Genomic DNA, 71,231 nt, shown 5'->3' on the forward strand with positions numbered 1-71,231 from the left:
GTGAAAAATACAGATTTACCGGCAGTAAAATGAAAACAACCGTTCTGCATGTTACATCTCTCAGGCATAATGCTGCTCATATTTTGATTATGTAGTCAGCCGTGAGCTTGAATTTCAATGTAGTCACGGTCAATCAAGAGTAGAGAGGCTGAGAGAAGATCCCTGGACGCAGAAAGTGGTGGACTCGGGAGACGTCTATTGATTGTCGCCCACAAATGCAGCTTGAGAACCCTTTGTGAATCTTGAATCGACGGCAGTCCTTGTGTGTAAAGTGGCCTCATCCTCCTCATCATTTGAAGGTCTTTAGATTATCAGTTTACGGCTACAGGCTCAAATGGACCCTTGAGGCGAGGTCTACTAAAGTAAAACTTGTAGATATTGGGCCTCATGTGAGAACATTTGTATGTTCTAATCCTGAGAAATAGTATACCAAGTCAGAATCAGAAACATCCAAACTGCACAAACTTGTTCACTCTTTTCAGCCTTATGAATGCCACTTGTTCACGAGGAGGAGCGGACTCCAGATTTTATCTTTAGCATAATTGACGCCTCTTAAATTGCCTGTTCAGCAGATAAAAAGATAACAAATTTAGCAGTGCCAGCAGCGGTATTATAGGGGGACATACAACAATAAAAAATATAAATAGCACAGCTGCCAGTGAAGTGTCATCAGGGCAGCGCTGTAATGTGATAGTTGGATATGAAGAGAGAATAACTTGACTTCAAGTTAAATGCTTAGTAACATCTTTCTAAAGCGAAGTGGTCCATGAGTGCAGCTGTAAAAATTTTGCATTATGTCTGTTTTAATTATGTTATTTTGGTTATTTTCTGTATATTTAAGACCCAAAAGTATTCAGATAAAGACATTATGACTCTTACATGCAATTTGAAAGAGGATATGACCTAACAGCATCACAATTATAATAATTAAATTATAAAGTTTATAATTTAAAGTTATAAACAATGTTGTATATTACTGAGGTGATGTTGAAGGTGAGAACAGCCTTAATAATAGTTACAGTGTAGTTAGTTAGAGGTTACAGAGACAAAGCTCCCAGTGTTGATATCGGGCAGAAGTGAACCCCATAAACCCAGCGGACCTGAAAAGGGTCAGTGTCTTAGGTCAATGGGAAATATTATCTACACCCAAAGGGGCATCAGACCTTCAATCTAATATAGGTTAAAGGTTTCTGTGTGTGTAAAAATTATCACAAGAGTGAAAAAATGAATTTCCCCAATTGGACAGTAAAGTAAAAATATATTGTTTGACAGAACCTTCTAAAATGACTTACAGAAGATTCCTGATCTGTAACCTCTGTGGTTAAAGTCTGATTAAGTTTAGTCAACTAACAGCACTTGGTTAGGATTCAGGAAATGTTGCCCTCATGGTTAAAAGAAACCAGTGTTGTGTTTCAACTTTGCCTTGTTCCAACTGCAAGTGCAAAGTTTGGCCTCTTGGCTCCAGCTCCGTGTTATGGAACATTGAGAAAATCATTAAAATGACACTTCTGGAACCAGTGCAGTTTTCTATCTCACTATTTTGTTCTTTGAGGTCACATGTCAAAAATAACAACAACAAAAAATTTATTTGACTCTAAATGAAACAGGGAATGGAAGATTTTAGGTACCAGGTAATGTATCATTACATTTTGTATTAATAATTGGTTTTCCTATTGAGTTTAAACTGGAAGAGGAAACATAGGCAACTGGTCTGAAAACAAACTGGTGGCAATAAATCAACAAAACCTTTCTGGAGTCCATTTGGTCTTGGGTCCAGCTGCTAATGATTGTGTTCTGGTCCATCAAAAGGTCCTTTTCAGGGTTAATACAAATAGAGCGAAACATATCTGGTTGTTACTCACTAGAGAGAAGACTGTTTCCAGTGTCCGGTATAAATATATGGATTTTTAATCTGGTATTTCTATATTATAGTACTAACTCAAGGATATAAGTAATCATTTTAAAGCCTGGAAGCTGCAGATATTCATTATTGTATAAAATATTCAAGTCACAAACACCATTAATATATTAGAAATGTATTTTTCATATTAATCATCTTGCAACACCCCTGAAATCATCTGTGTGTCCGCTACTTTTCAATTAGTAAGCGATTGGCTGTGGTGCTTAAGGCAAGCCACACACCCCTTTTTAAAAGAGACGATCATCCTCCTAAACAGAAAATACACATTACTCTTCACTCAGCTCGGCTCTCTCAGAGTTTTGAAATGGAAAACGTCTTTCCAAAGATGAGAAGCGGAGAATCCTTTAAGCTGGGTGTCCACGGGGATGCTTTGCTTATCTCCCTGTTCTCAGTGAAAGGCGGTGCAGCTGCCTGCTCTCCAGACAACACTCTTAACAGGTTTTCAACTGTCTCAAGGTAACAGCAGGAGCTACACTGAGCCCTTCACACACGCATCTGATCAGTTAACTAAAAACTTGAGGTGAGGTGCCTCAGGTGAAAAAACATGATTTTGTTTGGACAGGTCAAGGCTGAGGTATGATAGTTCACAGTTATGTTTTATAATTTCTGTGATTTGATAAAAAAAAAAAAAAAAACAGGCCTCAACATATATTTCTATAAACAAATACATTTATTGTGAAATTGTTCTTTGTTTTGACAATATTTGAACATAAATATGGTCAATTATATGTAACCCTATATGTCAGAATAAAAAAAGAAAAAACTAAAGAGGCAACTCAAAATGCGTTTGCACAAGTTCCGTGTCGCTGGAAAAGAACAATATGAACCAAGCAACAAGAAATCAGCGGGAAACTTGCAGCAATAAAAACAGTCTGTATTTATTCCTAACGCAATATAAGACATTTTCATCAATGTAAAGCTAAATGCATGCACACAGTCTTTAATGACCAGCTCATCTACAATGCATCAGTCTTAGAGACTCCCCTGCTCCCACACTGGTAAGCGTAATTACATCTCTGGTTGACCATAAGGGGGGGGGACCTTTCACAGAGGAAAAGTAACCACAACTGACTTTTTTTTCTCTGTTTCACAATCCAATCACCCTCCCTCTCATTGGTATCAATTAGGCAGCAAACAGGATTAGTCCGACTGCTTGTGCGGTGGATGTTGAAATGCGTTTGCACTTCAGGGACACGGAATAGAAGAATATGTACCAAGCGGAGGTGGCCACAAAAGCAGCTCGAATCAGAGCTCCAAGGTCCAATTTGTCTTGAATTTACATTCTGCAGAGTGCTGACAGACTCAAAGGCTCAAAAAGTGACAGCAAGTGTTGATAATAGTTTGCCCTTTCATGGTTAGCTACTATTATTATATTCACTGCTTCCGTTGCCTGCTCGCCCGACTACAGTTGTGGTGCCCATTTCATATTCAGTGAGCTAATACAACTGCTAAGTCAGCGACACAACTAACTAAACTAACAGCAGTTAGCAGCAGAATGACCTGATATGTGATATGCTGCCCCCTATTTGTTTTTTAGAGTTGTCTCAATTCCTATTATATTGTACCTTTAAACGTACATATACATTTCTGATATTTACACAAATAATGGGAAATTAAAAAGTCCATCAATCCAGGCATGGATGGCCTGTTTTACGGCTAACAACCTTCTACTACTTAAGCTGCCACTGCCAGCTCTAATATTCTATTGTACCTCTACAACAATTCCTAATTTTAATACTATTACAGACAACACTGTATCCAAGCTTTGTTGCTGGATAAATGATGATACAATGAGACTGAGTTGTCATGAATAAATCATTTTGGTTCCGCGCAGGAACACAATTACATAAAGAGACGACCCGAGTTTTTAATGTCACGGATCATCTCTGTGTTTGTAGCTGCCTCAGACAAAGACAGTACATTGTGAGAGTGAATGGGGCTTTGTTTACAACAAATTAGGAAGTGCTGAATAGGTGTCATCAAGTGTTTTTCGGCCTTTTAGGGCCGACAGTAATAAGCGAAAAAGAGAAGCCATTTCAGTGGGAAATGAGGTGAGCTGCAAAAGATTTGTCCTTAAAAAAGAGGGCAACAGAGGACCTATGTGATCATGACAGTATAATAAACTACCAACCCCCTGCAGCAAGAAATGCTTCAGTGGGAAACTTGCACCAATAAAAATATGCTAAACCATATTCATTCCCAACACACTATAAGACATTTTTACCAATGTAAAGCTAAATGCATGCACACAGTCTTTAATGACCAGCTCATCTACAACACATGGTGCTGTTGTCAGAATACATCAATCAGTCTTAGAGACTCCCCTGCTCCCACTCCGGTTAATGAAATTCCATCTCTGGCTGACCATTAGGAAAGTGTGGATCTTTACGGGGGAAAATAAACCCCTACGGACCTTTTTCTTTGCCTCCCAATCTAATAGGCCTCCCTCTCTCATTGGTATCAATTAGGCCACAAACAGGATTACTTGGACTAGTTGGCTGGCAAATGTTGAAATGCGTTTGCGCAGGTTTCGTGTCCCTGGAAAAGAACAATATGAACCAAGCAACAAGAAATCAGCGGGAAACTTGCAGCAATAAAAACAGTCTGTATTTATTCCTAACGCAACATTTTCATCAATGTAAAGCTAAATGCATGCACACAGTCTTTAATGACCAGCTCATCTACAATGCATCAGTCTTAGAGACTCCCCTGCTCCCACACTGGTAAGCGTAATTACATCTCTGGTTGACCATAAGGGGGGGGGGGACCTTTCACAGAGGAAAAGTAACCACAACTGACTTTTTTTTCTCTGTTTCACAATCCAATCACCCTCCCTCTCATTGGTATCAATTAGGCAGCAAACAGGATTAGTCCGACTGCTTGTGCGGCGGATGTTGAAATGCGTTTGCACTTCAGGGACACGGAATAGAAGAATATGTACCAAGCAGAGGTGGCCACAAAAGCAGCTCGAATCAGAGCTCCAAGGTCCAATTTGTCTTGAATTTACATTCTGCAGAGTGCTGACAGACTCAAAGGCTCAAAAAGTGACAGCAAGTGTTGATAATAGTTTGCCCGTTAATAGTAAGCTATTATGATTGTTGACAGCATTAAAAGTAGTAACCCAATATGGCCAGAATTAAAAAAATTTAACTAACCATATTAACAGTGTGAAGAAGTAACAGTTCTGACTTCAGAGGTGTGTGAGCTGTGGGTTTGCTATGTCAAACAATCTCTCACAGCTTTTTGGGTCTAATAAACAAAGATTTATTCACAAAAAGTCTAACTAAGTTTAACTCACTTCATAAGACACACGCCATTCAAACTGGACAGAAACTAAATAAAACTCCCCAAACCAGTTTCCACTGTTCCAACAATCACCAACTCTGGTTTTGTCTAAATAAACCCTTAATTCAGAGTTAGATGTGGAAGAAGCTGGCCTGCTGAGCTAAGGGCAGTTAGCAGCAGTTACCATCAGATATGTGATATGCCCTTATTCTTTTGGAGTATGAATTTTACAGGTTGAGACTAGTCTCAATTCTTAAACACTGTACCTTTAAATATAAATATTATTTTCTGATATTTATATACACAAATGAAAAAATAAGAGAAGAAAGTTAATACATAGCCGAGTTAGATCCATGTCAAATCAGGACTTTGGACCCCTCAGCAGTGACTTCACAAACAGGATGAATGACCAGCAGCAGGTCGATGCTGCTTTAAATCCATTAATGCTGCTACAACAGAATGCAGGATAACAGTGGGAATAAAAATAAATCCTCACATTTGAAAAAGTGTGGTAGAATTACACTGTAAAATTGCTGAATCATTGTAAAAACAGGGAGGGGCATTGCGACCGAGAGGAGAGTGAGACAGATTAGAAGACACTGGAATGACTCAATTTCTTGAGATGGATAGGAAACTGGATTTTGGAAGACATGATAGCTAAGAAAAGCCAAACGCCCCTCTTTATGACCTTGTTCTCATTGGCGCAGTGTGTATAACTGGGCTAGTGAAAGGAACAAATTGCTATTAAGCAGATCCTATATGCAGTCTCTGATGGGTGGAGTCGGCTTCCTGGTGCCAGTACTGTAAAAGCAATCCCTAAGTGCGACCTTTAAGATTTGAAATCTGCTCATCAGGGCGAGTGCTGAGTGAGAGCCCTTGTCCATTATGAACCAGCTCATGACGATACAGCATGTCGCCCTTACATTATTTAACTGGCGCCGTCAGTTATTTGGCAGTCTTTTCCCTTTTTTTGTTTATATGCTAGTTTATGTTTCAAGGTCACTTTTGCTGTGCTACAGTAGTTAGTTAGGTAAATGAATGAGCCTGAAATATAAATGTAAATCCCTCCACATTTACTTATCTTCCTTATTCAGGGAGAATCTGAAGTGGCAACTGTCTAATTACAGTAAAACAGACCACCGCAGCCGGGCTTCACTTTAAAATCAGTATCCTTGCTGCTGTGACAGCCAAACCACACTGAAGACAGTAATTGGCTGAGGGAGAATTTATGTCAGCAGTTTAGCTGACCTTATGTGCCATCTTCTATTTCTGGATATATTTCTGTTAGTAACAATAAAACCTAGCCATGACCTGACTTAAACTAGTTACTGCTATTGGTCCTTGTTATGCAGAATAAGCTGTAGCACAACCGGATCAGTGGCTGGAGGGGAATTCAGCCAACATCGAAATGAGTGAACGATTCTTGAGTTTCTCTTAAAAAAAGCACAAAGCACATATGAATAATTTAAGTGTTATTTATTCTGAGCAAAGAATAAAGACTGCTAAAATAAAAATGTTTTAATTAATTTATCAAATAAGTCATTCTACACCTTAAAAAAAAAAAAAAAAAGTCCCATATCATCAAAATCTACTTTTTCCATGTCAACCTAAATACGTGTCCCTCGTTTGTCCACAGACCCCCAAACTATGAGAAAAAAAACATCCTCTATTTTTTTCTCCTGCAGTAAATGTGTGCGCAAACATGCTGTTTGAATTTGGCTCCATTCTTCACATCAACGTTGGATCTGTTTAGCATAGGACCTCCCCACACCAAAATCTGTGTGTATGTTGTACTGTAATCAGTGAGCCACACCTATCTCCACATTTGGATTCAGCTTTGTAGCAGCTAGCTGCTGCCCCCCCGGAGGCTTCTGAGAAGTTGGCCAATCAGAAGAAGAGACAGGAGCTAAGACAGAGTGTTCAGACAGAGGGTGAATAGAGATGCTGAAGCAATAGACAGTGAGAAAAATAATGTGTTTTAAACATTAAAGCATGTACACATGTTCTAGTAGACACCCCCAAATAATGAGTATGAACCTGAAAATGAGCATAACATGGGACCTTGAAAGTGCCCAGGGGGACGTTCAGAGAAAATCGCAGATGCAGATAAAGAAAATTGGTGTTTGGTCATTTAAAATAACTTGTGTGTGTGCGCAGATATTTACATGTGCAACAAATGGTTATACAGAAAAACAACTGTGATTCAGACCAGCAGCTGTTACAAGTCATTTACACGAAAGGCTCATAGCTATCGGATTTTACCAATTTCCTCTGATAAATACCTGCATTTCTTTTTAAAGATAAAAACCACAAAATTCCAGGCCCCTTTATACTGCCACAAACACTGAAGACAACAGTAGAGAAGCTTTAGAATGAACTTACAGTACCTGTTGGTATTTGTCAGCTTGTAACTAATTTTATATTACATATTTCATTATATTACATGCAGAGCCTCGCTGTACTTAAACCATAATAACATTTAAGGTTAGCTGTAAGTCTTAAAAATGCATGCTATTCAATAAAAAAAAACTACTTAAAAATACCAAACCATTAATTTAGTAAATACGTTAAAACATTAAAACACATTAAAAAATTAATTTGATCCAAAATAGGTCCTAAAAAACAGAAAATTAAGTTACATTGAAGAGCTCCTACATCATCAAGTACGACAAAGTTTCTAAAGTTTGATGTTTTGTTAAAGGGTTAAGTATCAGTACGACTTATTGAATCAATCTGGGTTCTTATCAAATCCTGGTTTTGTTGTTTTTGGCAAGAATAGCAGCTAAAATATGTAAAGAACACCTTTTCTACCAAACATTAAAATAGAAATTTATTAGAATATATATTCTTCAACCTGTCATGAACAAGTTATACGTCAACCTTTTAAATCTGACTTGAGCCAGATGTTCTGGTATTAGGTGATTCTAGCGCACTGTGACTAGAGACAACAGAAGTCCTGCACTGATACTGCACTAATACTTCCTCCCTTCGTGAAATGGTTTTGTTTAGTTGCACTTTTGTACATAAGTGCACTTCATTAACTAAAGAAACTTCACCCCATTTAGTATCTCATATTTATAAGATCCATAGCTCATGGTGGGTGGGACTCAATACCTCAAAATGATCTTAAATCTTAACATTTTGTGCTGCAGATCTCAAACATCATTGGTGTCAGTATTTAAACAACAAAGTAAAAATTAAATGGCTCATCAGCCTACTCAGGCATCCTAAATTGTTGCTAATATCCAGGCACAAACACATAAATCAGTGTTATGACTAGGTGCTGATGTGAGCTGTAAAATTACACTAAGACAAAGTTCAAGGAAAGATTTAGAGGCAATCCCATTTGCTCAAACAGCGTGCACCTTTTTTAAATAACCTGACTACCACAACCTAAAACATCCATTTCTAGAGCTACAATGATGAGAATAAGATCCGTACATTCATAAATGAGATCTTAATCTCATTATGAGATACTAAGTCATAATGAAACATGGAAGTGATAATCACACAATAAGGACTCAGTTTTTTTTCCTTTAGTGAATGTAATTTACTTCCATACTTTTAAGCATGCCCGCCAGTGATGAACACAGTGTGCACCAGGTCCTAACCTCCTGACAAGATTCAATAAGAGAAATCAAAAAGCACAAATCCCAAAGAATCCATGGTTCCTATTAATTTGAAACAGGCTCCAAATCAGAACCATTGACACCCAAACCCTTTTGTTATAAAATAAAATCTTTTGCAACAGTAATTTTGAAGTTACAGTTACGTGATGTGTTGTCTATGTAGTGAGCCGCTTTCACTGAATAAGGCATAAATCAAAGTGCAACAAAAACTGTAGATTTTTTTTTCCCCCCATCCTTCCCCCCCCCCCCCTCAATGGAGGTGGTGGCTCAAAATATATAAGCTCTATATGAGAAGCTGTTTCAGGGTTACAAGACCCCACAATCTCAGCAACATAGTCTAATCTGGATGTTTCGAAATACCAAATCCTTTGTGAGGTAGTTTGATGTTTTGACTGAAATATTATACATCAATATATTCAGGCTGTCGAAATGATAAATTACCTCTGAACACCTTCAATTCTCTTAAATTCTTTTGAAGGTATTTACAACCTGAAGGAATGATTTTGTTTTTATCATAATTATATTACTATATTGCACTAAATGGCTGGACTTGATGAAGTGTGAGTGAGTAACTGCCACTAGTCGTGTGTGTCAGATACGACAGGACACTGTAGGGGAGTACCACAAGTCCTTACAGCTTCATAATGCTTAAAACATTTGATGAGACTTAAAATGGACACCATATCCAAAAAGGAGCAAATCAACGATCAAAAACATGAAAATGGTTTCTAAATGGCCGTCAGTCAGTTTGCTTCATCACTGGACCATGTAGGAGGTGAATGTCTCTTCATGTTTGAGTCCGTTACGGGCGATGATTTGCTCGATGGCGATGTAGGTTCCTGTGACGAACCCAATCAAACCAACCAGGCTGATGGCGACGTTCTTGATGGTCACCAGGGGCGACAGGCCCTCTGTGTGAAAGGCTAAAATCTGAAGGATGGGAGGAAAGATCAGAGCCAGGAAACTGCTGCTGACCGAGCCGACCAATGAGATGACAAGGTCCAGCTCAGGTATGAGGATGGCGAGGGCACCTGGAGGAGGACAAACGCAGAGACAGGATGAGGGAGAGCTTTGTAACATTTTGGTTAACAGACCTCGTCTTGAGCATTTCTCATAGCAAATATTTTCAAATCCGAATCCTTCTATGTGCTTTTATAGAGAGCCAAATTCCCACCAAGGGACCTTACTTTGGAAAAGATATGTACGGTAGTCATTGGCAAGAGACAGCTAATTACACTTTAGACGGTTGAAGGAGCGGTGTTGTAGCTGGAGCTTGTCTGAATCCCAGTAACACCGGATGCAGCGACGCTTCAACGAATCGCCCCACCCCTAGTGATGTCATGACTTTTTCTCTCAATGACTGAAGCTAAAGTGAAAGAGCTTCCACGTGTAGATGATGTGATAAAAAGGACAGAGTTGTTGGATTAAACAAATCAGGTGAGAAACATTTCTGCGTGGAACATAGCTAAGTTACCTAGCTAGCAGCAACCAAGCAATGAACGTTAGCTTAGCATTACGGCATTAACATGTTGGTGACATTGTGTGAGACCAGAGATGTAGTTCAGTGAATGGTTTTCACACAAAACTAAATTTAACTTTACAGTTTTACGACAAACCGTCAACTTTCTTCTCAGACAAAATTATCTTTTAAGTTGACAAACAGGATCAAAAAATAAGTTGTCTCTCACCGTTGACTACCGTACATATTTTTCCCGAAAAAAGGTCCCATGGGCCGAAAGCAGAAGCGAGAGACTTAGGCTCTCTATAATGTTCATTCCTGGTTCTATTTTCTTAGACCAAGTCAAGTGCAAGACCAGTTCCCCACATTACATGACACAATAAAATGTGTAATGAAATGTGTCAAAAAAAACGAGATCATAGGTTCTTCTCAAACTGATCTGAAAGATCCACATTCCCATTAAAACACTCACATACAAACACTAAGAGCTGAAATCAACGTAAGCATCTTTATTCAACACTCCTTTTCCAAGCTTACCATTGTGGGGAGGGGCGACAGTCGTTAACAGTAACACATATTTATTAAGGGTTATTGGTTGCATTTGAAGCAATACGTTTTACATTTAATCAAAGTTAGGATGTTAACAAATAAAATCAGACAATGCAAAAGCAATTCATTGATATTCCCAAAGTTATGGTCTTGAAATAAGACAGAGACCGAGACAAGACAGAGTACAAATGCGCTGGAGTCTGAGACAAGACTATCAAAAAGTGGTCTTTAGACCAGTCTCAAGACCAAGACCGGCTACCTGGGACCTATAGATTTTTCTCAATTTGGTGATCAAATTGAAAGAAATCCATAGTAAAGATCAATTAATTTTTTTATTTTTTTTAAAATTCTCATCTCTCTGGCAAAGACCATCTTTTCTGATTTTACTTAGCCATACTGTTACACAAAAATGATCATGCGTAATTAGAAGAGCTAGATGAGGAAGTGACTGCCTTGCAGAAGAGAGAAGGGACAGTTTCTTAATTTTCATCTACTCCGCTGCACAGGTCTGGTAGGAAAATCTAATCTACAGTAGATAACAGGTCAGAAAAGGTTTGACACGAAGGAAAAGAGGGATAGATGAGAAATGAGGTGAAGCATGCCAGGGAATAAAGGGAGCGTGAAGGAGGAGGAGAAAAAGAGATGGATGAGGTCAAAAAGATGACATAGTAATGGGAAAGGGGGGGAGAGAAAATTGAGAAGGAGAGGGCAGAGATCCCACTTTGAGAAAATAAACCAGTGATTGTGGAGATTGTTTTTTCACCACGCTGCTATGTTCATCAGGGACCTGAGGCCCCTTCACCAGTTGTCGTGGAGATGGGTACAAACAGCGAGCTGCCGCCGTGCCTTGACAAAGCAAGGGCTCGCTGTGTCGCTGGTTGAATCGTCACAACCAACGTGTGTGTGCGTGTGTTTCCATTCCTGCTGACACACTCCACTGGGAAGCTTTAAATCAAAATGGGCACGATTGTTACACGCATGGACACACCAGGAAAGAGGCTTGCTTGATTTGCTACTCACACACACACACACACACACACACACACACCTCTCTGTCTGTCTGTAAGCATCTTCTCAGGAGTAAGTGGAGACAACAAGTCGGGGGTTCTTGTTCTCTCTGTACGGACGCCCATTACCAGCAGCTGATAAAAAGACTCTTTGAACAATAATCAATTGCTCACAAAGTCTGTCAAATTAACCTATGGGGCAACGGCAAGGTCAAGCTTTCATGTGACAAGTACCGTGAAAGCACCTCGCAGCCACACGCTCGCAGGGAGTAAATCTGTCACTTCTAGGAAAAGACCCTCGCCGTTGAAGGGTGCTCTTCAAACTACATTTGAAGCTTTCTGAGCCGTCAAACAAGGCAGGCGTGACGACGGAGGAGGGTGACGGGGTGGGGGTTGGGGGGGCAGTGCGTATCTAGAATACGCTGAGCCTTCATAGTATATAAACCGCAAAGCTGTAGCTAAAAGTCAGGCTGCTGTCCCCTGAGACAGATGCAGAACGCGGATCATCAGGCAGCTTCAAAGGGCTGAGGAGGGAACGCTCGGAGCACACTAATTTGGCCGTGCAACATCCGATCTTACAGAAACAAAGAAAACGCTCCACTTTCCTCCTGTCAGCCTTCTGGGGCTCTGGTGTGCCGGAGAGCACTCTGAACAGTGCGACACCCCCTCAGAGAATGACGAAGACATTAGAGAAGGAGAAAATGTGTCGATTGTGGCTTTTGATGCTGGGTAAGGTCAGGAGCATTTGACAGTTCCAAGCTGAATAAGGGACATTATCGTTAACAGTAACACATTTTTATTAAGGGTTATTGGTTGCATTTGAAGCAATATGTTTTACATCCAATCAAAGGATTGGCATTAGGCATTAGGATGTTAAATAAATCAGACAATGCAAAAGCAATTTATTGATATTCCCAAAGTTATGGTCTTGACTTTTTGCATTACTCACTGCATTATTTTAAACTGCTCCGCTGTCAGAAAATTGTTGAAAATGACTGTTGTCTTGTTGTTTTTGTTTTGTCTTGTGTGACTTTTGATGAATGAGAGCGGTCAGCGCTAATCTCACAGAGTGCATTTCCTGTGACTACTTTTGCCAGTAAAAAATGCTTTTAATGTGAAGCTGCAGCGGCAGGAATAGAACATTTTTTCACAGCTTACACTGCATCATAAACCACCTCTGCACAAAGCTATAGCCAACAGTAGGGGTTGCTCTGAGGTGTCCTACTGTCTCATTAATTTGCCTCGCCTCCATTGGCTGATCTGCTACTCAGTGGACTGCAGCTCATTTAAGATGGAGGGGGCCCAGGCAACAGCAAGTGAACAGTAAATGTCTGAATATGCTAATGTTAATTAGCTGGGGGGGGGGCTTTGCTGACATTCCAGAGGAAAAAAAAAAAAAAAAAAAAAGCTTTAACTGTGCAAAAAATACAGCCAGTAAAAGAAATAGGTCACATTAATGAGTAAGTAAATGACCATTCCTTAGCTCTGCCTGCTTTCGGTCAAGGGTGAGCAAGAACTTGGACTTTAGTAGATTAAACCTAAATGTTTCTCCAGACCGGCAAAGTTCAAGGTTTTCCTGAGGATATTATCATCTTAGTTAATTACTAATGGCCCTAACAATATTTATTAAATGTATGCCATTTGCTGTGTGAAATACCCCCTCTGCTCTTATTCCCTGTATTTTAAAAAAAAGTACATTTTTAACAATGTCAAGTTGGTATTCATTTCAAGCTAGACAGCCAACCTCTGTTACAAAGCAATGCAGGAAACCCTGAAGATATTGAAGATGCCTCTCACCTACATGTAGTGCCGACCAGTGGTATGTTATGCTTTTGAACTGTGTTTATTTAATTTTAACATAGACAAGAGACTCAGAACACCACCATCACTAAAATTGAAGTGTAAGTTTACCATCTAAACATACATTTCCTGTTGAGTATTGACATGAATGAGTGGTCTGAACACAGCCTAATACTACGACCTTTTGTAGGAAAGATGGACTTCAATATGGCATGAACTGTAGTTGCAAACTTAATGCTACCCAACCCACCCAGCTGAGAAACAATGTTGATCTACATTACCATGCTCTGAAAGTATACAGGGCCTATTTCAGGGGGAAAAAGAGCAGATTGACTTTGCTTTAAGATATTTTAGCAGTTTTGCAGATGTGATTATTCCATCTTGTGTAAATTCTTTAATGGTGTTGCTGCGTGTCTCTTACAAATGATTTAGGCCACTAAACTGCAGAAAGTGCTCGATAGGGAAAACTGGCAACACTCCTTGAACATGCGATGGTTCAGTGTTTTGTTCTGTTGTTGAGACACCATCTTTCCTGATCATAGGAGCCTGCATGTTTCAAACACAGGGCAGTCTGTTGTCAATCCACCTCATCAATGACAAATTTACAAACCATGATGTTGCAAAGAGGAAGACAAAGACATCAGGCTTTTAAATATGTATGACGATTTCTCTCTGACAGTCTCGTCATTTCAACCGCCATGATCTCTCACAATAATTAACTTGACTCTCTTACCTTCCCTCCTCTTCGCGCTCCATTTTTCCACCTCTGGCGTGCCTCCCTCTCTCCCAAAATGTCATCGCTGTGTTAAGTTAGCAATCAGCAGTTTTATGGGAATTTAAAAAAACCTTCTCTAATAATAAGTATGTTTTTTGTACTTTGCTGTTACAGAAGAAAGTGAAGTGTTCTTTGTATATACCTCAAGCCAATATGAGTCATCGTGGCTCCAGCACACAATAATTTTCTGCATTTTCACATGACTAAAAAACATCATAGGTGGGCCTAAGGAGGGGGTACATCTAGGGGAGCTTGTAGAAAAGTACAACCGTTTTCTTGCTCTGCAATTACAAAGGGGGGTGGATGTTCTAACTACCTTCTAGATCCTCAATAAATGGCTAGAATTTCTTAGGAAATTAATTAGATAAATTCATCCCTCGGGATACGTTCAGAGCAGCCAAAGCCTTTGGCCAAGTGGATACAGGATACACTCAAAGTTACCAATTCAATTTGTAGTGGCTCATGGTTGTTTGAAATTACAAAAATACAAGGTAACAGAAGCTGTCATTACAACTGTCATCTGTCATCCCTATGAGCGTTCGTAAGATTTATTTAGTCATGAGGTGACAGTCTGCTGGAATGTAATGATTAATTTATTTAATTTTTAAATAACCTTTATTTACCAGGGAAGCATCAATGACATCAACGATTTATTTTAGTCAGTATAAACGCTCAGGTAAAAAGAAGGGACAGACAGAAAATATATCAAAATGATAAATCAATTTGATATCCATTTGTGTATTTTTTAAAAAGCGGCAAGATCTTCAAGTAGTAGCAGTAAAAGTCATGTCTTTTCCACATGGCTCAACATGTGTAGTTGTGCGGGTGACGAAAGAGAAAGCTCCGTTTTTAAAAGTCTGTCTATGTTCAGCTCTCAGTACTATTGTATTTACTAACTGAATCTCTGTGGTTCACACTTTAGTTTCACTGCTACTTCCACATGTCTTTCCAGTTGCTGTTTACTGATCGCTTTCCAGCCATGTTTGCGCTATATTTCAGCAGTGTTCATTGAGAGGCACAGCCCCTCTCCTTCCGGTGGACCACCATGGGATCTTAGTTCAGAAAAATATGTACAGCAAAAGAACAATAATTGTTTTATATGAACTGTTCCATGTGTTACACATACTATGTGACATAACATATGAAGACAAATTTGCTATGGTGAGCTGTTTGACGAAGAGCTAAAGACTACATGCTCTACAGCTCCAACATATTATCAAGGTAAACAACACCTTTTTCCACGCTGTGCTGTCCTATGGAAAACAATTTGCACCACTGCCAGTATGGGCTGAATGGTGACGATTGCTCACGAGTATCCCTGACATTTTAAAAATGCCATCTTCAGCAGTAGTACCTCTAGCAAGCTGCTCTAGCTCAAGAGTTCAGGCTTTCACCCTATTGCTCAAACACTACATGACTTGCAAAAAGCATCCAGGCGTCTTGTTAATGACTGGCAGTGACATTCCTGAATTATTCTTGAACCTACACCCTATAATTACTATTAAGTACAACAGAGTGAAATGTTTGACTCTGAAGAACCCAGGCGTCCAAAACACACCTCAGTGTTGATCTTAAATCAGAGAGATTTAGCCTTTACAGTATCCTATATGTGAGCAGGGTAATAAGAGCAGTGTACTGTGTTAACATGTATTTCAAAGCAGTCCAATTACAAGTGCTTCAGGGTGGAATTACAAATGATGCAGAGGACTGCAGTGATAAATGAGTAGGTAATTGAGTGAAAAGATAATTAGAGTGAGATTCAACAGAGTGAAGGAAGTGGTCTTAAATCTGGCGCCTGAGTGATTTGCAGGAACCTCTGTCCACCTGTAAACGCGCAGGTGGATCCAGAGTATAACTGGATCAAAGTGGCCTGCGGACAGACATGTCCTGGTTTCTCTGTAGTGTCCGTGGGTTTTTGGAGTTTCAGTGGACCCAAAGATTGCTATGGACCTGAGTACAGACTAGCTACAGAGAGTAGATTAAGTGTACTTCTGTTTATTCTCTTTTCAGAATAATTGTAACTCAATTATTTGCTCAACCCCTCAGCCTGTTTTTATTTTCCATTCAACTCTTTTAACCCTGATTGTACACTGCACTGTAAATTTTATTATTTTTTAATGTGTATTTTTTGTATTTCCTCATGTTGCTTTTAAACTTTTTTATATTTCCCTGTTGCTTTTATGTTTTATGTAAAGCACTTTGAATTACCTTGTTGTTGAAATGCGCTATACAAATAAACTTGCCTTGTTCTGTAGCAAAGACGGCACTTGTTGGAAAATGATTGCTCAAAACTGTATGGCTGTAAGGGACTGTATGATAAAAAAAAGGATATTTGCAGACTGTTTAGAGCATGGTTTCATGAATAAATCCATATCAATCTCTTCTGAAACTATACTTGAAATAATTGACGTGCATTTTAAGGCAAATGTAAAGACATGAAGGCGATTTAAATACCCTCTCACTCCAAAGCAAAAGCTTTTATATTTTCACTCTCCAGACTCTCACACCTAGAGGACTGAATTAAGAATATGAGATCACACATTTTCTCCACAATACAAAAATGTGGGTGTTTAAAGACGTCCACTTATTTATATATATCCACATACAGGTGGTACTGTGCAAAAATGTGGTTTTAGATTATATTTATAAATTAACAAAAAGCCAAGTGAGTGAACCGAAGAAAAATCTAAAAAACATTTGGTGTTCCCACCCTTTGCCTTCAAAACACTATCCGTTCTACTACACTTGCACGTAGTGTCTGAAGGAACTCTGCCAGCAGGTTGGCCAAAACATCTTGGAGTACTACCCAGTTCTTCTGTGGATTTAAGCAGCCTGAGCTGTTTTTCTATCATACACCTGACGATATGCCTGGTCTGGCTTTCATAGAAGTTCTTAGCATATATAAAACCTCTTCAAGCCCACTGGGTCACCTGCTTGAGCTAGTTCTAAGCTTCTTAGATTGTGTATACAAATAAAAACATTTAAACTCGTTTCGTTCATTTTCTTTTTGGTCCAAAAAGAGAAAATACCCAGCGAGCAGCAGCTGTGTGGACGAAAATGCCTTGTTGCCTTGTCGCCTTGTCACAGAAGAATGGGCAGACTGGTTCGAGATGACAGAAAGGCAACAGTAACTCAAACAGCCACTCGTTACAACCAAGGTATGCAGAATGCCATCTCTGAATGCACAACACCTTGAAGAAGATGGGCTACAGCAGCAGAAGACCACACCAGGTGCCACTCCAGACAGCTAAGAACAGGAACTCCATACTACTTAGTTTTCATTTTAAAACAGAGACCTTTTGCTAAGTTTGCACCTCCCGTCCAGACTAAAATGGAAAAAACAAAGACCTAAAACGGAAAGTTTGAAAACGCTGCCGACCCCGTTTTTCGTTTTAAAACTCCGGGTAGCGTTTTAGTGCAGCGGGGCAAAAACAGAGGACTTTAGAAACGATGACGCAGACATTCACGTCTGGCTCTCCGATTGGGTCTCGCAAAGCAGAAACACGATGCTACTGACAGAGTTTTATGTCTTGACTATGCGACGACTTCCAGTTTTCAATGTTTTCTTGCTTGTATTGTTGTCTTTGCACTTGTTAAAGCACTTTGTAACTTGTTTTTGAAAAGTGCTCTACAAATAAAGATTATTATTATTAATCATCATCATCATCATCATCACCCCCCGTATTACATTCAGTAACAGTCCCAGCTCGATATTGGTCTATGCAAAATAAAATCTGGTGCGTTTTTTGGTCTGTTGTACTCGCCAAATCTTCTGTAACTACGGAATAGACCATCTGCTTCATATTTACACAGATACGCCCAGTGTACATGAATGGCCACTAGATATGCGTTTTCAGTGGTTTAAATATAGACGGAGATCAACTCTGATACACAGCTAAAACGCTGGTGTAGACGGATATCGCATTTGTTTTAAATCTGTTTTTAAACAAAAATGGAGTATTGTAGATGGGGCCTGAGGCTACAATTGACACAGGCTCACCAAAATTTGACAATGAAAGATTGGAAAAACGTTGCCTGGTCTGATAAGTCTTCATTTCAGCTGTGACATTCAGATGGTGGGGTCAGAATTTGGCCTTAACAACATGAAAGCATGGATCCATACTGCCTTGTATCAACGGTTCAGTCTATATATTGTTATTTCTATAATGTAAAGTGGTGCTGGAAATGAACATGTCTCATGACAATCCCAAGAGGAATGGATGAAAATAAATAAAATCACACACGTCATAAAACATGTACTTCTGCTGGTTTGGCAGGAAGACACGATAAATAGAAACAGTAAAAAGGGCAGAAATCACATCAGTGATACAACAAAAAGGTTAAAAAAGGCATATTTCGATACAACGTAAAACCACAAAACTATATATTCTGGTACCGCACAATGATGAGCTGTCATTCTTTCTTTGTGGTGCATTGTACAACAGCTAAATGTCACCAAGAGACCTTTCTAGCCTGCCATGTCATTTGTTAGAAATTTAACATTTCATTGTGCGATACCTGCGAGACGCCAAAAAATGAAATAGCCAGACACAAAAGACATACTGGAGTCATTCATTAGACAACACCACTAAAAGTCTAAAGCCCATCTAGTTGTCCCTGGAGGCTGCCACGTTCATGACTGCCTCCCTAAACTTGAAAGTGTTTCACTGAACGAACAAGAGGAAAAAGCAATGGGGACATTAAAATCAGAAGCTTGCTTCACACGACAAACTTCCTTACACATCTTGTGTGCAAAGTCAACTTGATGACCGGTGTGCTAGAGAAAAGGACAGCATACAACGTTATGATTCACTTAAAGGGACCATCAATATCTGCAGTAGATTTTATGCAAATCAGGTAACTTGATGTTGAGATACATTGTCATTTAGTGTTGGTTAAATGGAAATTAGTTGTTAGGCACATGGTCAGGAGGTCACTGAAATCATAAAGAGCCTTCCTCTGGGAACTATATAATGGTTACCCAAGCATGGTACAGATGGACAGACTGACCATCCAGTTATCACCATCCTTAGGCCCCATCTCTGGGCATATTAAACACCAAAATCAGATTTGAATAGTTCAACTACAACAATTAAACTCTTTAATTGGATAATTTCCTTTGTGTGATAAAAGTATAGGTAAACATAAGCAGCAAAGGGAAATTGAGAAAAAAAAAACCATTAAAATATAAATTTTAAAAGGGTGAAATAGAAAATTAAACAGGATAAAATACATTTTAAAGAGCTAAATATGAAATAGAAACACGGTAAAACAGGACAGTAAAAGTCACAGTGCATTGCACGGCATCAATCCACAGCCTTACATTTGATCTAATTAAAGATAGTGGTTAAAAAGTCAAGTATATTGTAATTATAATAGTCAATTATTGTTAAATATAATTATGACCCAAATTTTCAGGTGAACCAAACTCTCAGTGAAATTCCAATATCAAGAACAATACTTTCTATACAAAAAGCATTTTCATGCCTCAAGTGTGTTTAGAAATGTCTAGATGCCTTGCAATCAATATCAACAACTGAAGTTTGTGCCAACAAAGTGGACACATTGTCAAAAGACCTTCAATTTTCTTTCCACTTTAAGAAGTTCAAGAAAAACCTATTCTGAAGCCTCTTTCTCTGAACAACAAACAAATTAAGTTGTAAGCACCTCTGTGAATACTACCGTGAAAATGATGACAAAAGACCCCTGCACTGCGGGCAAAGAAGCTCCCGGTGGACACTTAACTTTATCTCCTCACCAAAGTCTGAGGATAAACAAGCAATAGGATCAGAGAGAGACTGTTGTTCTTTTCCTGGCTTGACATCACACTGACCCGTCTATATTTAAGAGCCCTCAGATGCTACTCCCAGGTTTTGAGGGGGCCTGAAAGCGCAAGGAAGACTTTAACAACGACAGCACTTTTACAGAGTGTCGACTCGTACGTCCTGTTCTGGAACATAACTTTTTGTCCCGTTTTGTGTCGAAAAAGACAATCTGCAGAAAGGAGTTTGACACTGACAAAGTTCTTACAGGTTACTTATACAAGTCCTGGTTGTCATTGCTTAACCAGGATGAAAACCAGATAAGAATCAGTCATCGTCACAGTGGGACAGTCGTCCTGTTTGACATTCTGCGGACTCTCCTGCGAACAGAGCTGCACCGCAGTGTCTAAAAAGTTACATCCTGCTGCAAATGCGCAAACTTGAAAAATCAAAAGTTCTATCATGTCAGGATACTAAGCTACACACAGCATGCTCATATTATCCAACTCAGCTAGTCTGCTGGCTTTATACCAAAGGATAAAAGAGGCAAAGATCAGTGATTTAAGTTTAAGAGTTAAGTTGTTTTTTTTCCCCCCTCTGGACAGAAAACTTACTTTCTGATGTAGGGAAGTTGTTATATTTATTCCTTGTGCTTTAATTTCTTGATTCATGTGTGAATATCCTGTATAAAATCTAAATAAGAGGGTATCATATTTCTCCACAGTGTTAAGCTGTCTGATAAGCCCTCAAACTCCTGGATCTGTTCAGACCATCTGTCTGCATTTCATCCAGGAATGCTGAAGCAACACGACCTCGTCAATGCAGTAATTTGTGTTTTTTCATGCAATGCTTTTTTTCCCTACTTGAAGGCCTAGTTAGGCGTGAACTCTTGGCTTGTGGGTGGCTTAATGCAGAATAGAGATAAACAATAAGAGTATGGACAGAGGAGAACAACAACAGAACAGTCAGTGGATCAGTGGGATGTCCTATCAAAAAGAAAACAACTGAGACTGCCCATGGGGTAGCTTGATATGCAGACTGGATCAAATGTGATTTATAACAGATTTATGCCACTGATGATTATGTTTAATAAAAATTAAAGAACATAAATATGTTTTAAATACATGAGTTGCCTCAATGGGCTGAAATACAGTACAAGAATATGCCATGCTCCAATCTAAGGGTAAACCCTTAAGGACCTTTTAGGATCTAAGAATTAGCACAGGCAAGAATATGTCGAGCAACCCTGCTCTAGACACGGAGAGTGAGAAAACATAATGACAAAAACTATGAGGGAGGGAAGGCTGATGACAGAAAGAAGGCAGAGGAGCAGTGGAAGTGAGGGAAGATTGAGTTGGAGGGCGAGGCTGACCTTCCCCGCTCAGCAGGAGGTCCATGCAAAAGACAGAAATCCTCAGGCTGACCTGTCTGCTCGCAGTCCGGCTACTCTGGCTGTGCTTCTTTTAGCTCGGCTGACAGGACAGAGGTTGTCATTCAAAGATAAGGCTAGTTTAAAAACATGACTTGTACTTTCAGACACATTTGCGTATATTTTATAATATGTGCTGTGACACTGACAAAGGCTGGTGAAGAGATGTGTAGTGTGTCATTGTTTACGCCACACAGGGTACCTTTAGGGGAGTTTGTATACACTTTGTGGCCAAAAGTATGTAGACACCAATGTCCTATTGTTTTTTTTGTTTTGTTTTTTCAGAATTTGGGCGTCAATGTAGGGAAAACTTACTGCTATATGACTCCACTAGTTGCAAATATAAGTTGGACTTGCAAAATAGCCCTACTTCTCACTTCAACAATTACCTAAGTAAACACTTTCCTAGAGGGTTTATGATCGCAATCACTAGTTTCATGTCTTCTTCAATTCGGCATGAGCTTCATTTAGTCTAATTTAAAAGGAAAATGGACAATAAAGCTGGGTCTGCTTTAGGACCATCTTGTGATTGACAAGTCGCTAACATGAACAACCTGTTAATCAGGATAGAGGCAAGTCGCATCCACTGCACTGTGTAAATTTGACCAGCGCTCTTCAAAAAGACTCATTATGAGTCAGCTGTTAATTTTTCCCGGCAAGTATAATTTGTTTTAAGTCTCACAAGCCAAAATTAGAATCCCAGTTTACATCCCAGTTAATGTGAATGACAGATGCACCTTGCTAACCAAGCTAGTTAGCGCCACTTTCTCATCCGAAATTGTCACTTCCGGTCACGTCTGGTTCCGAAAATACAAGATGTCGACGCCAAAGTACCCAGGTTCCAAGATCTGGTAGAAAGCCTACCCAGAATAGTTGAGGGTGTAACATCAGCATGTTTTTTTTGTCCATGGAGTCCACATACTTCTAGCAATGCATTTTAATGTATATTTGATTCTAATTATGTTAATTGAAATCAACAGTGTTTACTTATTATTTAAAAGTAAAAAAATAAAAGCACAGGTTTTTTGTTTTTTATTTTCAGATAAATGTGGAGTGAAACATATCAGTTCAACTGCTTTTCTCTTCATTAATGCTTTTTAGTTTTTACTGTGGTGGCTTTCCAAATGTGCTTTCTAAAATAGACCTTTAGACCTATAGTAGGTTAACCACATCACTCCACATCTGATCTTTGATTCACTGCTTCTAACAGATACAAGGTCATTCAGATGAGCTGAAACAGGCGCATAAAGCAAAGGCCAAACAACAGAGGTGAATTAGCTCCACAAGACAAAAAGGTGAACGTGCACACATCCCGTTTCTGAAAGGGTAAAAATATGACAGCACTACAGTCCAGCAACATGCACCGTGCATTCCCAGCGGCACACCACCTTTGTGCCTCAGTGCTCAAGGATGAAGTACAAAAAAAATAAAAAATACAATAAATAATAAACCCCCAAAAGGAAGAAGAGAAGGCTCACGAGACATCCTCACGTCCTCTCTTGTTCCCGTCAACAGCTTAACAACACACGCTAGCTGCTCAGCTCAAGCCTGTGGCAAAGTGACTCATACTTTCAAAGCAAATATGAAATGACCAGTGCAGCCAATATAGCTGCAGTACAGGCAAGAAATACATTTCTTTGCTTCACGGCTTGCTTCTCTGCATAGGTGACTATGACTTATGTATTTAAAGCGCCATTAAAGAGGGGTGTGATGGCCACAGTCACAGTTCACACTCTCACCTCATTAGTTTGTTTCCTACACAGGTTCATTTCATTTGTAGTCAACCACCCAAACTACTAACATCACACCGTTTACTTGATTTGGAATGTGTTCATTTACCTTTCATTGTTTATATGACTTGCACAGATTTTAACACTGTAGGGTCACACTGGCAATTATCTGTTATATTAATCATTTAGTTTAAGTTTAGTTAAAACCCCCAGTTTTCACCTAAAAACACCTTGTGTCCTCTTTTCCTCACTGCTTGGTCCCAAGTAGGTATTATGAAAAGCAAAAATTGTCCAGACTTGTAATGGATTTACCATTAGTGGTGTTATTATGTAGAGATTTGCAGTGTGATTACAGCATCTTTCAAATTACTCTGACGACAGTTTTTGCAGAAACATTATCTATTGGTGGTGAAAATTGGTGCAGCCTATGTGTTGCTAACAACCAATTCATCTGTGTCCTCAGTTCAGACCCGAGGGGTGGAGGAGTAGGCTGATGGAGGCGGGGTTTGATATGAATTGCTTTCTGCTAGTCTCTTTTGATACCACTGGGAGTTGCAAAGCCAGAAGTTTTCAAAACACATCTGATTAACGCCATATGTGTATGTATAAGTCAAACGACTCTCTGTAATGTGAAAGCGTTGCTAGAATTGGAATCCATCAGAGAATCATTACCTCAGGTATTGCTTTGCTTAGCTGGTTGATCTGGTTAAGTTCTTCCAGCTTTGGGTCAAGGGAGTCAAATATTAACTTTTTATCTCCATTAAAAGGATTTTCAGTTTTTGTGTTTTGAGAATTATCTAACTCAGCATCCTCCCTCATCTCTACAGAGCGTTTTAATGTCTCATTGTTCTGGGTTTATACGGGCAAACTTTTGGTTCTGTCTCAGCATCATTTCCAGTACGCAAGTGTATGCCCTCATGTTATTGATTACAACTTGATAGATTGATATAGCTTAACGAGGCTCATTCTGTGACATTGTTTTACAAATCTACCATCTGCCACTATTGGTCAAGAATCACTTCATGCAGCTTTACCAGAGGGTTCAGCATTAACAATATTTGTGCCCATTTAGAGATTTCTTAACTGATCTGCTTGGCTAAGGCAATAAGCTTCTTCACCCCTCAGCCAATCTCTGGTAAATTAGAATAGAGTCCTCACTTCAAAAGAAATCTTCCTGCATTGAAATGAACTGACCTTTCGAGCTGGGGCACAAGTCAAAGCACAGCTCAGCAGAAAGAGAGAGTGTTTGCTCAGGGCCTTCCTCTCTTTTAACTCTTATCTGATTGAGCTCAAACTGAAACCAATAACGGGGAAAGACGAGGACTTGTTGTAGCACTGTTGTAGGTTTACTAAAAAAAAAGTCTCTGGATATTCATTTGTAGTGTCTATGTGATGCCGTTTCATCTTAATATTTACTTTCTGAAGAGTGATACACCTGCTCTGTGTAAGGCATTTCAATAGTTTATTTCTTTGTACACCTTTAGCCTCTCTTTCGCTGCACTCTCAGATAACCTTGCAAAGCAGACCAAGAGAAGCAAACTCACATCACTAAAAACGCGGCAGCAGTAGTGTAACAAAGACAAGCTTCCCCCTCTGGACAGCCAAAGACCGATATCTGTTCTCGATTCAAAGACTGAGACCCTCAGATGTATCCTCTTTAAGATTTACTCTACACATAGCAGATGGCGCTACAATCTCATCTTGAATTCCGTATCAAAACCAAAAGTAATCTCCTTCTTGCAGATGCACATATAGGAGCAACATGATTCCTCCTTTAGTCCCCTGTCCCTTGCCTCCTTCATTCAAGCAAGCGTCAGTGGGAGCAGGTCTTTTCTTGTTGCTGCACTGTGTCCATTCACAACACACACACCTAACTTGCAAATGACCTGCAGACATGAAGTGGCATATGTATGCATGTCTTCCCTTTATTAGCTTATCAACATGTTGGTGCTGAAACCCAGAGAGCGTGGCAAATGTTCTCTGCATAATATCTCTACAAGCTCCAATCACAGTTAATAAAGGAAATGAAGATCCTGGGGCTCACAAGTGCTCCGGTCCTGTAACTCAATAAGTTTGCTATGATTTGAAGTTTTATTCCACGTGAAATGAAGTGAGGAGGGAATGGCAATGAACTGAGGAGGGACAATTCTTGTTAGGAAAAAATACTTACATATTTTCCCCAATTATAATATTTTCTCTCAAGTATTATTATACTAACTGCAGTCACAAACCTAGTATTGAATAGCATTAGTGATCTCTCTGCTGCACCGATACGCGCTGCTTAAGATGTACATCGGTGCCTCTGCCGTGCATCTTATTCTGTGTTCAATTTCCCTCACGTACTGTATCTTCGCCATAATATAAAAGATCTTAAGCACTGCCTGGTGCTGAGAAACCACAAAGTGTATCAAACTCAAATTGAGATTATTTATGAATATTATGAATGATCTCCCTTTCAGACTGATTTAAATTGGTCTTAACATCCATCATTTCATGGAGGCTTTTATGCAAAGCACTTAATATCACCGCAAGTGCACAGAACACATAACACCCAACACCTACCCATTACATGAAACGTATTAAATGCATGAATAAACATCATTTATTTTACAAAAATGTGCCTGTGAAAGGAGCTAATTCAAGTTTGATAATAACTCTTTACTGGCTGTTTTGTCGTGCTTTGGAGAGGACACTGTACAGACGGCTAATCTAGACCTATTATGCTTTTCCACATTTTATGACTTATCTACAATGTTGGATGTTCATGTTAAACTTGGCCAAAGCTTCAAATAATGAGGTTAAAGTATTTAAAAGAAATCCCTGTGAGCAAAATCCTCAGATTTCCTCCTGTTCTGAACACTGTTTTGAACTGCTTTACCCGTTCTACGACACACTGAGCCGGTATTCCGTATATGGTCATTTGCTCCCACAGCAACGCTCAGCATTTGCTTAGTCTGTCTGTACCCCTCAACGACACCACCACCCTGGTAACATGCTTCAGGTCTTGGCCAATCAGAAGACAGTGGGCTTTGAGGGGGGGGGCCTTAATGGCCTTAAAGGCCTACATGAAGAGACGGTATAAGACAGAATTATTATTTTTTAAACTTTGAATCATGCAAAGCTGCTATGAAAGGAGTCACAGAACTACAATATAGGACTGGAAAAGCAGTATAATAGGTCTCCTTTAACAGAAATGGAAATTGTGGCCTTTGACCCCCTAAAAATACTCATGTCTTATAATTTTACTAGTTAACTAAAAAGTCACCAACTACATCTCAAAAGTGTCGTCATTTTGTCTTATTTTTCGTCAGCTTTATCAGGATATGCCTTGGACTGGATCGGTCATTCCTCAAGACAGTAAGAGTGCAATGAGACCTCTCTATAGCCAGAGGAGTAGGGAAGACGGGCCATAAACCCAAGCATGCCAAGCTTTCTTCAGATCCGTGTACTCTGACAAAGCCAAGATTTGCAGACCCACTCCGGTTCGCCAGGTCAACATAACTTTATTCACTAGGAAATAAAATCATCTTTTTCAAGTTGTTTGACCCGAGTGGAGAGATCATTCAGGTTGTCCTCATTTGCTCCACACACTGTTCCAGTGAAACATGTTCTACCAATGTAGATAAGAAGCCCTCAAGTGCCATCTTCAATTTGAAATACATTTCTGCATGTTTGGTTATTTTTATAAAAAGATGCATCCACTGGTGGGTACTTAAGAGATAAAGAGGAGAAACCGACCGTACACCTTTTCTGTGGTGAAAAAAAACAGATGTTTCCTGGTAATTAAAGACTAACGTGTAGTATAAGAAAATATGTTTCCGTTTCAAAGTATACATAGTTATTCACAGTATAAGCAGTTGCGCAGTTAGTAAAAAAACAAAGACAGAAAAAGAACTGAACAGACCATAACGCACTCTTATTTCAGTGCAGTACTCACTGATTAATAAAGGGTTTGAACATCAGAACCCTGGCAGCATTAATGTAGACACAACACAACAACCTCAATGTGTCTCAGCACTGAGGAAACACGTGACAATAAAAAATTGGAGTTAAAAGGATTGGCAGTCCTGGCTTAACGGGAATCAATAAAAAACTGAAGCACTATTGCTGCTATAAATAGCCAAGCAGAACTATTACAAGGATTTGTTTGCTGCTGCTTGAAACTGGGGGAGGAACGAGAACGGAGGGGAAATGTAAGTGTTTGTTAACAAGACACATGCCTGTTAAGGTACTGGGTTACAATTCCAGTCACGTGTGACTTGCTCTGTCACAAAGGCAGAGTTCATACAGCTTTTTAAGAGTAAAATTCAAGCAGTTTTCAAGCACTTTTAAAAAAGGAACCCACACCCATCACATCTAAATTAATACGATAAATGTGATCGCAAAAAATAAAGTTAACAGAATTAATTTATACCCACAGCTATGAACTGTCACTTCATTTTACCAGCGGTCTATATTAACTTCGACTGTATGTTTTGATAATAATTATTTAATCCTTGCTTAATTTCCAGAGTAACGAATCAACAGGACTTATGTAGAGCATCAACAGGAATGTCATTATATACACACTAAAAATCTTACTTTAAACATATCTAAAATGTCATTAAAATAAATATCTTAATATTCCTGACATCAAAATACTGAGTGAAATTTAGAATGATTGAAGAACACAGACAGTATGACAAAAATATGGTGTTTTTTGAAAATTAAACCATGTAAACCTGTTCTGGTACAACCCCTAAATAAGATTTTGAACCTGAAAATGAGCATAATACCACCTCTTTAATAATATAATGTACACAGAGCAGTGGATACAAGTCGCCTCTATCCTGATTGACACATCGCCATGGTAGCGATATGTCAATCACAAGGTGGTCCCGCCCTAAAGCATGCGCTGCTTTCTGGTCCATTTCCCCCTAAATGGGACCATAACTTACTAAATGTTCATCATGCTGTGTTGAAGAAGATTTCAAACTAGCGACTGAGACCATACGTTCATTATGAAAGTGTTTATTGAGCTCAGTTGAGAAGTAGGATCAATTTGCCATTATTTGTAACGGAACTGGACTTCTTTTTGCAACCAGCGGACTCGCCCCCTGCTGGCCGTTAGAGGGAATGCAGGTTTAAGTTCCGTCTATATGGTTTTGCTTTTTTAGACCCAGAGGTTACCACTTGATTGAGATTAGAGAAACGACATTTGACAACCACTTGTCACGTCACTACAACACAGAATTGGACAACGTTGCGAAGCAACTGCAAGATATTGAGTTTCTAATGCAATTTTTTTTGTTGTCGTTACTTTTTACCGGCCCTGGGCCACCGTTATTGTCGAGCCCTGCACATACACACTCACTTGTTGATATACACGCATGCAAAGACTCAAAACAGCACATACCCAGAAACACATATAGAAGGTGGCCAAAAAAGCAGGAGCATCTTAAAATAAGAACCATGCAGAAAATAACTGAACAGGTTTTTAATGCTGGTACTTTGTTTTTCAGACTCTCACACACAAACAGGAAAGAAATGAGCAGTCCGTGTACCCTCAAAGAATGCACACATGAGCATCCACACTTCATGTAACTGCTGGCTGAATGTTACAGAATGAGGTTGGGGATATCGATCAATCAATCAATCTCAATGAAGAGCAGTGTTTCCTCCCATCCCATTACGGTCTATGTGACAGCAGTAGTCAATTGTGCTGGTCTCACACTGGCTGTTCAGATGTTTATATTTTTAATGATTGACTGTATACATTTAATTTAGATGACAGAAATAACCTTCAGAAGCCCCATTTAACCGCTAATACAATATCTACAATAAATGTAGAGAAATCGAATAATACACACTTGGCTTGCATTTATTGTTACTATTGCTACTCAAGAAAAAAAAATATCAGGGGTCTTATAGAGGTTTCATACAACCAGCTTTAAATACACCAAGGGCATTAATAGAGCGTAAAGACACACAATGGTTCTCAACGAATCTCAGAGGGAAAAAACAGAAAACGGCAGCAATAGAGCAGCTTTTACAAACTGAAAGCAGATAATTAAAAATCACACGCCAGTGATTAATTCCGCTGCGAACCAACTCTGCCGAAGAAATGTATTTCCACCACAGGAACTTTCCTTGGGGACTAAGAACCTTTTGAGGGATTTATCATGCATTTGAACCAGGGACAAATGCATGACAGATCAAAACACAGACAACTTCAAATTGTGTACCGCTTAATCCCAAGTTGAGGAGGGTGCAACTAGTATCGATATTAGAACAATCGATGGACATTTTTTGATGATTATGAATGTTAAAATCAAATTCAAGAAACAGAGAGGCAGAGGCAGTTGAATATGCAAAGTTCGTGAAGTAAAATTAAGTATTTGCTCACTGATAATTTATAAAAAACTACACTGGAATATTAGCCAAGCTGGCTAAACTGGCACATCTACAGACAAGGAAATCAGCTGAAATTACTGTTACTGAGGACAAAGACACGTCTTTCAACAGACTCTTGCTAACTTTCACAGCTAACCAACGATTCAACCTTCTGAGTAGGGCTGAACGATTTTGGAAAATAATCCAATATTGATTTCTTTTTTTTTTTTTTTTCCCCCAATATTGCGATTTAATACCAACACATTATTAGATAGACAGAACATACACTGTTCTTTCTTGTGGGTCAGGCCTGTGTTATCATGAATTAGATAGAAATGCTATTATGAGCAATGGTGGAGGAGATATCAAATTATAAGCGATCAATATAAAACCAACAGTTCGTCCTTATCTATTAATGCGTCCTTATCTCAGTTCAAATCTCCTAGGAGTCCATCTTTCTGTATCCCAGTAAGCAAACAAGAAATACTCAGTTTGAGGTTCAATTCAAAAGTGTCACCTCTCGTGTTTAATAGACAAGCTTAGTAATTCTCCAAAAAAAGAAAAAATGATTGGGTCAGACATTTTTCTACTTTCCTGCTGTGTTAATCGTCTCACTACACCTAAGATTGATCCTGTGACCACTTGTGGGGGGTCCTGACCCCAGGCTGGGAACCACCAGCATTATTGTTGGGACTAGTTTACACTTACATGTGAAGATGACCAAGACGGTGCGGAGCAACAGGTCGACAGCTCTCTCCCACCTCGCTGACACGCGAGCCAATACCGGTGGTATGAGAATCTCTGCTGGAACATAGAACTGCAGGGCGAACGTGATGAAAATACCAAAAGAGTACAGCAGCTTCACAGCCTGGTATGTCCTGGAAACAGTGATTGAGAAGAGGGTAAATTGACAGAGGAAGAAAAAGCGACAGAAATGTGAAAACAAAACCAAATCACCCTAAATTAGGTGTAATAAAGTTACAGCCAATTAACAATCATATTGAAATTCTTTTAGTGCACTGAAATGCAGCTAATCAAAACCTTTCATAAAATACAAACGAGCATCAACCTCAATTTTCAAGATCCATCAATAAACATATTAAAAGATGAAGACGAATCAATTAGCAGTCATTGTAAAACAAACTGCAAACAGTGACTATAACTTCTGCTCCTTTTTTTTTTTTTTTTTTTTTATATAAACGGAGATGCTGGTAATTATAGTCTTTGCGTTTTCAACCTCATTGAACAGCCAATCTTTTCCACTAATTAGCTGCATCAGTTTGAATCACAGGAGGGATTTCAAAAGTCTTCAATTGGATTTGTTTGCTTATTACTTGTTACTATCGTCATTGCAGCAGGAGTATTTGGGTTTTAGTACCTTTTTTAAAACCTAAAAAAGAAAATGCTGCAAGGGAGTTGTCAGTAAATTTAATTTGCTAACCTACATTTTATGCGATGTCTGGAGATTTGTGATTAGCTCACTGTCAGGAAGGACACTAGTAATAATCCGAGATGTTTGAATAGCCTTGTCTCGGTTTATGAAAAGTGTTATATTTATTGTTCTGAACACCTGGGGCAGGGGAGGCCTTTCCTGCCAAAAATTCTCAGGAAGTCAAAGAACTGTTTGCTGAGAATTGGGAGTTTGCATGGGCAGTGACAACCCATCACGGCTGAACAATAAAAGAAAACATCCACCTATACAAATTCACATCCTTTCTGTTAACCTTCTAGAGCACCCAAAGGACAAACCTTATCTGCTGGACCCGTTAATTCCCCCATTCCTCATAGTCTCTATATGCATGTAGTAAAAGATTAATAACTAAAGTGTGCTCTTCAAGACAAAACCTTGAGATTAGGTAATAAAGCAACCCCTGCTCTTTAATATTTTACTTGATTAAATTACCACACACACAAAGTCCGACTTCTCATCATCTGTCGATTTGAGAAAACCACGTTTTACAGGGGTCGTAAATGCAACTGCGGCTGCCAGGTCGCATGTTAGTGACGTTTGCTAGAGCTAAGGAAGCGTCTTGCCGGCCAGTGATCGGAGGTGTCTGGTAGGAAATTGGATTCTCGTGTAATTTTATAATTATTAATAGAGGCGTACAGTCGGGTTGGATTAACGGTAAAGCGTCGGCACAAATTCGCACGTGGACCCGTTTCTTTACTGGAGCTTCCGATGACTGACAGGCAAACTGACTGACTCTTTATTCACATGCGTTTCTCGCACTGCAAGTACCATTTCCTTTAGAGATTTAGAAGTGATTGAGTGCAACGATTTTGGGTTGAACTGAGTTACTTTGATCTGATGATTCTTTGTTGTGAAAAAAGCTGAACTAAACAAAGTATAACTATCCTAAAATGATTTAATGTGTGGGATTTTATTCAGGTTTTCCTAAATCATGTCATATTTTCTCTTGAGGGTGTATATACTGCCTTGTTCATTATTTGTGGGTGGGAATAACTCTGATGACTTGTGAGGTTAACCCTGGCTGGCGCCCAATTAACAATTAAATATCTAAGTTGTTGTAAAACCGCCACATCGTATAAACACGTACATTAGAGTAGTACAGTCACAATGGTTTTACTGGGTTTTGATACTTTACACTCCTTTTCATTTCTGTCAGACAATTGAAAGTGACTGAAGGAAATCTCATTCGTTGATAAAAGTCTGAATTAGATTACGAGAAGGAAACATCATACAAACAGCTTAAAAGTGTTTATTGATGGCAGCTTGAAAATTGCTGGTCCACTTCCCATTTGCTCTTGGTATAATGTAACAAGCATACGTCGCTCTGATGCCACTTCGAGAACACAGGAAAAGTGGGTAGGGGAGTAGCAACTGATTTAAATGAACACACCCGGGGTCTCATTTATAAAACTGCGTAGAAACCTCACTAAAAAAAGTGTACGTGTGCCCAAAAGTCAAAAATGGCGTACGCCAAAAAATATTCAGACTTATAAAACCGTGCATATGCACTAAGCAATGTTCCTTTTATAAATCACAATCAACTTGAAATGTGGCGCATGTGAGGGAGCTCCATGCCCGACCCTTTACACGCCTATAGTTGCCTATAAAAAGGTCAGTGAAACATCCCTCATTAATATTAATACAAAATGAAATTTAACTCAGTGACACTAACGTTCCTTTTGGTGAAACTGAAGTTGTTTGGTGGGTAAAAATAAATAAATAAATAAAAAAGACGCACTTTTGCGCAATGCTTGTGCACCGGAGGAAAGGGGGCACCGGAGCTCCACCCCTTTATAACCGATCTGCAAGGAGGGGCATCCCTCTTGATTAATGACGTCGCTGGCTGGAGGGGGACACACATCCGCAAGACGGGATGACCCAGGTACTAATTTGGATTGACTCGTTTGAAAAGAGAGTAAACCAAATGTGTTCCAGTTGTGTTTCAACATTTGTTTAGGCTACACAAACAGTCCACTCACTTAACGAGGCTGCCGATGAGTTAAAAGAACTATGACTTATTGTAAATTACATAAGCTGAAAGATTTGATTAATAAAATAACGCGTTTTTACAAGCAGCGGATCACATCCACATGCTGACGCGCAGCGTTTGACTCGATAAGGCAACGAACATGTGATAACAATATATGAAAGCTAACGATGATTTTAGTATTCAAAGCTTCTATAGATTATTTCAACGATTCATCAATGTGTCCTTTAAGAAGTACTTTTGCTTGGCGGCAGAGTCACAGGGTTTTGACGTCATTTTTGGGCCTACACGGATGGCCCTCCATGCAGGCTTTAGTTGGCTTCACTGTCCGATCTCTGGCTTACTTCCTTGGTTCACAGGTATCGCTCGACTGACGCACAGAAAACAGCAATTAATTAATTAATTAGATTCCTGATTAAACTGTACAACATATTTGATTCGACTGCAGAAACAGATGTCTCCATTTGTGTTTTTTATCCTAAATCTGGATCTTTTTGTGTGCTGCAAATGATCTTAAATTATGTTTTTTTGCGCACTTCAGGGAAAATCAAACGGGTCTGTAATACTCAGAGGTAATATTTCGATTTAACACAATAGTAGGCCTATTCATCGTTCATTCTTCTGCCATGTGAGTCGCCGTTTCTCATTTCTCCAGTTTATGTACGTCTGCATTGTTCCAGAGTTTGCGTGGAGGACCGCACATTTTCCCCCATCAAGTTTGTTTTTCGTAGATCACAACCTTTGCTTGGATTTTAATCTCACACACGTTTCCAGCCCTGTTTTGTCGTACGCACCGTTGATAAATTTGGGCCATTAGGGCAGAGGCCGTCATTTATAATGGATTGACCTCCAGTTATAGGCTTAGCGCTATAGTGCTTTTTAAAATTAGAAATACCTGCAGATTCATTTCAATGGAGGCAAAGTCGTCTTCTGGGATCTCACAAAGCTCAATTCAGTTCTTCGGACAAATGGAACGACATTTGTCTGAAGGGCAAGGGCTGAGGGGGAGTCACCGAGGGAATATTGACGGACCGATGTCTGTGAAGGTTCTCAGACATCCAGGTCATAGTTCTCCAAGGAAGGTTTAAGTCAAAGGCGACACCACTTGGTTAAATATACTGGAGGACATTTCGTCTCTCCTCCAAGAGACTTCTTCAGTTTTGACGGACTGGTAGGGAAACTCAACCACGGTCTTGTCTGGAGGTAGAGCGGGTTTTCAGTTCTTCTCAAGCTGGCCACTAGATGGCATTACAGGAACATTTTCTGCAACAGCTTTCTCAATTCCATCAAGATTCACCTATAATTCCACTGTGGTTTGGTTGATGTGAAGCTATTATTGGTTGAGCGCTCGCTTGTAGCCATTGCTAAAAACAAATTTAACTCCCCGTTGAGAAGTGCAAGTCTCTTGAATGTTCTCTGCAATCAAATTCTGCTCTCTTCTGGCTACCTGCTACAACACGTGAAGCCTGTTGCAAGAAATCTTGGCGTGTTATTCGATAATAAGTTATGCTTTGAGCATCATGAGCACAAAAAACCCTAAATAGGTTACAGACTGTACAGAACTCAGCTGCTCGACTCCTAACTAGATTGATTTTAAGATTTTACTCATTACTTTTAAGGGTATTCATGACTTGGCTCCTTAATATATTTTAGATATTTTAACTCCTTATGAGCCCTCCCGTGGTCTAAGATCAAGATGGCAAGGGCCTCTTGTCTGTTCCTGGAGCCAGACTAAGAACAAAAGGTGACCTAGCATTTGCTGTCAGGGCCCCGAGGCTCCGGAACGACTTGCCTGAGGAAATTAGGCTGGCAGGGTCGGCTTCTTCTTTCAAATCTCTTTTAAAAACTTACTTTTACCGGAGAGCATATCCAGATTTTATCTGAGCTGCCACTCGTTTTACTATTCCTGCCCTACCGTTCTTATCACTTTGTTTGCTTGTCTTATCTTCCTTACTTCCTACTGAACATATTTGTTATACTTTATTGTGATCCTTGTTCTTATATTCTGTATTTTATCCCACTGTATCTTTTACCCATGTGGTTATTTGTTTTTGTATTTTGTGTGATTTGTTGTGAAGCACTTTGTACTTTGTTTGATAAGTGCTATATAAATAAAGCTTATTATTATTATATTATTGAATGTTCATTCATAATTTCCGTTCATTAAAATTTCTGACAGTACGCAAAGTGTGTATGTGCCAACAAACGTGTGAACATGTCCGTGTATACCGACATCTAACGTAGTGTACAAAGCAGCATTTTTAGACTATATCAGCACCTTCAAAATAAAGATCGGGGTGGCTGAAGAAATCTAAAGCCTTTTGTTCTGCATGTTGAAAAAATAAAAAATAAAAGCATAAATAAATCCAGAATAGAGTCCCTGAATACAGTCCGCATGCTGTCCAACATTAAACCCTGCTGTTTAGGGTTTACGAACATCCATTTCCAGGGAATGTGTAGGTTTTCTTACCAGCAGTTTGGCAGGTTGAGAGTGATGCTCCCTCCTATGTGCTCTCCAAAGCACATATATCCTATGGTGCCGAGGCTGATATAGAGAAAGGTGACGATGCCCATCCCCAAATAAAGAACTGGGATGAAACTCTGTGGCTTCTGCATCTTGTTCTCCAGGGGAAGAACCTGCCAATCCAGAAAGACAAAGACACAGACAGACTGTTGATAGGACAATAGAACAAGATCAATGTATGATTTTTTTTTTTTTTTCCCCTCTCCTTACACATTTGAACAACTTTAGAGTCAATAATTACTTGAGGTTTTCAATTTTAAAATGTCACTTCTTCTGAGGCTGTGATGTCTTACTATGGATGTTATAATGATGGTAAATTTGAGATGACATTTCAGAAAAAGACACAGGCTCTTTTAAACTGCACTCAACATACTGAAAAAGTGTAATGTTCTCCCAGCACTCTGCATATGTTAACTGAAAACCAGTGAAAAATGCTTTTCTGATCAGAGCATTTCAAAGCACTGAAAAACAGCAAGAATTTTATATATATAAAAAATTCTTGCTGTTTTTCAGTATATATATATATATATATATATATATATATATATATATCACACATTTCTTCTTCTTGTTGACAGTGTCCCTGCCAACTGTCCTGTGTTGTTTAACACTATGTGGTTAAGTAAACCTGGGCAATTAAGTTCCTAACCAACTAACTTTGCTGTTTTCCAAAAGTCTTGAATCTGAACTTGGGAACTCTGAACATAATGTAATATGATCTGTTCTTCAGTTTTCAAAAATCAAGATGCTGTAAACCAGCTCGCTTTTGACACAAAAGCAACATGTATACCTCAAAGTGTAATTTATGTGAGGCTTCAGCCTTCTGTGGTGCATGCTAATGGCCACTTTGGACCACACATGATTATGAAAAACATCTTCATTTGTCAGGGGAAATCTTTTTGTCAACATAGCTTAATAATGCATGAACAGAGTGACAGATGACAAAGCTGCTTCACGTTATTAAGGATAATGGTTTAATATTACATAAGTACTAAATTAGGTATGGTTAAATCTCCTTTATGGATTGAATTCATAATATCCTTACATCCAGGCAAGTTCCGCCCGGATGTAAGTGATGAACATGTATTCATATATAGAATCATGCTATATTAATTTCAGATAACTTGCCATGACATGACATAAGCATCTTAAAAAGAGCTATATGCAACATTCACTGCCACTAAATGTCCCACTACAGCACCAACACCTCAGAACAAATCAAAACACAGACGTAGGGCTGTGCGATGTGACGATTTCTATCGCTCGACAATAGAAAAAAGGAGTATCGTTTACAATTATGCTCTTTTATTTCGTTGTGTCGCAAATTCCACATTTTACCGTAATATTTTGGTGAAGGAACGGCGTTTTGCATCGCGGTGAAGTCAGTTTTACTTTGGAATTATTACTTCAAACTAATATCCAGCTTGAAACTAACTTCACCGCGGTCCGTTCTTCCACACGTGCCGGTGCTGCAGGGAAGAAATTTGAAACTAGTCTTTAGTCTTTCCTCTGACAAACAAAAACAAACCAACTGGTTTAGCTGAAATCAATTCTTAATTCCCAGCGTTGCATGAGAAAAGCAACACTTCACAGAGAGACTCACTAGCTACCAAAACAAAGAACAGAGAAGCTTGGATGTGGCGTGATGTCATTCTCTGCTCAGGACGCCATTACACTACTACACACTCACATACAGAATATTAAAAAAAACATCAGCTCAACAAGTTTAAAAAAGGTCACCTAACCCTGCCTCTTGCTGCCATCTCTAGCTGCTTGGCAAGATGAAGCCTATCAGCAAAGGAAAAATGTAGAGCCTACACCGCAGCTTCGCCTCCTTTGACCTGAGATGCTCCATGTGTGATGTACACCAAGCCTGCCTGCTCCATTTGCATAATGAAATCAGATCCTAATGTGCGCATAATGGAGATAACACTGCTCATAATACCAGATGTAAATGAAAAGACCCTTGATCAGATGTCATAATCAAGATAATGTATACACATCCACATTTCATGTTAATACCAGATGTAATTGGGCTTGAACTGTTTAGATGTTAATGTGTTTTGCCCTTTCTTCAGCTTCGTCTAGTTATCACCAGTTGGTCACGTACCACTCCGATCCCTTCGAAGGCAAAGATGGCCGTCCCAAAGAAGAGAGGGTAGTCTTTTGCTCTGCCGACTTCAGGTAGGTTGATGGGGTATGTGATGTTCTGGAGGGAAAAAAAAGGAAGCGTGAATTAAACATCGACACTACATTCTGCGAGAATCATTTCATTTGAGATTAAAATCCAAGGCTTTGCTGAACGTTGACGTCCCACTGGATGATTTGTAATTATACAAATATCAGACTACTACATCTGCTCACATCTGCAGTCTAGCAGTCCATTTAGATAATTAGTAATCAAATTAAGTAATATCACTTTGTGCCACTTTGACACCACTCCTTGGTCTTGTTGGACTCGTTCGTTGGCCAATTAGGGTCTTTGATAAGTACCTGTGAAATATGCAGGTTAATATAAAAGGGAACAGGGAGAATAAAAGACAAAGTAGGCGATTAAACTCCACAATGTAGGACGATCCTGTGTTCGTGGCAGGTCCCCCAGTTGATGATCAAATGCATCAAATGCTGGGGAAGGATCAGTCGAGTCAACTGCTGGCAATGTCTTTGCTGCGATGAGGAAACCTTATAATTTCCCTTTGTATGGGCATATTTATATTTCTCTTAAATTGAAGGTCACCTGGATGAGCCAAAACCTCAAAAAAAAAAAAAAAAAAAAAAAAAAAAAAAAAAAAACATGATTTGGAGTCATTAAAAATTAAATTGGAGCAAGCATATAAAAGAACCACATTAATATTATCATTCATTCTGGAGTTAAAAGCAGAACTAAAATATCGAAAGGGCACCAAACCAAACCAACCAGCAAAAAGAAAGCGATTCCAGAAACTTTAGACTTTCAATGCTTATGGCCTTGATGATCTAGCTTTCACAAAATTCCCTGCTCAGTTGATTCATCAGCCACAGCTGCACCTTACCGGCCACATATATCTCTTCGTGCTGAATATCTGTAGGTTTTCTGATGCAAGAAATTGCTTTTTTTTCAAGGCAAGGCCGTATCTCTGGGAACACAACTGCTATATATCTGTAAAGGGCAGAAGCTGCATGATGAAATCCTCTATAACTGGGAAAACAGGTAATCTGGAGGCTCTGTCAATACCAGTTGCCCTGTTATTCATAACAGCCAAGTGACCTAATCAGTAGAGTAGAAACAAAGAGACAAAGAATCACATTAGAGCATTGCTTCAGATACAATTTAAAACCATATCCCATCAGGTTTCTGCAGGACAAACCTTACTTTTTGGCTCATCAGTATGTTTTCTTTTAAAGGGTGTGTTTTAAATGCGGACATGTGTATGACAAAAAGACAGACGAGGAAAAGTATCACTTTGGCGGCAGGACAACAAATAATCCTCACTACTCTGTCAGTTGATGTATGCAAATCAAATAAAAATCAAATGAATAAAAAGCTTTACATAAAGTGAAACTGAAAATAAATAAAAACTGATGTCCTGTGGCTGAAAAGTAGGATATTTGTAATACTTAACATGTTCACAGTGCCTGCTCTGTAGTTTAATTGGTAGGAGCAACAATTAAAACGACACATCACTTAAATTTCAAGTCATATTATTAGGCACATTATATTACTGTAAATTACTTTGCATATATAATAACTATAATAACTTTTTTTGCCTTATACAGCCCTTATATATAATTGCATGTTTATAATATGTGTGTATGGTGTCATGGCCAAAAATGTTATCACAATGAAACATTTTTACATCATTCAATAATTATCATGAATAACGTCCAATAACTATTTCTTTCAAGTTTAAAGGCTGAGTGAAAGTTGAAGAAACCAGGTGGTTAATTGTGGTTTTAAAAAAAACTTTTCTTTATGGTCCGAACATGACAAACACTTGATGCCAAACAGTGTGTCACTTAACAAATATGGAGGTAGAACATTCAAAAACAATTCATTTTTTAATATGCATGAGTAAAATTCAGTCCCTTTTCCTCAACAAAAGAAATATCTTAATAGAAAAACGAAGTGCTAATTTGTTCATGATTCAAATTAAATCAAACATTTGTTGAACATTTGTTATATTGTTATTGTGGAAAATAATATTGTGATAATTATCATATTGTTATTGTTTTACTGCCAAGCCCTACTTTCAGCCACTATATATTTTTCTGATTAGGAAAATGCTTAGTTGTTAAAAACAAAAACAATCAAAACAGGAGAATAAATATATTTTGATCCAGATTAGAGTAAATATTTTTCAGCAAAACATATTCATAATGATATAAATGTAGTCAGTTACAAGAGAGGCACAAACTGGGGCTAAAATATTATACGGTGAAATGCCCACCTAAATGTAAACGTGGAATCCTGGAGTACTCGGACTATTGAAGTGTCTGTAGAGTGGATGCATTACTTGGTTTCTTGCCGTATTTAGTAACCTACTGTTAGAAATCTGCATTACTGTGTGCACTTAAACAAAATCAAGGTGAAAACGGCAGAGCTGAGAATCAGCACAGAGGGCAGAAAGTCGTCGCTGAATTAATGATGGTTTAACAAAACAGATCAGAAAGAGAGAGGCGAGATAACTAGTGTTTACCGTGAGCGAGTAGAAGTAGATGAGGATCAAGCTGGCGGTCATGACGAGGTTTGCGACCAGAGAGAGGGGAGCCAGGTACTTCAGGTTGGGGGTGAAAACCAGCAGGATGAAGAAAGGCAGGAAGCAGAGCATGTAGAGACGCGAGTCGAAGCTCGGCACCAGGATCTGGGTCTGGTTGGTGTAGTTCATTTGGCAGCTGAAGGTGGTGGCGTTGGCTGCTTCTACCACCTGGTAAAGCAGGGGTGGAGGGGAGCACAAACAATTTAGTCGGGTTATAAATGAGAAAAGGAAGGAAAAACTTACACCGCTTATTTTTTCTGACCTACAGTCAAACACACCAAGTAATTTCTTTAACTTACTATAACATAAAAACAGAGAAGAACAGACAAGTTATCCTCAGCAAACGCTTTGTGTGTTTACTGAAGATATCAAGTTTCTATCGAAGTTCTTATCATTCAACTAAGCATTTCAAGAACACTAATTAGTTCACAGCATTACAAACAGGTTTGGAAGAAGAACAGGACAGTGAACAAACTCCCAAAAGAGTTTGGCTGTTCTGATGAAATGTACTCAGCATTCTGCCTGGTAAGGTTGATGCGACGACGGCTGTGGAAAGGAAACCACTTTAGTAGACAGACATCGCCATCTAGTGTTAAGAAACTGTACTACACAAATAAACTCTAACCAGGACCACACTTTACTGTAATGGGCAGAATTTAGGGACCAAATACAATGCAGAAAGTGTTTCAAAGTTGTTTACAATGACAACTGCCCAGTGTGCTTTATGCATTATGCAAATACACACAATGCAAACTACACTGTACTCCGCGCACACACACCACAATGGTTTAAAATGCAGGTGCTAGTCTTAAATCACAGGTCAGAAGTTTCTCTTTTAGGCATTTAATAAGTGTGACTTTCAGTGAGGTTAACAGTTAAGTTCCCAGATCTCCAACTCCAACCATAATATGAAGATAAGAATAACCCTTGGGTGAAATACAATTCTTTCACTCCATTATTATTTTCAACACACATAGGACTGAAATACACACAGAACCCATACACATGCAGTTACTGGGGAGAGATGTTAAGAGTGATGCGGCTGCCACGTACAGGCGCCTCGAGCAGTTTGGGGTTCGTTGGCGTCAATAAATGGTAATAAAGGTCAACAGTCAAAGGTCACAAGAATCTGATAACACAACAGCCATTTAGAGAAACTCTTGGGTGTCATGAAGTCAAAACTTCCATGAGATTTGTATCAAACTTTCAAAAATTAGTCAATTATTTAAACGTCTTTCAGTGGTTTCTTCTGAATATCTGAGTTTTTTAGTTGCAGAAACTCTAACTTTTACACTCAAGAGAATTTAAAAATATCATAAATCAGAAGCTTGACAAAGTTGACTATATACAAATTTTCTTATACATATTTACTTATTGAAGATTTTGTAATAACAAACTAGAATAAAGTTCCTAAATTCTCTGTATTTGGGTTTGTTTCTATTTCCATCTAATGTCGTAGAATTGTATTTGTAGCGTTACCAGTGCATGCTGTTGCATTTACAACAATTATTAGTCGTTTTTTTGTGTTTATTCAAACTTATTCTGTTAAAGCTGGTGCATGTAAATCCCATCTCCCGGCTGTTACGGAAATCAATCTTGTGACGTAGGTGTAAACTTTGAGCATACACTGAAAACTGAAACTAAGTGAGTCCATGCACACACAGCACATGGGCACTTACATAACTATGGTAACTGCCATAAACAAAAGCATAACAATGACAATCCTGACAGGTATTTCATAATCACATCATTCGTTGTAAGTACACTGTCTCCTCTAGGATCCCCCCCCCCCATTTCAAGTTTAGGAAAACTGTCAAGTTAATGCCTTGAAAGTGACGAGTGAATGTGTGATCAGGACCTGCTTGATATTGTCACTGAGGAAGACGAAGTAGACGCAGCAGAAGCCCAGCTGGGTGATGATTAGAAACAAGTTCACCGTCTGTCTGAGAGAGAGAGAGAGAGAGAGAGAGAGAGAGAGGTCAGGCAAAGGGTAAAAATGCTTATACAGTAAATATCAGGTCATGCTTATACAGTAAATACTGAGCCTGGGATATCACTATGCACTCATGAATTAGGTTCATGATGTCATGGTCCGGCTGTACCTTTCTCTCATGTTTTTTTGTTTTCCTGTTCGTGTCTCTCTTGCCTGTGCTCGTCTGTCTGGGAGTGGCGTTCTACTTCTGTGCCACGGCCAACCGCCTCTACATACCTGCAACTCATTCCACTAATCAAGACTCTGCAGTATTTCTACCCCGGCTCTTCACCAGATTGTTCCGTTTTGTATGTCCGTGTGATAATTACGTCATGGCCAAGTCTTCATGTATTTTTGGACTTCTGGCTCATTTTGCGTTTCCCCTGTGTTCAGGTTCACTCCACTGCTGCGTTTGACCTGCCTCACTCACTGCAACACCAGACCAGCGACTAACCTCCCGGATCTGCCCAAGCTGCCTGCCTTGCTCTCTGCCACGCAGTGAATTCATTCAACCATGTGTTTAAACTGCAATTAACAACTGTTGAGTTTTGCATTTGGGTCCAGATTTGTGTGTCTCATCCGAGCCTTTAAATTTGGCTGTATTCATGGCAACGCTTCATTTTATGGATCTGTATATTTCTGAATAATTTTCTATAAAACCAAAAAAAACATGTTATTTCGCACAAGTTATATAAAAGTGACTAACCCTGGACTCACGCAGGCGGCCTGCGCTGCGCTTCATGTCTGCGCCGCTGTTTTGATCCGTCCTCTGCCCGGCGTCAACTCACGCTGGAAGTGTTTCAGCAGCGGAGCGTCTAGCTTGCCCCATGTTGTCTGCTTGTTAATTTGTCCTATTTTGTGCTTAAGCCAATCAATAACAGCTTGCTATAAACCGGTTTTGTTTCATTCTCTGCGCAGTTTCATGGCCCACGTGGAGTATTTCAGAACCAAAGCGTTTTGCCTGAATCATTTTGTTGACATGCTCAGATTTCTTTTGATTTGGTCAGTTGTCCTTGTGCTATTTTCTCTATGCAGTTTCTGTGTCATGTACATCACTGAATACAGTTGTTTTTTTATTTTGTGTAAAAAGCAAAAACAGATCAGCCCTATGAAACTGAACTGTATGGGGGCGACATGAATGAAACACGAGAACTGATTTTAGCCAACTCTTTTCTAATGGTAACCTCTAAAGATAGCAGGTAAAACATCGTTCTTACTTTCCCAACTGTGAATGTCTCCTCAGCCATGAAACGTTTTCCATCCCATACTGCACAGCCTCCCCGTAGGTCAGAGACGGCCTGTTTATCCTGGACGGGGAAACAAATTCACACAAGTGTCACTAAATTCGTCTGTTTGGATACAATTCTCTCTTTGGGGAATAAACAGTACCTCTGAACACAGATCTCATTCTGCATTACTATTTAGATATTATGTATGTTTTCAATGGCTATTTATTCACAGAGGGGGTTGTTTGTTTATTTGTTTTCCCTTTTTCAGCACCATCACGCATCTTAGTAACACAGTTATGGAAATTCTCACATATTTGAGGCTGCCTAGTAAAAAGCAGAATAAACACAAAAATGAGAATTTAAAAATGTCCTTTGCAGTGAAGTAAGATCAGATAAGATGACATTATGAAACGATAAACTACCAGTAAAGTTTTTCTTTTAAAAAGGAGGAAGTGATGACTGACTCTGCAATAGAGACACATCAAAAACAGGAAGAGCAGCATTTTTCCCATGAGCATTTCTTCCCTATATTTCTCAGATTGATATGTGACTTTGTTTCGTAGAATCTATATCTGAGGCTTGCTGTAGAAGCTCGTCATTCATGCTCTCTATCCGCTTTTAATCCTCTTTAGCGTGGCAGGGCGCATGTCCCCTGCATGAACAGGGCAAAGGGCGGGAGACACAGTGGACGGGCGGGTTGGCAGCACCAACTGCAACACACACACAAACTAATGGACATTTGATAAGTTAAAGTGTGTTAATCACCTCAGCTGTCACACACCAACAGCTGTAAAACAGATAACGGGTCATTCCTGGGGTTTTACTCCCTCATTTGTTCAGTTACGCTTCTGATTGGTGGAGCTGATCACAGGTCAGTTACATTATGTCTGGTGTGTGGATCTGACAAAAGCCTCAAGTGTGTGTACACTCCAAAACTCTGTGCTCATATGCCGTTGATTACAAAGCAGAAAAGGTTGGAGAGACACACTTAAATAGAGTGTAATCTTTCAGCCGGCGACCAAAAAAAAAAAAAAAAAAAAAAAACAAGTCACTGTTTGCAAAGTGGACAGCAAAGTAAATAAAGGACAATGAGGAAGAGTAAAAGCTGTGGTTTCACAGCACATACAGCGTTTGGCACAAACAAGCCAGAGCAGACTTGCTGCGAGAAAATGGAGGTAGAGACAAGAAATTATCTTCAGGCTCCGTTTTGGAAACAAACAATTGCAACTGCATCTACAGGTGAAGAATTATTAAAGGTAAAACACAGTGGACCTGATTTATCTCAACCTGTCTTTTCTCCGTCTAGTTTAGTAAGAAAACATTCAACATTATTCTACATTTCCCAAAAACACTTTACCCACAATACCTTACTTAAGGCAACAACGTTGTGGCTGCATTTCCTTGTGGTGTATTAATACTTGCTATTTGCTTTGTCAGGAGGAGCTGACATTTTATGCAACTGACTGATTTCAGAGAGCTGGAATGTCAATATCTGTTATTTAACTCCATTTTAGCTGCTGGAAGTAATTTACCATGACAGAAATCCAGTGCAGACAGTAGTTTTGAAGGTACTTACTTTACACTGAGGTGGTGGGAACATTTCACCAGCAGCCTCATACAGTGGACTGCTATAACACCCATACACAGCAGGCTGATGGGCCCGAGCTGGGGGGGGGGAGAGAGAGAGAATCAGATGATTCATTTATTTAATCTTCGCATCTTCACATGATTATTTGAGCCCAATATCAAATCAAAAGATTAAATGACACATTTCATGTTGTTGCAAGTTTACAATGCAATAATAAAACATGCTGTTAAGTATGAATGTGTCCTGTGAGCTGAATTGAAGAGAGTTCAGTGTAATTAAAGACACATGTGTGTCAAAATAACTACATTAATAATTAGTGAATGACTAAGAAGGCCTAAGAAGCTGCTGTCTAAAGCTGCAAGGCTTTGTGGATTAAGGGATCAAAAGAAAGCAAATCTGCAAGTTTTTCTTAATCTAATTCTTCAAATCAAAAAATCTGCCAAAACTATAATACTTCTTGGTTTTAAGTGATGATAAACTGAAAATTATTGGGCTCTGGACTTCTCTAGAATATTGTGATGGGGAGTTCTCTAATGTTTTAAGCTTAATAATTAATACATTTATAGTTCAGAGAGGAAAAACAATTGGCAGTAGGCAGCAAGGATAATTGTTAGCTGCAGCCACGCCCTTATCTCAGCCATTGCAGTAAAATTTTTACATTTACATATTTTTGTTATCACTTTTCTTTCACAATCTACACGATCAGTCAAGTGCAATTAAAATGAATTACTTTAGCACCGGCCTTCACTGCATCAGTATGACATCAGCCCTCATCTACTGTTACCAGCTTAGTAAGCAGTACAACAGGGACAGTGGAAGCTTAATCATGAAGGTCAACAGAATGGCTCTTTTCATTTTCGAACACAGCGAGAATCATTTTTATCTCGTCATGCAACTAATCCAACCACAATGTTTCACTTTGGTACAACATGTAAATGTTTTCACATCGCATGACAGAAGTACCAGAGAAACATTTTTATTCAGACACCAAAAACTACTGCCGTTAATTAAAGTGCATTTTCTTCAACTTTGTCCTTTTTTTAGGTTGACACATTATTTATTTATTCATGAATACAATTCCCCTGTTGTTGCTCGCCCCTGCTCGAGTGCTTTACCAGACACCAAATAAAAAAGGTGACAAAATGGTAACTGTACATTCTTCATCTTATTCAGACTGCAACACCCGCCTGACCACAACCGTATCGCGCAATGAATATCTGACACAAACAGAGCAGAATCTAATTTTGTGTCTCCAGACCCGTCATGAGACCTGGCGTGATCAGATAATAAAATAATCAGCATGCTTACCACCAGGCCTGCATTCTTGACAGCCAGAGGCAGCCCCAGCAGCCCCGTACCGATGTTCCCTTTCAACAGGTGGATAAGAGTCTGACAAAAACTGAACAAGGAAAAAAAAAAGTTACATCTGCATTAAAACAAGGACAACAACATTTCTTATTACATTTACAAACCATTTAGAATAAAACTGACTGTTGAGTGCTCATCAGATTTTTACAACACTTACGAGGTTCCCGTCCGTTCTCCAATTCTCTCGTAGTTACGTTGGGGTCTGGAGGGTCCAGGCGGAGAGGGACAAAGCGCATCCATCTCTGAGGGATTTTGGTCAGAGAAGAAAGAACCTGAGGTGAAGGAGAGAGGAGAGTTAAAAATGTGAATAAGTAAGTGAGGACCCTGTGTTGAACGCCACGGCACACTGAAGGGCTCCAAGACTGAGATTTTCTAAGTAATAACATTATCAAGGAGTAGATTTGGATGTAAAGTTAAAGCTACTTTCAGTTGGCTATTTTACGTGTTTTTCAGTAGGAATATACACAAGACTATTGTAGGAAGGGCTGGGCAATATGGCCTATAAAATACACTGCAAGATACTATACATCTCAATATAGTCAATTTGCTCTGCAGTGAAAACAACAGGTAGCTTCAATAATGCCAAGTGTGTTATATTTCAGTGCAAACAGGACACGAGGTAAAGTTGAGCAAACAAAGGTAACTTTAATAACTTACTGGAGGTGGTAACAGAAGCAGACAGGATAACACAAAATAACTAAAAAAGGTGGCTGAGGAGTCCAGGTAAAAACAAGCCGAGTGCAACAAACAAAAGAGCAAAGCAGGAACACGGAGAGAAACAAAGGACTGCAACAACGGACACAGATAACCTGAGAACTGGAAGAGGGGAAACACCCAGGCTAAGTACACAAAGACCTGGTTAACTAATGAGGTTGGTTAAACAGGTTGCACAGAAAAAAGGCGGGGAGAAAGAAAAGGGCTGGGGGTAAAGGTAACCAAAAAAGACACATGAGGAAAGACAAAATAAAACAAAAAAATAAAGTCAAAGTGAGCAAGAAGGTCAGTGAGTTTGGGAATGGCCGTATTTTATGATTAGGACGTCTTGTTTTACTGCAGAGCAAAGTGACACGGCACTCGCCAACCTCACCACAGGGAGCGACGCCTGTAACCGTGATAACTGTACACACCAAAAGGATGACAGAGTGAGGATTTCTGGCACAACTACCGCTAAGTGCAAGATGCATGGAGAAGGGAAACATGTCTGAAGAGGTCAAAACTCCAGTAAACACTTGTGGTATAAGAAACAACATTGTTATGAGACCACGTTTCTTTCTTGTGTCCTTCATCGGGGTCATCATGAAACCATAAAACACATCACAAACAACAATTAGCCTTATAGAGAGCCTAAGTCCCTCCCCTTGGTGGATCACCATGGGACCTTACTTCGGAAAAAATACATATGGTAGTCGATGGCAAGAGACAACAAATTTTCTGATCCCGAATTGTGCCCTGAATTACACATAAAATATATATTTGAAAGTCAACAAAGTCGCAGTTTGATGTTAAACTGTTGACATCAGATTTGATTGGAATATAATGAAAAGTACAGGCACTGATTGACCATTAAAAAAACAGCTTCTTTTGTGCGGGAGTTTAATGAAGAGACACGCGATAAAAGATCATTACAAATTTAATAAACACACTGGATAGCCAGCATCAACCAAAGTTCGCGACAGTTTCCCAGAAGCAGGCGTGCATGCGCAGGTTTGTTTGGGTCAATGACAAAACGCTGGAAGACAACGGTGCGGAGATGTGTCAATCTAAAGTCCTGTTGTATTTTAGTTTTTGTGAGGGAGCTGAGGGAGTCTTGATTGAAGAAAATGACCTTGTAGCGAACGCAGGGTGAGTTAACTTTTAGCTTTGGTTTGTCTCTCTGACTTGCTAACAGCTTGTAAACTGATGCTCTCAGTGTTAGCTGCGCTTGTAAAGACGCTACACGTTGTTCTGCTGCTGTATGCACACGATAACACGTTACGCAGTTTACTCAACCAACCAGCATCTCTTGTTCATTTTAACAATCAAGCAGCTATCAAATTAATTGTAAAAGTGTGAGAACAGGAGAAACGCTTCAGACTCCTCTGTATTTATGTCAGTTGTTGGGCAACTTTGCATCATTGCAACTACTATCACTGTCTTCTAAGATTTGTTTGCTTCATGTGTGCAAGTTGTCATTGCATTACCTATAGAATATAAAATATAATATCTTGATAATGTTAGATGGTTTTCATACGTTTACAAAAAATATTGGCTGTTATATTAATGTTTATGCAAACAAAATGGCATTTTTATTTGTAGTGTTCGATAAATAAAACTCAATGCTGTGATAATACTGATAACCGTGATAATTTTGGTCACTATAAAATCGTGATTTGACATTTCATCCTTAGTAGATAGCATTACCGCTCTAACACGTTGGTGACATATAGTGTAGATGTAGTTCACTGAACGGTTTTCACACAAAACGAAATGTTACTTTATTGTTTTACGTTACGTTTTCGTTTTGTTGGACAAGATTACCTTTTAAATTGACAAAGATCATGTGTTTAATTCAGGGCACAGATCAAAACAGGATAAAAACATAAGTTGTCTCTCGCCGTTGACTATTGTACATTTTTCCCCCCCAAAATAAGACCCCATGGGGAGGAAGCAAGGGACTTTGGCACTCTATAACTGCTTAAAACTGAAGCGTGTATGTTTGTCTAAAAATATCTGGAATGAAAATCCAGTGCCAACATTATTATTGATTGCTTTATGGTTTCCAGTAACGTTAGTTTCATCAGAATGTAACACTGGTCTCCAAGAACCGGACTAACTGCACATAAAAGATCTCATGACTTTTCAAGTCACGGTGACCTCATTTCTGAAAATCTCTCCTGTAAATCAGCTGACTTTAATAAACGCAGGAGAAAAATTCTACGTAATCCCATGTCTTGGAAGAAGACACAGAAGACAAAAAGCCCCGCAGCTGTACTCAGCCACTGCTGCCTGCATGTTGAGAGCTGTGTTTAATTATTTGAAACTGCTTTTACCAAACAGACTGCTGGTCTTCAGTGGAGTTTACTTTAGTCGCTCGTGACTGAAGTAGAGAGGAACTATCAGTGCATATTTACTGCATATTTTAGTGGAGGTGGGAAGAAGAGAAAAGTATTTGTTGCTGCATCAGCAGGCAGAATGTTTACTCACTAATACTGGAGTGAAACTGAGGCCCATCTTTTAATCGCACAGCCTTAAAAAAAAAAAAAAAAAAAAAAAAACTCTTTGGCATGAATGTTGGCCCCTCTGGACTACTACACAACAAGCGTTCTTTTCAAGCATCCCAGGTTCAATTTAGTTCAGTAGAGCTTGTATTTTAATGCACCGTGCAATCACTATTTTCAAAAATCTGAATGACAGAATAGAAATAAAATATAAATCATTTAAAAAGATGGCTGCATTTCATTTCAAGAATTTTCTCTTGGAGTTGCTCTATGGAGAAGAGATATTTTAGTTATTTTACTTCACGGAGTAAATAAATCATAAATAAATACTGTACTTTTCTCACGACATGTTGAACATTTCATTTGTTGTTGTGACCTCCTGCCAAACAAGACACCAGCTGTGCCAAAAAAAATGAAAGCTGCTTTGATGATTCAGTCTACCTGCCAACTGGCATTACATATAATCCCACCGCGTCCATGTATCCACTTTATATTTATACTGCATTTCCACACCCATCTCTTTCATGTTTTTAAACACCATGTTAAAAACAGTGCACTTCATTTTCATACCTTCACCACGGACGTCTACGTCGCTGGAGGCCATCATGTTAGGTCAGGTGGACGGCTGGGTGTCGTCTCTCCCAGCCGCACAGATCCTAATGCTGGGAGGTCAGGGAGCCCTGCATTGACAGCTACCCGCTGCAAAACACAGAGAGCAATTCAGTAATGGATTTGATGACTATAAATCCATTATGAACTTCACACTGAAAGGAAGTTACAGTGACAGATCAGTGACCTTCAATTAATATTTGCAAATTAAACATTCAAAGTGAATTGGACTCTCTATAGTGGAGAAGCATGTTGGCATTTTTTGCTCGAAAACTAATTACTTTTCTGTCAACTGACTAATCACTTAATAAAAGCAGCTCTAATCATGATGATATGGTAAATCAATCAATCAATCAACAAACAGATAATCCATCAAATGAAATACCGGACAACTAAAGACTTCTCACATTGTTGCAAACATTTTTAAAATAACGGTAGATATATTTATGCATTTCACTGTTTCCCCCCCAGACTATCGAAATATCAATAAAAAATAATTAGAACATCTGAAACTTCTTTGCAATGTTTAGCCTCCTATCGCAGTGTATGTTTTTTGTTTAATCTGTTGATTCCATTTTATTATAATAATAAAGACAATTTAATCAGTAATCAAACAAAGCCCAAAACTGTGTTTGCAAGGAAATGTTTTTAAAATTACAAAAAAACTACAGCAAAAAGCTTCCCGGTCAGTGATAATACAAATGAAAAAGAATTTCAACGATCATTGATTAAAATCGATGAGTGGACTGACAAATTTGCTTCTCAAATGTGACAATTTGCTGCTTTTTTCTATTTTATATCAGCATAAATTGAATCGTCTTTGGATTTTGGACAAAAGGAGACATCCAAAGATGCTACGCTGGACTCTAACTTTTCAGTGTAATTTTTCACAATTGTCTCGAATTGTATAAATCAAACAATTGATTGTTTGAGAAAATAACTGGCAGATGGAAGAAGCAACGCTCAAGAGCCCAACCGATATGGGACTTTTGAGACCAAATTTATGGGGGAACAACTCACAGATTACTGATATGGCAGTCGATATTTAACACTTTTGAACTGGAATGAAAATGTTCTCAGTGGACTGTGCACCGATTTTGCACCAATGACTATGCAAAGATACTCAGAAGCCTGCTTTCTCAAACAAATGACTTTATTAAAAGGTTATTTCTGTTATATTCTTTAACATGTTTATTGTCAATCAATTTGAGAAACGAACATAGAGAAAATAAACTTCAGTACTGTACATTCAATATCAGTCAATTGCAGAAGTATCAGAAACATTGAACTTAATACTCAAAGTCGACTACCGAGTTGCAGAATGATGAAGAGATGCTCTGGTGGTGTTTTCCTTTCAGTCTGCTACGTTACTGATTGTACTGACAAACTACAGCTGGCTAGCTGCTTCCCGAACACAGCATGTGATAAGCATGAGTGACGTGATGGTTGTGAGGGACAGGGTTATATTAGTGTTATACTGAAGGGGGAAATTATGGCTTCATTTTTTATTAGCTTTCCAGAAATGTATTTCACATACTGGTTAGCCACTTACCACAAAGACACCGCTTTGTGAGCACACTGCATATCTGAGGACATTATGCACTGATCAGATATGATACCAATATGTCTGTAAGTATTAAAATCATTGCTCTGATATTTTAGGTTTTAATTTGTTCTTTGCTGCTATTAAAAAAGAAAAAGAAAAAAAAAAGGGGGTGTTTCATGTCATAATTGACAGCTTACTCACGATTGATTCGGCCAGGTGCACATGCAGGACCTCGATACCACGGCTCCAAACATGATCACTATGGACGCAGATAATGACTCTAAAAGCACAAGATGGCAGCGCCAGTATCCGAGATATTTTGGCGTCATTTTTGTAGAATGAGAGGAAGCGGCAGTGCGTCGTCCATCTTTAAATACAGTCTATGGTTGGACTCTAGTCGTGACCAGCTTAAGGACTGACAGGCCGATGTGTTGGATGGTTTTTGAGCGAGGCACAAAGCCATGTTGTTACATAAGAGCAGCATAAGTGCTGTTAGCTCAAACAGGGTGTTAGAGAACATCTTCATGACCTGCGGTGTGTTGCTGCTGCTTCTAATCCAATGTACAACCTGCTGATTTCATTGCCATGAGGACACTTCATGTCTAGTGTCAACACTTAATCTCCTTGTTACAGCGTTGTTGTTTATAGTACAATGAGTCCAGAACAACTTGTGGAACTTAACTCTCTGTTTCTTAAGGAAATTACAATATGGATGTCTTCCCAAACGAGACCACCCTACCTGCATAAGTTTTAAAAGGCGATGGATTTATCCCTCATCTACCTTCTATTGTCACCGCAAACTACTGTTTCTTTAAACTCTTTAACATGTTTTAAAGAAAAACAACAAGGACTCTCGGGTGTCCAAAAAGAGTGAAAATGTGTCGTGGTAGTTCCTCTTGGGGTTGAGGAGTCGTTGCTCAGCAGTGGTTCAATGCAAAAAAGAAGTGCGACTTTCACAGCAACTACAATGTGTCAGCAGGCCAAAGTGTCTCAATTATGAACTACTCAGCAATTTTCACAATATGCTGTGAAACACGAGCACTAAAGCAAGAACAGCAAGCAACATGGTGTCTTTGTGGCTCAAGCACTTTTTACTGATGTGTTCATTACTTTTCAATAATATAAAAAAAAAATCTCTTAAAAATATCTTGATGTGTAAGCCACAAAGACTAAAGAAAAATAAAAACTTTCAGCAAAGGCCAATATTACATTTAAGATCGAGAGATAAATACTAAATCTTTACTTTTGATGTTGCACTTTTTTAAATTCCACTTGCTAGGTTAAATATCATCATTTTAAATTATTCTTTTAAGCGCCAACCTCTGTTAGAAATAATAAAAAGTTTTTTTACAGAGAGGAAATGTGTTTTTGTTGTTGTTTTTTTTGATAATTTTGTATGTCAGGAAAACAACAAACAAAACACTAAAACAAAAATGACCAACCAACACTCAAGTCCCCAAAATATTAAATGTACATTGTGATGAAACAGAAAAAAAAAGAAAAAATTGCAAATAATTTTCTCTTGAGAAAAAAAATAGTTGCAGATACACTTTCTGTCGATTCAATAATCAGTTTTGTATTAAAACCCCAATAAACAAAGTTTGGAGGAAGTATTCTTTCCAGTGTCCTCACATCAACACTGTGACAAGAGTTCCCTTTATTCAGTAAAGTTAAAAGCCGGTGAGTCAAACTACATTAGGTCAGTGCAATAAATGCAACTAACAGTTACATAAAAAAGGTCTGCACGATAATATTAAAATATCGGACGCAGCTTGCAGTGTGTTTACAGATGATAAGCTAACACACAGCGCATCCCTTGTTTGTCCGAGGTGTGGCTAAGCACCAAATCAACCGTCTCATTATTTTAACTAATCTTTGAGTGTCTGTATCTCCTTCAGTAGACCGGGTGAGAAAACCGGGTACAAACAACAGGCGCAAGGAAACAACAACATCCAACACGCTTAATGTCATAAAGCAGATAAACGGGGGAACAAACGGGCGAGTTTCACACAGAAGGGACTCAAATAGCGAGAAAGGAAGACGTGAGCTAAAATTGGATTTCCTAGCGTTAGGTTAGATGTTTTAACGAGAAGACAGCTACACGCTAGTAACACTGCGCCTTGATTGGAAACACAACACTTCATTTTTGGTTCGGCTCTACGCAGCCAGCAGCTTAAGCTAACGTTATGTGTCATCCTAGAGGTTAGCTTAGCTATATGTCCCGATGCCATCTTTGTGTACGTAAACACCCAGCTCAGGACACGAACACGCACCTACCTCGGAGAAACCTCGCGTTCTGCCTCCTCTCTGGTTCTCTGGTTGGCTTTTCCTAGAGGGCTAAACTCGCCGCAGACTCCTTCTTTGAACCATGTCTGGTTGAACGCGGCGCGATATCACTGCACAGATTGAAGTCGGTTCGACTCTCGGCGTCAAAAGACGCATCGGTGTGGTCACGTGACCCGGCCGATGACTTTTTAAGGTCATTTATTTTACGAACTAATGGTAATAACGCCAAATGTAATCGACTTTCAGCGTTAAATGTAGTCATAATAATACATTTATGATAAAAAAAAATCTTTATTTCTTGAGAAAACTGACGAGCTTTTGTTTTGAAAGAATGTTGCGTATTGGAAGCGCTTGGTTTGCGCCCGGGGGCGGTCCGACTACGTTGAGGTTAAATTTTTAGGATATCCACGCAGTTTGTCTTTTACGTGACCTCTATTTCTCTGGTATAATATGCTATAGTTAATAAGTAAAATAGGCTACATAACACAAAGGGTTTTGAAATGTGCAAAAAAAAGAGAAACGTCAAGTCAAACCACCCGGGTGAGCGCTTGCTGTGTGTCAAGTTAGCCAAAATTGCTTCAGGATCAAAATGAAGCGGGTTTATACAGTCTAAGGTTTATGTTTATAATGTCTATACAAATTATGTATGTCCTCTTTTGTTTGTATTTGGTTTTATACTTTATACCCCAAAAAACACTGCGACAAAAAACAAAAATGTTTGTCTACAAATGAATTTTGCTCCGTTTTTCAAACCGGAAATCCGGTTGCTGTTTGACGCTAGCTTCACGCTAGCCAGGTAGTTTTCACAGTTACTTGCAACGTTTGCAAATTAGTCAGAGGCAAAAGTCCACACTGGTCTGAAAGCAAGGTTGCGCCACATCACTTCAACATGACCGTAAGTTATGGCCGTTATTTTAGCTTTAATTAAGTTTTAGTGCGAATCACAGATAGCATTTCCTCTTTGGTTTGCTAAGTAACTTAGCTGCAAGCTAGTTGGCTCAGATAGCTACAAGTTAATCGCTTCAATTGGTAACACGGTTAGAGGCCAAGTAGTAGAAACTGAGCAATAACGTTAGCAGAATTAAATCTTTTTTAATCCAGTGCAATGAGAGGTAGCTGCAACGCCACAGTTAGATCAATGGTTGTAATGAAACATGAATTGTTTATCTGTGTGCTACAACATCATTACTGCCACAAAATGCAGTGTCAGCGATACAATATGATAAAACCACTTCTGTCTCTAACAGAAGCACGAGTTTGAGGTGGCGATGACATGCGAGGGATGCTCAGGAGCTGTTACCAGAGTCCTCAACAAGCTGGGAGGTGAGACTGAAAGGTCCTGTCAGTTTTATTCCACCCTGGGTGCAAGAAGAAGAGACACTCAGAGTGTCTACATGTTCTTCTAACCTTTGATTTCTCTCTGTTTATGTAATAGATCAATATGACAAGCATGTATCGTATGTCTGTGTAGTTTGTACTGGAATTTCATGTATGTACTGGAAGTGATCACAATAATTCTTGCACTGACAAAAGGCTGGACAATATGGCCAAAAATATAAAAACTATACTATAACTAAACTAAACTATAAAAAAGTCTTATCATTTGATATTGATAATTATAACTCTAAATGTCAAATCATTATTTCTGTCAGTTTAAAAGGCTGATTTTTGCTCCTGAGTGAAAGTGGAAGATGGTTAATTGTGGTATTAAACTGTTCTTTATGGTCACAACAAACACTTGATGCCAAATAGTGAATCACTTTACAAATCTGATGTAGAACATTCAATACAATTATGATAAAATACTTTTTCAACAAATATGCATGAGTAAAATTAAGTAAAATCTTTTTTTCAGTCCCTTTCCTTAACAAAATAAATAAAAAATTAAGTGCTAGCCTGATTCTTCCATGATTCAAATCAAATAAATCAAACATTTATGGAACATTTGTTATTTTAAGGAAAATTATATCGCTATATTTATCATTATTGTTTTACTGCCCAGCCCTACACTGACGAGATCAAATGCCTACAGACAGACTTAATAAGTGAAATTCCTTGATGTTCAAACCCAATATGTAAAGATATAGGTAATATGTGCACAAATGATCAGCTATCAACATGCTTTGGTCGACAAATACTGGTGTTGACCTTAAATAAATTATAGCTTTTAAAGCTTGTAATTGGTGCCCCTCTTTCAAACCAATTTTATATATTTTTTAATTTAGAATCAGCTTTATTGCCAGGTGTACACATACGAGGAATTTGACTCTGGATTGTACATTGCTCACGATATTCTTACTCATACAAAATCACAATTCTATAAATAAAATAAAATCAGACACAGAGTTCAGTGTAGACAACAATAGTGTCCATTGATAACTCATATATTTAGGTTACATTATGGAAGTCAGGCAATGTATGTTTATATATTTGAAATTGTTACAGTATTAAATTGATATTTAACAAAGCAGGTGATCAATTATTTAAAGAAATAGTTTTAAAAAATCCAAATGAAACCCTCTCCTGTATTCTTTCCCAGATAATAAGTGAAAGTAAAAGTGCTGTTTAAAGGCAGCTTGCATCACACCCCGTGACTTCTTTGTCTCTGAACGTTGAGTCAGCTAATATGTCACCTGATGCGGTTATACTTAAAAAAAAAAGTTTCTTTGGCTTAGTCATTAAAATGTTGAGTGCCTACATGTATTTCTGTTTCTCGGGCTCACACCAGTCTGGGTAGTGAGTGACATTACAACGAGAAAGTTTCTCTGCCCTTAAAGTAAATACCTTCCTTCAGATCCTCTTACACTGTCAGGTGATGATCTCATCAATTTGTGATGGCAAATTAATGAAAAAATTTAGTTTGTTGGAGAACTGGAGCCAGAAATATAACATATAACCAACATTGAATTACAGTGTCTTGTGGTGAATCTTGTCCATCGCTTTGTGAGTGTTGTGCCGGGAACTGCGCGGCGCCTTCAGTGATGTTACGTCTTGCTATTAAACACAAAGTGCTTCTTTGTTTTCTGTGCTCCCAGATGTGAAGTTTGAGATCGACCTGCCTAAGAAACTGGTTTGGATCGAGTCCGACAAAGATGTGGACGTTCTCATGGAGACACTGAAGAAATGCGGAAAGGAGGTCAAGTACAACGGCCCCAAATGAAGGAAACTGCTTCATGTAGAACAGGTGACACGGTCAGAATCAAGTCCACATAGATTTTCCCATGAGTTTTTTTCTGACCACCACAAATGATTCCTGAATCAGAGGACAAAAAAACTATTGATCTTTCTCTCTCTGTAACTGTACATTTAATCTAAATATATATATAAATGCTAGATATAGCATATTAGTCCTGCAAGTCACAACTATCTTTATTAGTAATTGATCAGTTATGGATATATAAATATAATGTCATGTACTTCTTCTGTGTATTTTCTACCTTAGAAAATCATTGCTGCTGATGTAAGTGAAGTATGCTGGAATTCAAGTTCTGTACTTGTTAGGAAAAGTCTGGTGGACCCTAAGTTACCCTGATTAGATGCAAAAAAAAAAAAACCTCCACACCTCCAGGCTCACACGCACAAAATACGACACAGATCTTCTCTGTGTTGGGATTTACAAGGCTGGAAATGGCAAGCAATGTTTGGAGAATGACTCAAAGATCGTAATGTCCATCTGTGAAGCGCCATTTACGTGCAGCGCTATACTCGCCATCTGCCCGCCTAATAGTGTTTGTCCTCCATGTGATGGAGGAAAAGGTAAAAAGGTTATGATGTTGTTGGTTCTCCTCCACATTCACAGTGGCCTGGTCTCAAGAATCACTCTATATAAGCTTTCTCATTCAGTATACTGATTTACAGACCTGTATTCTGAGAGGGAAAATATGATTTATTATGTTTTGTGTTACTTTCAGATCATTTTGTTTGATAAGTAACAGACTGGGATGAGGCAGGGCTGTGCGGTGACGCCATATACGTTTTTGTTTACAAACCTCAGCAGTAAAATCAAAAAACATCCAGACATACAACTGGAGATTTGAAGCATGGTTGCCATTTTAATGTAATTATGTATGTAACCTGTTTGTGTGAAGATCACCTCAAGTCACTACCAAACTTCCTGTTACACGATTGAAGTATTCCCCGTACAACACACTGCAGACTATTGCCTATATTTGCCGGAACCTTAACTCAGTATTATTGCATCTGTTGGATTTGACATAGTCATTGTTTCAAAGCTCCATGTATAAAACTGTCTGTACCAAGGAGGAAAACTCAGTCTGTCTTCATCCCTTCAGGGACCATCTCTGCTGGACTTGATTTTGTAAATGCGCTTTCTTTTACCTTCATCACAGTTTACACTACAATAATCCACTAACACCACGGGACAAATATATCATGATAATTACTGACAGATATCTTTGTTTTCCCTTAACAGCGTGAATCCCTTGTTGTTATTCACTCATTATATTTGTTAATTTGAGGAAAAACATAACCCCCTTCTCCTGGGCTTTATAACTGTCTGCCTTGATATGTTGTGTACGCAGAGGGGAAATAAAGTCTGCCCCAGTATGTCAGTGTACTGTTTTTTTATTTCTTTTACTAGTAGTAATACTCATTTAAAGTGTATTGATAATAAACATTTACTAAAAACAATTTATCAGCCACTTTCTATAAACTTACAGTTTCTATACAGGAATCACAGACAGTCTTAGTTAAGTTGGTATTTTCTGTCTGTAGGAACATCCGCATGTCTATCCTAATAGAAAATGATAAAAGAGTACTTATTTGCATCCGTTACATAAGTTTGCATGGTCAAAAATCATGTCTGTATAACTAATGACTTCATATTCAAGGAGACATTTCTTTGTTTCACATTATAAATTTAAAAAATGTGTTTTTGAGATGTAGACAAACACCACCTTTCTGATATTAGAAGTTGTTGCAACAATTCATTTGTGTTTTGTCAGTATAATTTTCTGTAAATTACTACATTAATTGTATTTGTTCTCTCTGCAGCAACCCGTACTATCCTGAAAGCATCAGAAAGCCAGATGTGTGCGCTCCCTCCTGTTTGAGATCTTACAAAAAATAGCTTTTTGCTCAAGTTTGCAGTCTTTTACCACATTTCCGGCTGTTTGGATAGAAAGTATGTTAACCGAGAGGTAAACTGTCACTGTGTGCTGACGAACCAGCCCGTGAACAACAGACTGAACCTTTCCCTTCTCACTCACTGTAACCTAAAGTTATGACGGGTTACATAATAACTCAAAGCTTCAACCACCAGGAGGCGCTCTGTGATCAAGATGTGCCAACTTTCTTGAGAGCTTTTAATAGTTTAAAAGCAGCATTAGCCTCCTTTTTTAGCTGCAACTTATTTCCTCCCTAAGGAGCTCAAGCACAGGTAGTGAGGTAAGACAGTTTACTTTTGCATTCAGCATACTTTCACATACAGTAGGTTAGAATTAAATAATTAGTAGTGCAGTTTTTTCTTCTTTTTCTGTGTCCTCTGCCTTTCTCCAAGTTCTTCATATCATCATAAATCTGTGTTGTGACTCAGAAACACATAGTTGGTGTGATTTTATTTGGACGGGTGGGAGAACACTCCTATATGAGTTTAATGTTTCAAACTTACAGACTAGGATCACCGTAGCAGACACCTCATCAGCTGTTAGGTTTCAGGTATAAAATGCAAGTACTTCCCCTGTTCATGTTCAAATCAGGCTGAATTCCATTACTGAGGGTTCAGTTTGAAAGACAAGTGGTTATAATGTGTAACACATGGGATGGATATTTCCTGAAATGGGTATTTTTCATGTTTCATGTTTCAAGTTATGAAATCACACATTTAAAGATAAAACTTTACAGATCCCCCAAGGGGCAGATTGAGTATTACAGCAGCACAAGAAACCGACCAGAGAGGGAGATAAGGGAGAAAAGTAAGACAGCTACAGTATATACATTGCAATGTAGTTTTCTGTCACATTGTCAGGCTGCTATCACAGACAGGCCCACAACCGCTCCTCTCACAACCGGTTCAACTCTCGCACCGTCACCGTGAATGACACCCAGCAGGACGGTCACCAGCGAGGCATAGAACAGGGTGGCACAGCAGATGTAGAAGGTCCAGCCAAGGTGCTGCAGCAGCTCAGGGTCCTGCTGCTTGATGGACACCAAGAAAGCAATCAGAGAGCCGGCACAGAGAGCAACTGCAGAGGAGGAAAGGAGGTATTAAATGTAACGTCCAATTACATATTGCAACACTAGTTAATTAAACAAAAGTAGAACATTGTTCCCAATCATACTGCAAGTGAATATGTCTAAATGTAATTGGTAAGCCACAGAACATCAGCCTACAATGTGACAAGCATGTGTTTTATGTGTATTTAGTATATGAACCAAAATAGAACCTAAAAATCTTAAATAAAGGGGAAATAAAGTCATGTTCAGTGCATGTTTGCAACTACAGCTGCATGTGATGATGACAACATTTGACATACATAAATGAAATTTCCCCGTTGCGCACTGATCTATTACCACTCTCAAATAATGTTTAAATTGAGGTTCATAATGTAAGAGTAATGTAAAGTATTTTTACTTAATGGGCTAAAACATGCAAAACCACAGCAATTATGTAGTTGAACAGATCAAAATACATACCTGTTTCAGTTTTAAAATATCTAAATGTATATATTAAACTACTGCTTTAATGTATGTTCATGTATGAATCTGTATGTTGTATGTACAGTGTGAATGACTGGTTAAGTAAAGGAGCTCCCTGGTGCATGTACAGTATCTTAACATGTTCAATGGTATTTAAAACTGTAAAACTGTGTGTTATACCAGAGGTGATGTTGAGGAACAGAGCAGCGTTGGCCTTCCTCCCTCTGGTCAGAGCAGGCCTGACTGTGAGCACAGCAGTCAGAGACAGCAGACTGGAAGCAGACAGAAACATCCACGATAAACTGTAGCTACCTGCAAGAAGACGATAAAAAATGTTATACTTACTTTCTTCTCCATGAGCTTTTTGCGGGACAGTTGACTGTTAGCAACAACATGTTTGATTGTCTGGTGGTCACGCCTCAAAAGTTTAGCTATTTCATGAGTGTTGCATCCGTCTGAAAGACTTTTCAGTGTCAGTTAAATCTTTTTTAAACTCTTTTTCGGGCCATTTTGCCTAAAGAAAAGAAGCTGCCTACTAATTATGCAAATCTTGATGTAGGGTGTTGATCTCTTAAGGCCACACCCTCCCACATTAAACAAATATACATCACCTGATATGCTTAAATCAAATAAGCATTTAACTTTATACAGCTTGCATAAAAATGATACGGTCTAAATACTCACTTGCCTAATATGGTTCTACGCTTACCGGTATGCCTGAGCCCCAGTACTATGTCAAAGACCCCATAATGCCTTTGGTACTATGTTTAGGGACGTTCTTGAACCATGGAAGTAGTTTGCAGCTGTTCAGCATATCTACATCCCTATAGTTAGCATGAAGGCATTACATTTAACATAAGCCATTTATCATGCTGCATTTAGCATTTTAACATGCACATATTTATTCTGTCAACGTGACAGGATGTTAGCAAGTCAGCTTGGTAGCATGTGTATAGTTAGCATGTTAGGCTACTAAAAGGCATACTTTTGGTTTGGTGGACAATGAAGGATTATCAGTCCTTCTGTCTAACAAAGCAGTCTTTCTATTGGGTTTATACAATGTAACTTGTGGATTTAATTATAGTTGATACTTAATTAAGGCGTTATAGATCAGTTATTAGATGATAACAGGTTGCCAAGTCTCAGTCATCAAGTCTGCAGTTATAAATGTGAGTGAGTCATAAATTAATGGTTCTTTAAATTAACACATTAATAAAGCAATTGCTTACTTATAAACCCATAATAAAGTGTGCCCTAGAAGAATCATATGCATTAATGCAAGACGTATATTAGACCGCAATAGATGGCAATTTCCCCACTGTGGGACAAATAAAGGTTTTCTTATCTTTTCTTATCTTATATACAAATATAATAAAAATGTGCACAACTGCATTAAGGGCCAGTGACATCAACATAAGGTTTTACTTTAGTTGAGAAATTTTGAAAATTGTTTGACTTTTCATTCAAGAATAAAAGCCCAAACAGCTGATTGGACCAGCCTTTCATTCTCTAGAGGATTGTCATTGTTTTCCTCCTAAAGTTTGATGAATTATAATATCCATAAACAAGAGCTGGTATCACAGATAATGGATCCTTACCCAGCCAAGCTGGAAACGCTGTGCAGCTGGAGAAGCCGTCAAACTCGCTGCAGAGGGCAAAGAGTCCCTCGCTGGCCCCTTCAGTTTGAACCAGCCACTGAGGTGAACAGAGACTCACTGTGTACAGCACAAACTCCACAGATAACAGGGTTGTCAGCACAGTTACTGGATTCATCATATTGTCCGCCCACACACACAACAATGTCTCTCTTCAGTGCATCTGATAATATTCATTAATTCTTCTCTGCGGGAACCAGATGCAGCCGTGTGGAGTCCGTAGAGTGTCACTTCCTTAGCATCCACAGACCGACAGCCTTTGAGCAAGGCATATAACCTGCAGATCGCTGTTGTAGTTTTCACAAGCAGGTGTGACTGTGTCCAACTCTACAGCGCGAATCACAGTGAAGCTGAAGACCAGAGAACAGAAAAGGCAAAACACATTTTGTAAATTTGTCCTCTCCTTGACTACAAACATACTGGGATATATGTGCGTAGATTTCCCCTGACAAATATTGGCTTCTGTTGTTCCACAGTTGAAACAATTAATGTAATATACTGAAGCAAACACAGACTGTTTGCTTATATTGCAAAGCTAATGTTAACCAGCAGGTTGCCATGTTTAGTCCATCCTCAGTGATTAACACACTTTTGTTGTGCATGTCGAATGTTTTACTTAATGTCCTTTTGAATGAACACAGCACGGAAAATTTACTTGATTAAATCTGTGCTCTATTTGAATGTATTAATGTGTCCTGAAAAAGGTGAACAGTTGCTCTGAAAACTAAGCTATGTTGTTGACCACATCCATTAATTTTCATATTTTGCCTTTTATTTGACCAAAAGTGTTCATTTATATAACCATATATGGTGTCTGCATACACCTGTGGTCTTGGGTTGTTTATCCTGGTTTGGACCAGGCCGCTTACTTCCACATAATAATTTTAATAATAAACTTCATTTATAGAGAACTTATCAAAACAAAGTACAACATGCTTCACAGAGACACAGAGAAAGGTCAAATAAAATACCAGAGTAAATGATAAATTAAAAAATAAGAAATAAAAACAAGTACATTACGAAGACAGTGACTCTGACAGTCCTCGGGCAGGTCATCCCAGAGCCTCAGGGCCCTTACAGCAAAAGCTCTGTCCCCTTTAGTTTTCAGCTGCGACTCAGGAAGAGACATAACAACCCTGCCCATAGAGCTCAAACTACATAATAAAGGGAACAGAAGTACACTTTTGTTCAATTTTGTGGCAAGACACTGGCCCAAACAACAAAGCCAGGTACATACTGAAATAGTTTTCCTAGTTTGGTGTGGAAGAACTTGCACAGAGCCCTGACCTAAACCCCATCCACACCGTTGGGAGGAACTGGAACACCAACTGTGACCGGACCTTATCGCCCAAAATCTGTGTTAGACCTCCTAGTTGTCTGAATGGGAACAAATCTCAGGTCCACCCTCTGGTGGAAAGACTGAAAGCAGAAGAGTGGAGGCTCTCACAGCAGCAGAGTAATCGCCAATGTTTGGGAATCACACGTTCAACGATCACCTATGGGTGTAATGTTCAGATGTCCACATACTTTTGGCCGTCTAGTGTTGATCATGATTGGCTGCGGCCATTCTAAGACATCTCAGACTCAGTGTCAGATTTGGATGAAGAAGCTGGACTGTCAGCTATATTAAGCTTAGCTGCGGTAATGCCAGCATAAAAGCATGTTAACTTGCTACAAACACACACACACAGCTGACCAGTGACAGGTAATATACGTGTCTGTGTGTGGTGTCCCATGGGTTGGGGTGAAGGTGCGGTGGTGTGGGGTAGTTAGGGCTGTCAGATCCTGTCCAGTGTGCCAAAACAAACACACCCATCACCAGGAGGTTACAGCCAGTCAGGGAAATGTGCAGTTTGACTGACGAGAGCAAACAGTCAGCCAACCTTGCGGCTTCGCGTCTCTCTGGGAGTCTCTGCCGTATATTTCCTCTCTGTTTGGTGAAACTTCACCATCATCCTGTTCTGGGAATGCATGTAGACCTTCACAACATAGGAAATGTATCATGTCGGTGCATACTGTCAATGGAATTACATCCTCCTGTCTGTCACAGCATGGAGGAAAATGTACAGGTTTAGATTTCTTACAGCTATTTACAGATCCTCACAACCGCCTTTTTGTCCTAAAAGTGGCACCAAAGGCCATCTTGTTATTTAAATTAAAGGTTTTCATCCTCATTGGCCTTTTTAGGACTTTGTCAGACTCAGCTTGATGTCGGCAGAGCTGGCTCAGCCTAAGATGTAATAGTCTAAGCCATTATCAGCCTCAGTTGTACTCAGCTGTGGTTTGAGCTAAAAGCTAATGTTTTAGCACGCTACTTGCACGTCAACATGTGTACACTTCCTGTGTTGTGATACTTTTTAACAAGTACTGGGATGTTAATATACTGATCATGACTCATTCATCACATTAGCATGATAAGGTTAGCGCGTTAACATGTATTCATTGTTTTACAGTTGCTTCATTGTGATTGTGTACAGTAAACAACATTTCTGCTATTCCCAGTGCGCCAAAATCACCTCACATATCAGAGCTGAGGTCACCAAACTCAATGTACTGATACGAATGATAAGTGGAAGTTGTCCCGTCATAACAGGTGCAACAAATCTAACAAACAAGTGGGTTTGGGAGATGTCAATCACTCAACAGGCTCGAAACCTTGATAAAGCAAATCAGACTAAATAAGGGGGCTGTTACATTTGCCTCAAACTCTGCAGTGACACATGGCATGAGCAATGTCGACACATGTTTAAGAAAACCAACAACACAAAGCCATATGGTATTTACTGTTCTCCTGTTCAACAGTCTTGTTTTGGCGAGAAATCCAGATGTCTTTAAGTTTTGGATCAGGTAGTTCAGACTGGAATGTGATCTGGATTATCTAGATTTCCCACTATCAACATGTTCTTGTCTCCATTCTCAACCTGCAAAGAGATGTATGTAATGTACACACAAATCAAAACACACTCAAAAGGCAGGAAGGAGACAGATCAAGCCTGAAAAAGAGATACAAATGGATAAAAGCAGATGAACCAGACCATCAGAATCACAGGAATGAACACAAGCATGCACATGAACGTAAACACGTATACATATACTGTATGTGGTTTTATCTGATGGAAGAGTGTTGGCGCGGTGTGTTGCAGCAGCAAGGTTACATTGTAATGGTCTGTAATGGCCAAAGATAATCACAATGAAAGATTAATTTCACTACTAAGTGGAGCCTATAATGTCGGGTTTGGCCCTGGGCTGATATTACTCGGTTTGATTGATGAATAATTTGTCAGCAACTTTGAGCCTACTTAATGGTGTTAATGGGATTCCCATTATCTTGGAAGTTTAAGTTCATTTCTGCTCTCTGTACTGAACTCAAATATTGTGACATTTAACATCTAGTTGGCATTTAGCAGCAGCCCAGCAAGCTAGAGGGAGTCTTGTACTGTGCCTGTGTGCTTCTGCTGAAGGAGATTAAAAGCTCAGATAGCTATTTAGTGTTTTTGCTGAACATGCGAAGAAGCATGTGTTACGGCTTAATGTGTTTCCCTGTTGTGCTATGGCTGATTGCTGGTCTTTAAAAGCTCCTGTGCAAGCATCAGAAGGGAGGCTTTTTGGAGCTGGGACTGCTGGTTTTGCTGCCTATAACCCGGGGATTTTTGTGTTATGTCTTTGTGTTTTTGATGTTCTTGATTTATTGTCTTATGTTAATAAATTCCACTGATTTGGTTGTTTTAAAGGAGTTTTCTGTGTTAAGTTTGGGTCAGTGTGTTGCCCCATGTAGCCACCAAAAGGTGGGGCATAACAGCATGTATGAACCAGCAGATGAAGGCAGTGAGTTTTGATATCTGTTTGTGAAGAAGCATACCTAAAATCAAATTTTTAAAAGAAACAAAGAGAAGCCAAAAAAAAAAAGACGCCAGGGCTATTCGCTCAAAAATCTTATACAAAATATTTGATTCAATTTCAGAATTCAATTTCCAAATCAGAATAAAAAGACGGAAGTTTGCTGTACTTTCACAACAAAAGCGATTGTACAAGCCTAATCTTACATCCGTGTTTCTTATTCACACAGATGTAAAATTAGATAAAACTTAGATAAACTACTGTTGTACTAAATAAGCCAGTTTGAAGCTGATGTTTTTTTTCCCTATGGTGTTTTGCATTGTTAGGCTTCAAACAAGACGATCAGAGGGTATTGATGTCCATCCATCCATCCATCGTCAACCGCTTATCCTGCGGTTGCAGGGGGGTTATTAGTGTAGTAAATTCAATTAAAAAGACCTTGAACCAAACTTAAATTAATTACTAAGTGGTCCAGAAAGATTGTGAGGCTATATGACAGGCAGAGACCACAATATTCAAACCACATCTTAAGCAGATAAATTTCACATCATCCATCTTGTCATGTCAAAGCAGGAAAAGCACAGGAAGAGCAGAGGTCGCATCTGCTATGCCATGAAGGGCCGATAGACGCCCTTCGTCAGACCCCGGGCCCTTGTTCAGCTGCACTGGCTGCACTATGAATATTTCCATCACTGCAGGTAAAGATCTCTGTGAATCGTGTGTGTGGTCTGTTGTCTGTAGAAATGTACTGAAATAGAGCTAGATAAATAAATCAGAAAGATCTAATGCCATCTCCAGTGCTGTCTCTCATCCTGCCCTGCTGTTTTGGGCAACACTAGTTGTGTGTTTCAGTTGGCTGAACCATTTGTTCCACAACTACTGGCTTTATGACCTTGACATTTGGTGCAGACTTTAATGGTCCCTGGTTGAATGAATGACACTGGATGACATTAGAGTGACACCTTTAGTGAAATGATATGATCCCTCTGAAACTAATCACATAACTCTTTCTAGTTTAAGCTGCACATTAGCATGGTAAAACCAACTAGCTAAATACTACAGATTTGACGGTAAAATGCTAACATTAGCCTTCAGCCCATAGTACAGTTGAGCGTACAACTGACGCTTACAAAATGACTGACGCTTACAAAATCCCAAAATGTTTTTTGCTGTTAATTGAGCATGAAAAGTACTGAAGGCCTAGAATTTGGGGAGAGCTGGGGAGAAAACACTTAATGAAAGCTTAAACACTCAACATAATGCAAAAATGGTACAGACTGCTTAATATAAACTCAGATACCCTTTGATCTCAAAGTTTAATATCTCAGTGTTCCCTTTATTGTGGAATAAATGCTGTTTACCTTACTTTGACCCAAAATTAAGTTATTAAAGCCCGGATGGTTTCCATAAGAGCAGCACTAAAGGGCATTAAGCGTAATGTAGTCTTAATATAATATTTAAGAGGATTTTAAAATATAAAAATTAAGGGGTTCTGTTTCCTAGCAAATGTGAAGCAAAGTTGTTTCTGACAACCCCTCAGCTCTTTTGAAAGTACTTTCCGTCTGGCAGGAAGTGAATGTGTTCTCAGTGTAATGAGACGAAGCAGAAATAAAGATCTGCCCTCCATCCATCCACACCTAAAAACAAGTTTTATGTGCTGAGAGCTGAAAGCACTTTTACTTTTTACTGCACGGCCTGCAGTCTCATTCCCTGATGTGGTGTGTGTGTGTGTGTGTGTGTGTGTGTGTGTGTACGCTGTGTCCGAGCTGCAGTTTAGCTCTCTGGTTTACACGTCACCAAACTATCTGCAGCTGCTGACGTCTGCTGCTTTGACTCAGTCAACCCAGAGGAAATGTGTCTTATTCCACACTGTCTCACAGTATCATTATATAGTTTGAGGACCAAACTGTGATGCTAACAGCTATCAGGCATGTGGTATCGTGCAAAAAAACACTTCTTACAGCTGGCTATGTACATGTTTTCAACCATCTCTGCCTGTGAGATGGTTTTAAACTACCATCCATGGACAACCCATAGTCCATTTGCTATCTAGTAAACCACATGTGTTGTCATCTGATTGTCCATGCGGACAATAAAATCAAAAGACATGCAACAATAACAGGTTTTGTCATCACCTGTGCAGATTTTGTCTGACCACAAATTTCTGATGTCTTCACATTTCCCTTCTGGATAATTATGTTTACACCCAATGATTTCGGACACTTACTGTGGGCGACAGCGTGTCCTTTACAAATCTCTACAAACCTGGACTGAAACCAGTGGTCAGGCAGTGAGCTCATCCGCTGTCCTCTGGGTCGGTGTAATTACAGCCTGTACCCATCCATCAGGGTTTTATCAGTGTGTGGCAGCTCAGCCAGAGCTGAGTCAGTTTTGAGGAACGACTAAATCACAGACTTAACCTCGAACACTTTGCTCTGTCACGTTTTAAGCATTCAGCTGTCCAATTACTCCAAACTGAAGAAGACGCAGTATAACAGTATAGTTTTATTCAAATGCTGGATCAACAGTATTACAAGCAAACAATACATTTCTATACTGCCTTACAGTAAACACTGTCTATCTGCGTATATGCATGAACATGTAACCAATACTATATTTACTTTATTCTACTACTACTTCCACTGCATATTGTGCAGAAATCTGTTCTAGTGTATTTAACAAAAATGTTGCCTGTTTCCCATCTCCCACAGAAAACACTGCTCTGAACTGCCTGATAACAGCTTGTTTGTAGTCCAGCTGTTTCCCTTTCATCCCTGTGATGTCACAGGCAGCACACACCTCTCCTCTCCCTTCCGAACACTAGCCACCCTTGAGACTTGACTTCCTGACTTAACTCACAGACTTGAAACTTGACTTGGACTCTAGCTCACAGACTTGAGACTTGACTTGGACTCTAGCTCACAGATTTGAAACTTGACTTGGACTCTAGCTCACATACTTGAGACTTGACATGGACTCTAACTCACAGACTTGAGACTTGACTTGGACTCTAGCTCACAGACTTGAGACTTGACTTGGACTCTAGCTCACAGACTTGAAACTTGACTTGGACTCTAGCTCACAGATTTGAAACTTGACTTGGACTCTAGCTCACATACTTGAGACTTGACATGGACTCTAACTCACAGACTTGAGACTTGACTTGGACTCTAGCTCACAGACTTGAGACTTGACTTGGACTCTAGCTCACAGACTTGAAACTCGACTTGGACTCTAGCTCACAGACTTGAAACTTGACTTGGACTCTAGCTCACAGATTTGAAACTTGACTTGGATTCTAGCTCACAGACTTGAAACTTGACTTGGACTCTAGCTCACAGATTTGAAACTTGACTTGGACTCTAGCTCACAGACTTGAGACTTGACTTGGACTCTAACTCACAGACCTGATACTTGACTTGGACTCTAACTCACAGATTTCAAACTTGACTTGGACTCTAGCTCACAGACTTTAAACTTGACTTGGACTCTAACTCCCAGACTTGAAACTTGACTTGGACTCTAGCTCACAGACTTGAGACTTGACTTGGACTCTAGCTCACAGACTTGAGACTTGACTTGGACTCTAGCTCACAGATTTGAAACTTGACTTGGACTCTAGCTCACAGACTTGAGACTTGACTTGGACTCTAACTCACAGACTTTAAACTTGACTTGGACTCTAGCTCACAGACTTGAGACTTGACTTGGACTCTAGCTCACAGATTTGAAACTTGACTTGGACTCTAGCTCACAGACTTGAGACTTGACTTGGACTCTAGCTCACAGATTTGAAACTTGACTTGGACTCTAGCTCACAGACTTGAGACTTGACTTGGACTCTAACTCACAGACTTTAAACTTGACTTGGACTCTAGCTCACAGACTTGAGACTTGACTTGGACTCTAGCTCACAGACTTGAGACTTGACTTGGACTCTAACTCACAGACTTTAAACTTGACTTGGACTCTAGCTCACAGACTTGAGACTTGACTTGGACTCTAGCTCACAGATTTGAAACTTGACTTGGACTCTAGCTCACAGACTTGAGACTTGACTTGGACTCTAGCTCACAGATTTGAAACTTGACTTGGACTCTAGCTCACATACTTGAGACTTGACTTGGACTCTAGCTCACAGATTTCAAACTTGACTTGGACTCTAACTCACAGACTTGAGACTTGACTTGGACTCTAGCTCACAGATTTGAAACTTGACTTGGATTCTAGCTCACAGACTTGAGACTTGACTTGGACTCTAACTCACAGACTTGAGACTTGACTTGGACTCTAGCTCACGGACTTGAGACTTGACATGGACTCTAACTCACAGACTTGAGACTTGACTTGGACTCTAGCTCACAGACTTGAGACTTGACTTGGACTCTAGCTCACAGACTTGAAACTTGACTTGGACTCTAGCTCACATACTTGAAACTTGACTTGGACTCTAACTCACAGACTTGAAACTTGACTTGGACTCTAGCTCACAGACTTGAAACTTGACTTGGACTCTAACTCACAGACTTGAAACTTGACTTGGACTCTAGCTCACAGACTTTAAACTTGACTTGGACTCTAGCTCACAGACTTGAGACTTGACTTGGACTCTAGTTCACAGACTTGAGACTTGACTTGGACTCTAGCTCACAGACTTGAGACTTGACTTGGACTCTAGTTCACAGACTTGAGACTTGACTTGGACTCTAGCTCACAGACTTGAGCATCTCTGGCAATTTCTTCTGGAATTGTAACATCTTTTAAAATAGAAACTTAGAAAACAACATTGTCAAACCCACAGCCAGTTGGTCTATAAGCTCACACAGCCAGCAGAGGCAAGAGACCACATGA

At 39.2% G+C, this 71,231-nt stretch overlaps 2 protein-coding genes across 4 annotated transcripts; one reads left to right on the forward strand and one right to left on the reverse strand.

The window, feature by feature from the left end:
* Positions 1-6,666: 6,666 nt before the first annotated feature.
* On the reverse strand, positions 6,667-54,380 carry slc36a1 (solute carrier family 36 member 1). 2 transcript variants are annotated; one of them, XM_038700382.1, is made up of 12 exons: positions 54,223-54,380; positions 50,361-50,489; positions 46,751-46,865; positions 46,534-46,624; positions 45,214-45,302; positions 43,626-43,715; positions 42,295-42,379; positions 40,377-40,604; positions 37,811-37,909; positions 35,647-35,813; positions 30,427-30,596; positions 6,667-9,866 (listed from the first exon to the last, which is right to left on the reverse strand). In XM_038700382.1, the coding sequence occupies exons 2-12, from the start codon at positions 50,395-50,397 to the stop codon at positions 9,592-9,594; spliced, it is 1,446 nt and encodes a 481-aa protein (XP_038556310.1). In that variant the 5' UTR covers positions 50,398-50,489; positions 54,223-54,380; the 3' UTR covers positions 6,667-9,591. The 2 variants fall into 2 exon arrangements, with proteins under 2 accessions (XP_038556310.1, XP_038556311.1); XM_038700383.1 differs by having other exon boundaries at positions 54,219-54,375.
* Positions 44,759-58,797, forward strand: atox1 (antioxidant 1 copper chaperone). 2 transcript variants are annotated; one of them, XM_038700384.1, is made up of 3 exons: positions 44,759-44,893; positions 55,479-55,554; positions 57,267-58,797. In XM_038700384.1, the coding sequence occupies exons 1-3, from the start codon at positions 44,807-44,809 to the stop codon at positions 57,389-57,391; spliced, it is 288 nt and encodes a 95-aa protein (XP_038556312.1). In that variant the 5' UTR covers positions 44,759-44,806; the 3' UTR covers positions 57,392-58,797. The 2 variants fall into 2 exon arrangements, with proteins under 2 accessions (XP_038556312.1, XP_038556313.1); XM_038700385.1 differs by lacking the exon at positions 44,759-44,893 and adding an exon at positions 54,969-55,126.
* The last annotated feature ends 12,434 nt before the right edge of the window (positions 58,798-71,231 follow it).

Source organism: Micropterus salmoides, unplaced genomic scaffold (genome assembly GCF_014851395.1).
Source record: "Micropterus salmoides isolate LMB-PRFRI ecotype aquatic unplaced genomic scaffold, ASM1485139v1 Ms_hic_scaffold_5, whole genome shotgun sequence".
Taxonomy (NCBI): domain Eukaryota; kingdom Metazoa; phylum Chordata; class Actinopteri; order Centrarchiformes; family Centrarchidae; genus Micropterus; species Micropterus salmoides.

Coding starts and splice junctions, on each gene's coding strand:
- atox1 (XM_038700384.1), top strand. CDS start 44,807: ATGGAGGTAGAGACAAGAAATTATCTTCAGGCTCCGTTTTGGAAACAA. Junction 44,894..55,478: donor CAGGTGAAGAATTATTAAAG/GTAAAACACAGT, acceptor TGTCTCTAACAG/AAGCACGAGTTTGAGGTGGC. Junction 55,555..57,266: donor AGTCCTCAACAAGCTGGGAG/GTGAGACTGAAA, acceptor CTGTGCTCCCAG/ATGTGAAGTTTGAGATCGAC.
- slc36a1 (XM_038700382.1), bottom strand. CDS start 50,397: ATGATGGCCTCCAGCGACGTAGACGTCCGTGGTGAAG. Junction 45,303..46,533: donor TCAAGAATGCAGGCCTGGTG/GTAAGCATGCTG, acceptor CCCCCCCCCCAG/CTCGGGCCCATCAGCCTGCT. Junction 42,380..43,625: donor AGACATTCACAGTTGGGAAA/GTAAGAACGATG, acceptor TCTCTCTCTCAG/ACAGACGGTGAACTTGTTTC.